General features: G+C 45.2%; 3 protein-coding genes across 4 annotated transcripts; 1 reads left to right on the top strand and 2 right to left on the bottom strand.

Moving 5' to 3' along the window:
* Positions 1-12,579: 12,579 nt before the first annotated feature.
* Positions 12,580-31,020, bottom strand: EIF4E3 (eukaryotic translation initiation factor 4E family member 3). 2 transcript variants are annotated; one of them, XM_051788720.1, is made up of 7 exons: positions 30,597-31,020; positions 21,388-21,460; positions 19,296-19,390; positions 18,154-18,214; positions 16,361-16,427; positions 14,446-14,601; positions 12,580-13,925 (listed from the first exon to the last, which is right to left on the bottom strand). In XM_051788720.1, the coding sequence occupies exons 1-7, from the start codon at positions 30,677-30,679 to the stop codon at positions 13,894-13,896; spliced, it is 567 nt and encodes a 188-aa protein (XP_051644680.1). In that variant the 5' UTR covers positions 30,680-31,020; the 3' UTR covers positions 12,580-13,893. The 2 variants fall into 2 exon arrangements, with proteins under 2 accessions (XP_051644680.1, XP_051644681.1); XM_051788721.1 differs by lacking the exon at positions 30,597-31,020 and adding an exon at positions 30,325-30,576.
* A 14,665-nt stretch (positions 31,021-45,685) lies between these two features.
* GPR27 (G protein-coupled receptor 27) lies at positions 45,686-47,718 on the top strand. The gene has a single exon (XM_051788708.1). It carries the CDS (start codon positions 45,717-45,719, stop codon positions 46,857-46,859), a length of 1,143 nt encoding a protein of 380 aa, XP_051644668.1. The 5' UTR covers positions 45,686-45,716; the 3' UTR covers positions 46,860-47,718.
* A 10,945-nt stretch (positions 47,719-58,663) lies between these two features.
* PROK2 (prokineticin 2) lies at positions 58,664-66,341 on the bottom strand. The gene is made up of 3 exons (XM_051788725.1): positions 66,255-66,341; positions 62,461-62,586; positions 58,664-59,537 (listed from the first exon to the last, which is right to left on the bottom strand). Exons 1-3 carry the CDS (start codon positions 66,339-66,341, stop codon positions 59,412-59,414), a joined length of 339 nt encoding a protein of 112 aa, XP_051644685.1. The 3' UTR covers positions 58,664-59,411.
* Between the last annotated feature and the right edge of the window lie 4,886 nt (positions 66,342-71,227).

The raw sequence follows: 71,227 nt of genomic DNA, 5'->3' as shown, positions 1-71,227 counted from the left end.
GCCTGGGAAAGGTGCAGAGGTCACAGCCAGACACGTCTCGCTGTAGGCTGAAGGCAGCTGTAATCCCAGGCAGCAGCAGCTCAGCTCAGTCCTTCCCACCCCACAAAACTCACCTTGTCCAGCAATCCAAGTGTGCATTCACTGTGGGATGGGTTAGTCTTTTGCTACCAGGAATTATCTCTATACTTTGCAATATGCAAAATAAGCTGCCGGTATAGGAACATCTGCACGATGCTGTAATCTTACTGCATGTTTAGACTCCACATCCTTAATGATCCATCACAGGGCTGATTGGAGGTTGTTTAACTCTTGTTTCACTGTGACGTGTTTGCCCTGCTTGTCCTGCCATATATTCCTGCAATATATCCACTCGCTGAGGAGAAATGCTTATTATTTTTTGGAAATTACTGCTGTGACATTGGGATTTTTTATTCTTTTGTCCTTAAGTGCTAACTTCCAGTTCAGCCAACCTTCCTCTTCCTCCTTGTCGTGCTCTCTCCAGCAGATGCAATGGGAATAGAGAAGCTGCTCACTAGAAGTGTGTGTGGAGCCCTCACATAAGTTATTTTAAGAGGGGTCGGAGGGGATCCCAGTCTGACAGTTCCATAAACCCACCAGTATGGGATTGTTGGGATTAACAGCAAAATCTGAGGGGGAGTAAGCAGCACATGGCTGCTGTTTGTAAGCTTTGCCTCTCTCTGAAGTTACTGATGCATTGACCCCATCTAGCACAGCACTTTTTCTGTTTCTCTTGCACATTTAACCGTGGTCTGAGCCAGCACCTCAACTGTAACCCCAGGGCCAGCCAGCTCTGTGTAATCAGCATTTTAAGCCTCCAGCAGAGGAGGTTTTGCTCTGGATGCTTGAGACTACAGCTATTCCGTCAGCTCAGTTTGGGTTTGACTCTCTGGGAGCTCGCACAGCCCACGCACCACAGCACGGCCACCCTGCTTCCCAGGAAAGGAAACTTGGGTGGGATGAGAAACCTCTTCAGGCGCCCCAGGGGCCCGCGGCGTGGCTGACTCATGAGCGATGCCCACGGGGCTGCCACCGGCGCTGAGATTTCGGTGGCTTCAGCGAGTTCCCCACTCAGCCCTGCCCACGGCCCATGACACGAGCGATGGGTGTTCCGGTTCACCAGCAGCACCAAAGTCAAGACAAAGCAAACCAAAAGCAGGTTGGGCTGAGCAGTTTAAGAGCTCAAAACCCAAGGCGAGGAACATCTCGGCTCAGCTGAGCAGCGGCGGTGGGTGAGAAGTGCCCAAAACTCACCGAAATAGGGTTTGACCACCTGAAAGCTGAGAAGGAAATAAATGAGAAATCTGGGTAAAGCCAAGGGCAGCTCATTAAGTCTCATTTGTAAACAAGAAGCCAGCTTTGGGGCTTAGAGGACATGCTCAAGGAACAGAGGCTACACACCAACGCAGATCCATCGGAGCGGCCTCCATGCTTTATGCACATTCACAAAATCCATTGGCTTCTTCTGGCATGTATTTTCCCATCAATATATTGCTCCTGAAACTAAAATGACTTGAACAAACAGTGCTGTGCACCAGGACAAGGACTTGAGGATGCATCACACTGACTGAAGCTGGCTGTACTGCTGGGATGGGCTGTAGGCAGAATCCCTGGCACCTCCTGGGCTTCCTGCACACCCTTCAAAGGACCAGACACCACGTGCATGGCCAGCCCCGTGGTGCTGGAGGCACTGGGCTTGCTTTGAGCCTGCAGTGGAAGAGCTTGTGCATGCTTAGCAGGCGAGGTCAGCGTCTCTGGACATCTGGCAGCTCCCAACAGGCTGCCAGACATTGGGAAATCTGAGACAAACACACAAAAGCCTCCAAATGGGCCCGTACACAATGGTCAGGTGGGAAATGCCTGGGGAAACAAGCATGTATGGTAACCTGGCACTCTACAGTCTGCTTTGCTTTAGCCATGATTGGAATGCAACCAGTTCTGGGTTTTGTGGAGTCAGGAGTGGGACCTTCATCCCTCTACTCACTCCACAGTCAGGTTCAGTAAGGTATTTAGACACTGGAATCTCATTGAACAACTAAATCCCATTCATTTCACTGGACCTCTGCTCACAGGGAGAAGTCCCTACCTAAAGAGCTTGCCAGTGAGGAGCAGAAATGTCAGGTAGAACAGATTGTTAAAAACCAATATCAGATACATAGCCTCCAGAAGAAAAGCCATTTTATCTGGCTGTTTCCAGTAAGTACAGGAAGAGGTTTCATGGTCACCATAAGTATTAGGATTGAATAATGTTTGGCTATATTAATCTGAAGTGCACAGCAGGGAATAAGGTAATTTTTCCATCCTTCTGATTATATGTAAAATTTTTATATGAACTTTTTGTGGATTTGATTGCAGCAACTTGGGATGTTTCCCAGTTTGCTCCTCTCCCAGGACACTTTTTCTGGATCAGCTGCTAGCGAGCCCTAGTAGAACACATGCTATAAAATATTTGTTGCTTTAACATTTCAAACAACCTAGAGAGAGGAGGTTATACTCTCCTGGCCCATGTGCAGTGCCTTTGCTGTCTCAGAGGCCGTCTGTTAATATCTGCTACAGCCAAGCACCAAGGAGTGGGATGGTCCCACAGCACCATGTGGGCTCACAGTGACTCACCTGCAAACAGAAATCCATGCTTTCCTGCCCCAGCATGCCTGGTGACACCTTTCAGTTTGGTTAATCCAGGACATGTTGGCTAAGAATGTCCTCACCCACCCTCTAAGTGGCAGTGCACATAAGTCACTTTGTTACTTAAAGTCTGTATTTCTTTGTTAAAGGAGATGCTGCAAAGTGCTTGCAAATACTGTTGGCTGCTGTGAACTGTGGTGCCCAAATCAATGAGGGACATGACAGTCAATTACCCTTCCACTTTCTGTTTGTCCCCAGCAATCAACCTGATCGATACCTTCAATCTCAATTGATGGGAGATATCAAATCTGAAATAGGATGTTCCATTGTTCTGGAAGTACTGTCACACTGTGTGCAGGCGGCCACCGTATTTATTTAACCACTCATTTCACTTCCACCTGCTCCAATCCAGCGGGGTAATGTGCTCTCCAAACGCATCACATTCATCCTTCTGGCACAAGTGCCTGGCCACCATCATCAATGGGGACAGCAGGACCACAGCTCATTGCCCTGGGGCATCTTCACTGCAGAATTAGCTACCTGAGAGTGGCTGTGGTAGAAAATATGGATAAAAAGTTTAGGCCACTGCAGCAGGGCAAAAGGAGGAAAATCAGGAGGGAAACTCAGGTGCTGAAGCAAGGAAGATGTTTCCCAAGGTGCTGCTCTGCAGCAGCACTGTGAGAGTGGATCAGCCCCAGCCTTGCTCTTGTCCCAGGTGGCATCTCCATCCATTGCCACCCCTCATGTCACCCAGTCACCGTTCGAGCAGTGACAGTCTCTCGATGTGCACTCACTGGCAGAGCACTTGGCTTTGTGGGAGGGAGGGTGGCGAGGAGCAGGAGGTTGTGCCTGTCTTTGTTACAGGAGACTTAGCAAAGCTTCCAAATATTTGAAGAAGAGCCGTGCCAGGAGCTCTTTCAGAGTTTCCTTCAAAGATGCCAGTTTGAACAGGCTTTTGTAATTGAGAAGGATGATTTGCATTTGTAATGGTTTAAACACAAACCCATACACACCGGCTGGGTGCAATGCAGCAAGGACAGGGCTGACTGGGATGGAAGCAGTCTGGAGCAGGGAAGAGCTTCCCTGTACTCCTGCCCTCCCACCCAAAAGCCTTGTGGGCTTTTTTTGGTGTCCCCCACACATCCCTGCAATCACAGGTTGCATGACATCTCCCTGCCATTGGCACCTTAAGGATGCCCAGGCCCCCCACCATGACAGACGTATCCTCTTGGTGGCCCTTCAACACCTGTCCTTTGAACAGCAGGATAAGCTCCTCAATGGAATGACTACAGTGGCCAAAAATGGCCATGCCAACTTCTGGAGCTCTGCTGCCAGGTACCTGTGGGCAGCTCAGCTGTGAAGCCAGAGGTCTCTTGCCTGCAGCAATTGCTACCCAAAGGTGAATCCCAACTCCATGACTTACCACCACAGTGCTTCCAGCTCCTGCAGGCTTCCCTGCAGGGAACTGGCTCCTTAAAGCACATGTCCTGGGGTCAGACAGCCAAGGCTCTTGGCTTCACCTTAAAAATACTCAAGGAGGTGGTGAAAATAGGAGGAGTACTTGCTGCATCCTTGGAATCATGAAGAAAAAGCTGGAAGACTTGTACTCAGGAGCTCAAGATGTAGACAGCAAAAAAACTGCTCTCTCAAAAATGATTTACTATTGGTTGGCTGTAACAGGTCTGAGCTGTGGGTCCCCTCACCCTCAGTGACATCCTCAACTCCCTGCAGCATCGGGCAGCCCCAGCAGACCCTTCAGGGTGCACTGCACAAGCAAACACCGCAAGCCCAGGCCAGGACCATGGCTGGAGGCTTGGATGGAAAGGAGGGGAGAAATAGCTAATCCATTCATCAGAGCACTGCACAGCTCCAGCATATCCCAGGAGGGACTGGGCTGGATGATGCTGCTCACAGCCATGCAAGTAGGAGGTACTCCTGATGCACACCTTTGGCTTCTCTCATCCTGCTCCTTATTATCCCTGAATACAAACATCCAAGGCAACCAACCTTAAAGGTGAATTCAGACATCCCAGAGTGTTCCCTCAGCCCTCGCAGCCCCAGGTTGGTTCTTGAAGCATCCTGCACACCATTTTTAGAGGACAATCGAGTGAAATAGATCCTGACGAGCCGGCCGTGAGTAACGATGTTCCGATGTCCAATGTGCAACAGAGGCAGGAAAGCAGCTGAAAGATAATGGAGATAAAGCATTATTCCTAGGATTGCCTTATGGCCAGGAGCCAAGGCATTCCCCTTTTTTAATACACAATCCTTGTCATAAGATTGAATATCCATTTGGGGGCAGAATTTCCCTACTTTCCTCTGCACACTCCCCTCTGAAAGCGTTGTAATGCTTTACTTATTGGCATCTTATTTTGATGAATAGGCTGCAATTGGTGCAAAAATCTCCTGAATGGCTTTAGGAGGCTCAGACATGTGATTGTTGGCCCATTTGCACTAAGTATCATCACTCAAAGTCTGTATTACTTACAGGATACTTAAGCCAGCATATTTTCCTAACAGGCACAGTCCTCTGAGGGTATAGCTAAGTGTGCTGGGGACTTCTTTGAAGTAGCATAAACAGTAGTTACTCCCCAAAGACCCATTCAGAAAAACACCCTTAAAAACTAAGTTTTGTGCCTTTGGAGAAAAAAAAGCCCAACTCTAACATACTGCATAGGGAGTAATGCTGGGAGGAGCCTGCTGGGCTCAGAGTGGCATGGAAAGGAGAGATGTCCTGTCTCTGCTCTTTGGCTACAGTGAAATGCAGGTATTGGTGGGGAGTAAAAGAAAGGGAAGGAAAAGGAACTTTGGAGAAATGTGGGTCAAGTACAAGAGGCTGCTTTTGTTTGTTGTATTTTATGTAACGGGCAGGGATAACCCAGGTCACAGTGCCTGGGAAAAGCAGACCTCAATCAATCAGCGGTGGCAGCAGCGAAGTCTCTGAGCTCAGGTGCGTTTCTGCAACCTCTTACAGCCATGAAATAGCTTCTCTGCTGACAAGCTGGCCCCAGTACCAGACTACTCCTTACCAAAGCACTTTTCCTCTCTGGAGCCCAGGGAACGCAGGTCCTTAGGGTGGTTTGTGTGAGCACCCCTTGGCAGATGTTTTGGGGTGGCACAGCCATGCTGTGTGAGGTTCAGGGACACCTGTGCTGGGCAGCACAGAGGGTAATTAACACCAGCAGCTAACCCAGTTATGAAGCCCTCCTCGTGCTGTGTGGTAGGAAAAGGGCATCACTACCCCCAGCACACTCACCTGTATGGGTTTTGCTGGTTTCTTCCAGTACTGTAGGAGACTCATCCCACTCTTACCTTCTGAGTGCAGAGATGCATTTGATATGCTGCTGTTTACTTTCCAAGAGTCTGTCTTAACATCAAAACCAGCTCATTTCTAGGTGAGGAGAAAAGAGGGAAAGGCAGCTCTTCCATTTAGCTCAAGAGAGGGGAGAAGCCACTTGCAGCATATAGAAGTTCCCTCCGTGGTTTAGTATTTCTAATTACAATTAATTAGAAGTTGTAGTGTGCTCTACCCCACCCTTTCTGCCTCTCTTTGTGCAAAATGGTTGGCAAGAGTTTTTTTCAGGAGTGTTTTATTTACAGTGTCAGAGATGTCACCAACACAACAGTGTTAGCTGGCACTTTGTGTGGGATGTGCTGCTTTGCCCCACTGTGGACATAAAGTGCTTTTTCTATGTTGTACCATCCCCAAGGAGCAACACCAGGGCGGCACTGCCAGCTCCACTCCAGCTGCAAATCTGCCCAGCCATATCAGCTTCTCCCTGTTCCTACAACTTGCTTTAAACTTTGTGTGCTCAAAGAAAGTTATACCCTGACTATTTTTAACTTGCAGTTATGTTCAGAAATGCCCCAGAAATCAAAGACTTTGTGAATTTTTCATCAACAGTTGAAGAAAATCTGTTTCCTTAGTGCTCTTCATAATTTAGCCACCCTCCCCTCTTATTTGCACTGTTTATACATGAATTCCTACAGCATTATGTGCTTTGTGTAAGCAGGAAAAGTCCAGTCCAGACACGGCTCCATGACAGATCCCCCTGACTAATAGCAGAATTATCCTTACATAAGTCCTTTCTCTTCCTTGGCATTTTTTCTCTCTCCAGGAGGGTGCTTCCCCGCACACCACGCAGGATGGAGCAGCTCAGCTCCATGCCTGATGTCGCAGTGCCATCTCATGGCAGCTCCAGTGCCAGCCTTTCACAGGAGATCCACTTGCTTTCAACTCTTAGCAGGTGTTTCCTTGTTGAGCTGTTGAGGTTTTAAATTTATAAAGTCTTAAAAAAAACCCAAAACATTAAATAAGAGTTTTTGGTAGTTGAAAACTATGTCCAAAACTTAAGAGGCTTCAAAAAAAGTTCTGAGATGAGCACAAGCAGCAGACATAACTTATTTTCTTAGAAGATGATCAGCTTTCCAGCCCAGCCTGCTGCCATATAAACAGTAACACTACACAAACATGTGTCTGCCATATTCCAGACCATCCCTAATGGCTCCTTCATTTCAACAAAGAGAAAAGAGAAGACAAAAACATACTCAAGTCTGGAAACCATTGCAGGCTTTGAACAGTAAAACTCCTGCAACTGTTGAACTTCCACTCCCACCTCCTCACGGCTCTCAGAAGCTTCCAGCAGTAAATGCCCATGGGGGTTCCAAACACCAAGAGCTCCATCCTGCTCCATCCAGCATCTGTGGGTGCACAGCAGGAGCACCTCCATAAAGGCAGCAGAGGAGAAGCAGAGTGAGCACACACTGAAATTTGAGTCTGCGCCCAGTCTTGTGGCGTTCCAACGAGCTGGGAGGAGTGTTGAGGAAGCCACGCTTTCTACAGACCTTTTCTTCAAGGCTGCAGCTCATCCTGTGCTCACAGGAGGATCAGCAGGAGGCCTAATCCCAAAGACTGAGGTCTGGAAGCCAGTGGTGGAGGGAAGCTTTCTCCCCCTCAGAGCAGCAGCTCACACAGCACTGGCGTGGAGGGGTATCCTGCTCCAGCAGGGAAAACCCAGGAAAATCAGATGTTGTTTCCAACCAGCTCAGGACCCTATTGGCAGAGGTCCAGTGCCAGGGTGGGAGATAAGCTGTCAGGACATGGAGGGTCTGCTGACCCCCATACCAGAGGCAGCTCAACAGGTCCCTCTTTGGGAAAACCCAGGGTCTATATCTGATAAAAACAATCTGGGAAAATATTAGAAAAAAAGGAGGTGCAGCACCTGCCCTGCTCTTGGAGCTCCCTGGCAGGTACTTCCCCTGGCTCAGGCTCAGCCCCCTCTGCTGCATCCATGCCTCTGGTTTGGCTTTGACTCTCTCAAGACTGTGGGTCTGGTAGGATTGGGATCTCCAAAGAAAGCTGAGAGGTTTACCCAGAGCGTGGCAGGGTGGCATTACCACCAGCAGAGTTTGTTTTATGTGAAGACAGTACCTGCCTCTTGCAGACTTCAGGCTTACTCAAGAATTGTGTGAAGGAGGGAGAGGTGCTCAGGGAACACAGACTGTGAGCGGCTAGAAAAGGTGAAAAAGGAGCAGGAAGGATGAAGGTGAAGGTAATGAGGATACTCACATCACTTTTGTCATTGGCTTGACTCCAGAGGGAGGGTTGTCTCTGGAAACATGGAGAGGGGCTGCCTGGCCTCCTATGGTTGGGCGTCCTGCGGGAAAAAATTCCAGGAAAGTCATCTGGTGACTCCTCACCACACAGCCAGAGCAAGAGGGTGGTGGATCTGAGACACAAAGCCAGAAAAGTGGTGCTGCCACTGCTGCAGAGTGTAGATGTAGAGAACGACTCACAAGGTGGCTGGGAAATACCGAATGCAAACAGAACAAAAAGTCCCCCCCAAATTATCCCAAAGAAAAAAAAAAAAGCCATCAAGCTTTCTGTGCAGACCATGCCTGTGCCACACACTGCAGGATCATTTCCCAGGATCATTTTGAAAGGTTGCTAAGAGCCAGCAGTGCTAATGCATTTGGGTCAGGATTTTCCTACTCTGAACCCACTGTTTCATGACCAAAAAACACTCAGGAAAAATCCCTTCTACCTTTGTTTGGATTTACTATGTGATCTACCCCATGCCTCTGACAGCTGCAGGGGGAGGCAGGGGTGCAGGGTGCCAGGATGGGTGTTTCTCTGGTGTGATGGGAGGTCATGAAATATGGTTATAAGCCCAGGAAGGGCACAGCATGGCACAGAATTACATGTACCATCCATCACTTGCTGACTGTGTTGTTTTCTCTTTGCACACTTGTATAGAAATGTAACTCCAAAACGTTCCTCTGAACAGTTCCCTTATGTGCAAATATAGCTTTAAATGACTTCTCTAGGAAAGAATCCTCGCTATTTTATACAAATTGTCTTGCATGTTTATTACACAGAATCATGATCCAAAAAGAAGGGGATTCATCCCATGCCTGTTCATAACACTGCTCTCCCTTACTCATTAGGAGCTGGAACATACTCCAGGCCCCCTCATATGATAAATGATACTGACTTTGCTCTTCGCTTCCAGCCTGCTTGGATGTGCTTATTTATGGAGCCTCAGTGCCCTGATGGATACAGTTGTCTCCCAGTTCCTCCACGAGACAGAGCACATCGTGGGCACTGGACTTGGAACAGGCAGTTTGGAGAGGGATCAGTAGAATCTGAAACTTTGCTGCTGTGCAGGGACACCCTGGGACCGCTCCAGAGGTGCTGCACTTCCCACTGACTCTCTCTTCCCAGCAGCTGGTAGCTTCCCCACCACATTTAAAGCCCTTTTACCCATCCCATGACTCAGAGCAGAGCACCAGGCTGGACTCTGAGCCACGCAGGTGCATGGATGCCCACTGGCCTGCCCTGGGAATGCTGTGCTGGGGAAGCATGAGCAGGATGTCTCCTTCTGTATTTAGCTTGGCTGGCTCAGCCAACCCATTCCACTGTCTGCACAGCCTCGGGGAGAGTGGAAGGAAACAACGTGCTGCCCAGCCAAGCCAAACACCAGGAGGTCAAATGCTGCAACACGGCTTCTCGGAGATGACACACACCCAGGGCAGGTCCACTTGACTCCTGGCACAGGAGCATCTTTCAGAACCCTGCAGTAACACTGCAGCTGCAAATGCCAGCCCCTGCCCCAGGCTCCAGCACACACCACCTCCCTCCCAGGGATGAGATTTGCAGCCTGCGAGGGAGGAAGGTGCTGGGATGGGTAATCCTGGTGCAGAGCACAGCCCCCCTTCCCTGGCAGTGCAGGGGAAATAATACAGCCTTCATTAACTTGTCAAATTAAGAAATTGAGAGCTGTCAAAGTGTAGCGAAGATTGGAGGTGGTTTTTATAGCAACCCTTCGAATCTCCCACTGTTTGTCTAATCTAATTTCCTCATCCTCTTGTCCTAAGAGAATCATTACAGGAGAGGGAGAAGTGGAAAGATGAAGACAGGAACAGTTTCCATCTGAAAGCACCTCCCTTCCGTGTGTGTGTGGATGAGAGTGTTTATATAAGCTGTGCAGGATCAGCAATTTTCCTCTGCCAGGTTTATGTTTTAAGACAACTCGTAAATTTCATCCCCTCTGGTCAATCTGCCACAGGAAGAATATAAAAATAAAAATATTCTTTTGTTTTGGTGAAAACCCTCCTGTCCTCCAGTGCTGGCTTTTAAGAAGGCAGCACCAGAGAGTGTTCTGAAAAAGCAACATGTGGCATATCTCAAGCCCCTGCAGCTGAGATAAAGCCCTGGAGGAACCAGCTGCTGTGACAGCAGAGGGTGAAGAAGCTGTCCAACGACAGCACAAAATGCAAATAAATTCATGGTTAACATCATCTCTGCTGGGGAATGAAAGGTTAAAACCACACCAGCAACTGATTGGGAACAGGCTTTTGAGGCAAAGCTGCCATTCCTTGCCTGCTAATTGTTATGTTTTCCAAAGATTTCATCAAGTAAGTTGTGTTCAACAAACTGCTATTTAATTACCAGAGTAGAATCCTGTTAATTAGCCAGCCCCAGAAGACAGCCCTTCATCCCTGTTAAGTGAAATTCCCAACTAATCCCTCCAGCAGCCACTGTGTTGCAGCCCGGGGAGCCCCAGAGAGCTATTAGAGATGCCCCCAAAGGTGGGGGGGGGCATCAGAGCTCAGCCCCTGCCCAGGACTGTCCTCAGCCCTTGGAAAGTGCAGACCAGGACAAGTGTAGCACTCAGAAGTAAAAGCTGTTTATTCCTCAGCTCTCCCTCCTAGCGCTGTTTTCCCAGGTGGCTTCAGCCATAGCCCAGCCTGCAGCTCCTCTTCCCCTGGAGCTGGCACTCCCATTGCATCCCTGGGCTGCAGCCCCGTGCTCCCTCCCTTCCTCTGCACAGTCTGTGCCTGTGCCCGTGCAAGAGGCCACCAGCTCCCCTTCAGCCAGTTCCCCACCATCCTCCACGTACCACCACATAGCATCAAGACTTTCCCCAGCTTTTACAAGGTGCTACAAACATTTCCAAACCCAAGCAGCACTCTCTCTCCTCTCACCTGGTACAGAGGACAATCCCCATGTGACAGTAACTCCACACCCAGCAGACCCGGGGGGGTAGGACAGGCATATCAAGGATATGAAGTTCCTATAAAACTCAAAAAAACCAGTGCTCCAGCTGTGTGAAAAGATTCAGCCTTTCTGGATAGAGCCCAAGGGCACCATCCCAGGGTGGGAGGGATCAGCCAGGGCTTGTTCCCACCCCAAGAGGGAAGCAGGTTTCTTTCATTCTGCTAATCTGGACAGGAAGTTGTAGGCACTTCTTTGATTTCCATTTAAACAATTTAGAAGATTTTGAAGAAGTGTGGGGGGGTCATGTAATCAAGTTCAATAAAGCAAATCTCCCAGAGTAAAACTATTAACTGTTCAACATCATTTGGAATAAATACATCCCTACAGATGCAGGGATGAAAGGACAGTTCAAAAATTCTACAAAGTCTTTAAATCAATGGTTGCAAAATACCAATATGCAATTTGTCAGGTTCCTGTGAACTTGCCCTACCCAGTCTGATCCAAGCCTGATTTTGGATTGTGGCATACGATACACTGAATTTTAGTCAAGAACACATCCATCAACCCTGATTCCAAGTAATAATAACTATCATGAGAATTAAGCCATATGGAAAAAAAATCCATGATTTTATAGGCCAATGAAAAATTGACAACAGTTTGTAATGTGGACTTTAGTAGTCAATGTGCAGCTACCCTACCCTATGGGCAGAATAAAGTGTCTCTCAGTCTCTACCCAACATTGAAGCAGAGAGGTCTTTAATATTAAAGGGGCACACAAGGCAACAATATAAAAATAATTTACTTCAATAGGATGAATAAAGTAATACCTTAAATTAGCAAGTTCCAGTGACATCACCAGCTCAGCCATTCCTGCCAGCAGATCCAACTCTACTGAAATCAACATCCGTGCTGAAAACAAACCTGGGGAAGAGGTGAGAGAGTCTGGCTTGTTTCCAAAAGTAAAACAAAGAGGAGGGAGAGGTGTGTGATTAATTCTCCATTGGTATTCCACTCACATTTCCTCCAAAGACAGGGAAGTATTTCAAGTGAGAAATCTTGCTCATCAAGCTGTTACAAACATTTTTCCTCAATGTGTTCTACCCCTCTCTTCTCTGAAGTCACTTTTCTTCTCCATCACACAGGCCTGGAGGCTGTCCATGTACATCCCACCTGCAAGTATCTGCTGGCACTCCATACTTTTTCATTAAAAAAAATAAATCTCAATCTATGAACAAAACAGATAGCTTTTAAGAGAGTTTTACTGAAAAATACACAGGTTTGAAAAAACAGGACCGGAAACATTTCATCTCAGAAAGCAATTACAGAAGCAAGACATTTGGACTTTAGAAAATGTGTTTAATTGTTAATACTCATTAACTACACAGTTCATAAATACAAGTTAAAGTTGTAAATACAAGATGAAGTTGTAAAAAAAAAATAATCTCAAATGCGTGATAATTATTTTTAAATTTATTTGATTTTTACTGTTGTCTCCTTAGTATGTGGAAATTAGTGCAACTTGAACAGCTGCCAAACAAAAACCTCTAAACGAGGAAGGAGTGCTAAGTGGCACAGTCATCTCTACCTTGCAGCTTCTTCTCGTAAGGGGAACTAAATCAATCTTTGGTAGTATATTAAAGCACCTCAAATAGTTAAAATAGACAAACACTTAAAGGTTAACACTGTTTATATTTCTATTCTTGCTGCAACACAATCTATTACTTTTCTGTATTTTTTGTTTGTTTTAAAAAGGTCACTTAGGAAGTTTTCATGGCTTGAAACTACAGATGAGGGAGCCTCTTCCTTAGCACTAAAGTCAGCAGCAATTCTGACACTGACCTAGTGGGTGCAGACATGGGCCTGAAGTACTCCTGGAAGTGGGAGGGATGGATCCAGTTTGTAAAACACATTAGAAATTATTCATTACACTTTTTCATGAATGTACAGAAATGTACCATAAGAAAGCATACAATATAAAAACATAAACACCCCATCGCTTCTTAAATAAGATGGGGTGGAGTTTGCAGGTTTTCCTACCAAAAAATTTCTCATTCTAGCCTGAACGAGGGTTCTTCTGAAATCAATACAATCAAAAGACATCAACATCATCCCACACAGGGTTAGTCCCAATATAATAAATATAATTTAATGAACCCTTTTCTATTTACATTTACAGTATGTGTGCTGTTGTCAGTGCACAACCAGATTACACTGAATATTAGAATATTAGAATAAATGCAGTGCAATTTCTTTCTCTCTTGGGACAAACTCAGTGAGTAAATCTTAACATGATAGGAATGTCTCAAAGTGAAAATTGAAAACACATTTCCCCAAGCCAGCATTCCTCTATGCAGAGCACATCTCAGAGAAGCAGCGCAGCATCTCTGTGCATGTTTGCTTTTCCACTAAATACAGTGCAGAAGGAAAGAAAGCCTGCTATCTGAATGAAATGGGAATATAGAATCAGGTTGAAAAAACAAGTGGCCAAAATATCTTTTAAAAGAAACAATGAAGAATTAAAAAGGTCAACTCAACATGAAGTGATGAATTGCACATTTAGAGGTCAAGGCAACTGTTTTTCTTCATTTTCAACAGCAATAGCCCAGTTTGAAATGTCAGAAACTCAAGAGGACCAACTGCATGTAGCACTTCTGCAGGGCTTCCACCATTCTCCTCCTTGTCCAGACCACCTCAAAACACCAAAGAACAACAAATGAGCTTGGCACACACTGCACTTAATGCTTTCCACGTCAGCCTTCGAAAGCATGGTGCTCTCTGTGGGCTAGGGAAGAGAAAAGGGGAAAAAAAGAATAAAAGAACATGTAAACTATGGCAAGGAAAAGATTAAAAAAAACAGAAGATGGCAGTGTATAAATCAGTCAAGGAAGACATAACATGCCAACAAGTGATCTTTGGGAATACACTATTCTGATAATACATTTATAGAGATATTAAAATACGAGATCCCTTAAAATCCTGATTGTAAATGGTTCCTCTAAATGAATCCTTCAATTGAACAGCGTGTAGCCTTGAGAGTTATCAAGAGATTTGTCTCACTTGTTTTATGACTCAGGCATATTAAACATGAAACCAAATATATTCTACGATTAAATTAAAAATATCTTTTGAATGATAGCTAACTTTTACATTGAAAGGACCTAATTTTAATGCAATGACAGATGCTATGTTCCTAAGTGATTAATGATGAATCAGGCAGGATATTCCCATGGAAATACCCTCCCAGCATCTTGTTTTTCTAATGAAGGTGGAAATTAACTGTACAAACAGTACAAAACACTTACGTTTATAGAAGACTGCCTTAAAAGATGTGTGTGGCAGAAGTTTGTGAATCTTCTCTAGAACTTTTGCTTCACTTGCTGAAGAGGCATTCACGTTCCAGACTTGCACAACATCTTCACGGTCCCGAACGCTGACACTAACCCCTATTACTTCATCTTCTGCACAGAAGGGGAAGAATCATTAAGGAATACTTTACAAGTGAGACATGTCTAATTTGCTACTTATGTATTATGAAACAGTGCCCAAAAGCTGAGGAAAAAAATGAAGACTTGAAAAAAAAAAAAAAAAAAAGCAATCTCCAGTGAGGAAAATACCAATGTTTAAACCAGACAAAACAGTTACCAGAAAGAACCACTGTGTTTATAGAAGCTATTGGAAATATTACCTCATAGTGTTTTTTATGAAGTGCCATAAAATTATTCATCTTTGCTATTAGCACTCTTGATTAGAAGGGAATCACAAGACTCCCTTCAGTAAGGTCAGCAATAAGATAATTTACCTACAATAATGCCTACAAGCAAAAATGTGAGGATGAGGGTGAAACAACTAAAACCCCAGGAACAGTACCTGGTGGAAATCAGATACTAGCTTTTCCAGACTTTGTTCTCTTTTTCCTTTACATTTTGTCAAGACGGCAACAGAAAAAAGGAAAAAAAATTAATAAAGCCCCAGTCAGGCTGCTGCTGCCAGTGCTGGTAACTCCATGTTTTGCTGAGAAAGCCCTTTTTGGTGTGAAATTCTCAGGATGCAGTTTTATGGACAGCTCAAAGGCCGAGCCATAGTTTTCCACTGGGAGCAATGGGTACCTCCAGCTGTGAGCTCCATGGCACATGCATCCTAAGGAAGGGGTCAGTAATGATAACACAAAGATAGTGCCAAAACCACATGGACAAGGGGAAAACTACCTCTGTAGGCAGCAGAGTATCATAAGAAACTATTCTTTAACAGAACCTTAATGAATTAAATGGTCAGACTTGTACTTGCTTTTCATGACTAAGAAGTTGCCTTTGACAATCTGTTTCAAAGCAGCTAGTGTTCACAGTACCTTCTCAGAGTTCCTTTCCTTGCAAGGAACCTTGCAAGCCTAGAGAAGATATTTATTCTGAAAGGGACTTCATTAAATTATTACCTCTGACCAAAATAATATGTGAGCTTCTGGATGATTAATGCCCGTTTTCCAGTAAACCAGCAAAGTACTTTTAGAATATTTATGTAAATTCAATTACATGAAACATTACCTTGACCTGAGCAATATTTTTAAGCAATGAACAAAATATTGCTTCTGGGTAGAGTGCTAACCTGGGATTCAGGAGAGCCAGGTTTGTGTTGTGGCCCTGCTGTGGGCTTTTAATGTCACCACAGGCAAACTACGCAGTGTCCCTCTGCTTCAGGTCTGCACTGGTGCTTCCCCTGACAATTCCTAACCAGTGGCACCATGAGGGCACATGGGGACATCTCTTCAAGGCCAGGTTGGATGGGGCTCTGAGAAATCTGCTCTAATGGAAGGTGTCCCTGCCCATGGCAGGGGGTTTAGAACTAGATGATCTTTAATGTCCCTGCCAACCCAAACCTTTTATGATTTCTATGACTGATCTAATTTAGATGCTTCCAACTGTGCCAATCCAAACAATCTGTATGGAGGTGCCATTTAGGGTTCCATAATCCTGATACTGGGGAATGAAAATTAATTAATTAAATACTGGCTAACTGACAGATGTTTAATAACTAGAAAACCTGCTGGCTTCCCACAGACACAAGCTGTTGAGCTTGAGTCTTGTACAAAGGTAGTCAGCATACCTTGTCCTCTTCTTAATGACAACAGGTATGAACAGGGTTTCCAGCCCTACACCCCATTTTTAGCAGTGCTACCGTGTTCTGTATTCCAACTCAATTTGTCATGCTTGCCTCAATCATTACCTGCTGCACAACAATCTGTAAACTGCTCTCCAATAGTTGCCAGCAGTAGCTCTTTCCAAACTGCAGCCTAAGGAAGAAGAAAAAAGTTACATTTGCATTATTATTTTTTAATTTAAAAGTTTTGCTAGCTCAGTTTGGAGTGTCTTCTCTTTCTGAAGTTGTCTAGAAAAAAAAGGAGTATTTATTGCAAGTACATGCTGTGTTATATAATTCATAGTTAGGTCTGAACAAGATGGTTCATCTCAGTCAAAGAGATGCTGTGCACTCGTGATGAAGAACGAACCCAAAAAATGAGAAACAGGTATAAAGGTATTATTTATGTTATTTACAAGGCAATGAAAGCTGACTGAAGTTCACCTTCAAGCAGACCTTTCAGAAGTGACTGGGGCCATGTGGTGTGTAGTTTGAGAGATCAAAAGTACCTTCATTTCAAAAATGGGCTGTCATTCAGCCTCTGAAAAACAAGGCCTCTGGGGCCCCTAAATTCACTGCCCAGTAATGCAGGTTTCCCAAACCACTTGTCACTTCTGGCAATCTTCACACCTTGGATTATAAGAGGAAAAAGACAATTTGAGTCTTTTGTGATCACTTGGGACTGCAGGGGAGGAAAGCTGCAACTCACATAGAGGAAAAAAGCCCACAGGCAAAAATCAATTAACTTTTGGTTGAAATTGAGTGCCATCTTTCAGCATTTAATGCCTTCTGCAAGGCTGTCACATTTTCCTGACACTTCACTTTTCGTGTTTAAAGGCCTGATCCAAAGCATACTTGCACACATAAACACCACGTGTGAAGAGGTCAAATCTCCTCGCCATGGAAGTTCACAGGAGAAGTTACTCACGTGCATTTGATTAGGGATGCAAAGAGAAACCCAGTTATTTCATCAGGGCTCAAACAATGACATGCCTGAACAGACTTAATCTTTAACACTTCTGAATTTAAAAAAAAAAAAAAAAGAGAGGGGAAAAAAAAGGGAAAAAAACCTGAGCAGCACTGCAATTTCCCAAAATGCACACAAGGTGCTCTGACAACTCACCGTTGCCAAAGGGGATGATCCTACTTGTCTTTTCTATTTTACGCCCATCAAAAGTTCTCCTGGCCATACAGTCTAATTAAAAATAAAAAAACCCCAGGAGACTTTTTGCAACAACAGAGTGCACTAAGCTGGTTCATTAAACAGTCTGATGAGGATCAGAGCCAGTGCAAGAGGGATCAGGAGAGAAGGAAGCAAGATCTTGCCTCTTCCAGTGGGAGCACAGCCATGAGTTACTGGTGGAAACAACGCCTTGGTCCACATTTGGCTGTAGAAAGTCACAGGCTACTCAGAGCCATCACAGGGGCAAACAAGCCACACCAAGCAGAAATAGTCCTACAGAGTTTGACAGAGTGTTTAGGAGCATTTCAGTGAAACTCTGTGCTGTGTCGACTGTGGTTCTGGCTATAATTTAGCATAGATTATCAGGAAAAGGTTTCCTGTTTTCCTTTGTATGCCTGTAAGCAAACAGTCTCGAGAACAAAGGTGATTATAAATTCCCATGTTTCCAAATGGAAACTCTGCAGCTTTCAATTGCTTGATAACACGTTGCCAAATGTTATCTAAAGCAAGAGAGATGGAATTATTGGAAAAGAAAGTTTTGCTCATTGTATTTAAAAGGTTATGTATGGTAAAACAGTGTTTGGTTGTTGTGTTGGATGATGTCAGAAGTAAAAAGTTTTACAACAGTTTTATCAGATACAATTTAAAGATACTCCCTTACTAAACAAGATCTGAGTAAGAAGTCAATATAACATACCGTACTTTCTTTAGGGACCTTCATTTTCCATATACCTCCTTTGGCATTGCTTTCTTCTTCCCTGTTATGGGAAATAGATCAGTGAAAATAAACAGTCAATTCCACATCTAGATAACCTTATGTTTGTGGTTTAATTTTCCCAGAAAGATCCCATCTGAAACGCAATTACTAACTCCAGGGAGCATGACTCTGACTTCTGACATCACAGATAATTCTTTCATTGTTCATATGAAGTGTATCTCTCAACACCTAATCCCTTTTCCTAAGTTTTGTGTCTTGGAAAATACTTACATTTTCCCTGACAACAGACCGTTTTTGAAGTGGCTGCACACTGTATGGGAACAAGCCACAAAACAATTTTATGTTTTACCATGGTAACCTTTTATTTTGGAAAACCTCTGGCATATTTTCACAGAAGCAACTTATTAGTCTCCCATTCATCCAATTTAACAAAAGAACATGAGCACACTTCATTTCAGTTTTGTGACAGCTAGAAATTAATTGCTCATATTTAAAAAAGACTGAAGTTGCCCAGGGTCAGGGCAGACATAATCATTAAACTGCCTTGTAATGACAAAGGTACGATGTACAAACCTGTGAGCTCCTCAAGTTTATTCTGTCACAATTCATTCAATAAGATTTTAAATTATCGCTTTTACTTTCCTGTTAAAACTCTGTAAAAGCAAAGTTAAAGGAATAACCTAAAATTCATCTTTGGTGGGAGACAGATGGTCCTGGGGAATTTCCATTAGGTTTCATAGGGGGCTTAGATATTCCAATCCTGACAGATGCTGGGGAAAGGAGCTGGGAAGCTTTAGGAGAACACTTTCAAAAAACCTGCAGTCCTCAATTCTTACTTCAGAACTGGTTTTTCTGTCTAAAAAAAAAAATTTACATATATAAGTGTGTATATATATAAATGCTGATATTGGTCAATATACTTTAATGTGTAATTACTGAAAAGTTAGTGGGTTACTGATGATGAGATCAATCTCTGGCAATCCCTTTCCTAAAATACAAAATTACTTTGATAGACTTAAAATAAAACATAAACAAGACATTCCTGTCCCACACCTGTCTCCTTTCTCCAGTTCAGGTTCTTCCACTGCCCATTCCCAGAAATGTCTGATGACAACACGTACCAGAGTGGGCGTCTTTCTCCCCGCATTAAATGGTAACTACATCTCAGAGGCAAATTTGCCACAGGAGGAATGTTGTTGTAGACACTCCAGAAATCCTTAAAAAGAAAAAAACACTAGTTGCACTAACACAAGAGAGTACGTTTCCTGCAGATTTACTGCCTTGCTAGTTTTCTCTAAAACAATTACATATCCTTCTCCTAGAGAACTGGCATCTTCTGTGTTATAACAAAATGCTTGGAGAAGAACTTGTTAGAAGTTAATTTCTAGGGGTTTTTTTAGATGCCAATTCTGCATAAGTGACGGTGGAAAGAAGGGAAGCAGTCCAAGTGTGGATTATTTTAGAATCAAGGTCCTTTTCAATAGGGAGGGAAGAAAAATAATAAAAAACAGAGTTACACTAAGTATGTGAGAACAAGGCAGCACATAGCATTTTATTAGCATATAAAAAAATTATTTGTATAAAATATCCTAGCCTAGCCTAAACTTGTGATTATCCTGAGTTACAAAACCACCACAAACAATAATTCTGGTGAACTAAATGCCTAACCAGCAACCCAGCTACTTTGTCTAAATGAAAGGTTTCAACCACATGCAAAGAATGTGAGATGCGCATGTTAATACAGGAAGGGGGGAGAAATCAGAGGATCCAAGTTACCAGGAACCATTTGATTACTTCCCAGTGTCTCTGCTGGTACAAGCAGAAGCTGTCATGCATGTTTGGGGTGGATAAAAGGCACCCAAAAGCAGTAGTGAGCAACAGGGAGGGATGACGAAAAAGATCCCAATCTCCGTTCTTCTTTATCCGACAGCCGGGAATAAGATTTTTTAAAGACTTAAGTTGCATCAACATGTGGTGATGCAACATTAATTAGTAGTGCAACTCATTAAGTATTATCTACACATAATATTCAAGTATTATCTAATACATTAAGTATTATCTAATACTTAATCATTAGCACAATTTTAGTAACAAAGATTGCAACATTATGTGATGAAATTTTGCAGCCCTTGGTGACTCTGCCTACCAGCAATTACCATTTCCCAGTCACAAGAAGAGAGATGGAAGACTAATAAAAATATAAAAACTTGTTATGAAACACCTGTTTCAACTTTTGTCTTATTCTTACCTGGTTGTTTGCCCAAACCCTAAAGCTACTGACAGAAAAAGAAGCAGAGCTACACTGGCAGATGGCTGTGGAAGCATTTGAAAGCTCTTTATGTCCTGAACCAAGGACTTTGTTTGGAAGGTTTTGGGTTGAAAACATCCTTCAGGTGGTGGAGGCTGGAATTCCTCATTGAGTAGGTACTGGCCATGAAGGAGAGTGATGGAGTCAATGAAGATTTTTGATTCACTTTCCCAAGGAAGATCATATTATATGAAAGCCTTGTTTAAAACTCCAGATCACTACAGCTGTGCTTCTCAAAGAGAAGGGTTTGGCACTACCTTAGAATTTCAGAGACTCAGTGAACTAGAATCAGCTTAGCATTAAGGTGAGACAAATACCAATTGGCTACACTTCATGGTAACTGTGGTCTTAAAACAGAAATGCAATTTTACTTGCAAGAGATGTCCACTGCTAGGCACTGGTAGATGACACAGACATGCAGAATTTCTCATTATTGTGAGTATTCCATGATGTAAGAGTACTTTAATTCAAGTTAGTTTGCTAAATTTTTTTTGATTCATGCTCAAGTAGGAAAGATCAAAAAAAAAAAAACCCACAAGCTGCAATTTTTAGTCTTTGTATAATGAATTTCTGTGTTAAATAAAACATGGGGAAAAAAAGCAGAAAAATTATTAAAATAAATCAAGTATAACAATCCAACAGAGGTACAAGTGGAAACTCAGGAAAATTTAATAATCCAATATGTTCAATCCAATATGCCTCCTCCTTTCCTGGTCTGGAAAGCCAAGTGAAATTCAAACAATGACTCAGTAATACACACACACAACTCCAACAAAACTCACGTTTCACACCTCAGGTAAGTAAAGTCACAGCTGTGACTCATTCTGTGAGGAAAAATGAAACTTAAGGTGTGAAGTTACATTAATAACATGTGGTAGCTCCTGTAGCAGAGCCAGACACTTTACCTGCACTGTTTGTACTGTATAAATCTTCTTCAAGTTTGATGCACATTCAGCTGCTGTCGTACCAGGAAGTGATCTTGAAAACAAAGTACAGGTTAATTAAAACATCTGTTTTATCAAGGAGGGAAAGAAGGGAGATGGAGAGGGAACGTGAATCGCGTGAGTGCGAGGTTGAAATATTCACGTGTCAAAGTGGAAGCCCAACTCCAATTATCATGAATCATTTAAAGATAAGAGTTAAAAAGTGCTTTTATACTTGTGAATAGGTTAATATCGACGACGTAATTTGTAAAATATGTTGATTAAACGGGAGAATTAGGAGTTTTAAACTAAGCAGCACAGCGCTGCTCTCAGGGCCACCCCATCCCCTCAGAGCCCTGCTGTTCACAGGTGACGGGCTACCAGAAAGGGGACTGCATGGTCATCCTGTACAATTATTTTTAATTGCACTTAATACACTTTAGCCCCCTTTTTTAAGCGTTTTAAGACACTCCCAGTGCTTCACACTTGGAAAAAGAACATAATCCGCGCTGTTCCCAGCGCCGGCCGCTAGGTGGGGCAGGCGCACAGGCGGCGGGAAGGCGGGATGCGGGATCCCGGAGGGATGAAGGGATGCGGGATCCCGGAGGGATGAAGGGATGCGGGATCCCGGAGGGATGAAGGGATGCGGGATCCCGGAGGGATGAAGGGATGCGGGATCCCGGAGGGATGAAGGGATGCGGGATCCCGGAGGGATGAAGGGATGCGGGATCCCGGAGGGATGAAGGGATGCGGGATCCCGGAGGGATGGTGGGAGAGTGGGATGTGGGATTATGGACAGATGAAAGGATGCGGGATCACGGAGGGATGAAGGGATGCAGGATCATGGAATGGATGGCAGGAAGGTGGGATGTGGGATCATGGAGGAATGGTGGGCAGGCAAGATCATGGAGAGATGAAGGGATGCGGGATAGCAGCAGGACCTTCCCTCAGCCCCACACCGCCTTCACTGGGGCCAGTCACAACTGTCATGGGTCCCTCCGATGGATGGGTCATGCACACGGGCTGAGGAGAAGCACACATCCCAAAGGGCAGCTCCCCTGCCAGGTGCCATGTAAACCAATGCACACAGCTCTTCCACCACTGGCACTATGTCTTCAAGCCACATCTACCACCAGCACATCCCATAAAGCCACAAGACTCTCAGGTTGGCCTCACTGCCAGACACACTGTTACACCAGGAATGGTTCAGCTTCTCCAGCTCACCCTCATACTGACCATTCCCAGCTCCCACCTGGAGCTGCTCCCTTCAGGCACGCACAGCACCAGCTGCACCTCGTCCTCTGAAAGGCCTTTTCCAACCTAAATGATTCTATTTATAACCTTCGTCATGAATCTTCAGTGCTTGAGACACGGGACGGTGCATCCACACCCTCAGACATCACTTGGCTCCTGTCACCACACTAATAGTGCATCGTAACACCCACCTTACAATTCCCAGCACACAATCCCACAGACACAATTTTTAGAGGAATGAGGTCAAAATTGCTAAGGCACATTCAGTTTGTTAGAACTGGAAATATTTTTTTCTCTTCAGAAGCTGAAGCAGGATTTCTAAAGAAAAATGAAGATCAAAGACGAAGCAACCTCCCATTGTGTCCCAGAAGAGGATACAAACATGTGTAAAATTACTAAATCTGGAAACAGAGGCAACAGAACAAGTTTAAGGAAACAGAAGAAAATGTAGCTGTTGCTCAGGTACCAGCTGAAGAAAGGATAAAAGCAAACTAAATCTCAGTAACCCTCCCTGATACATCTGATCAGAATGAAATATGTCCAGGGAAACACTGAAGTTACTCTCAGTTGTTACAGATATCATTTAGGCTCTGGGGCAAACCCTAGACATTCACATAAAGGAAGATATTTAATATGCAAAACTACTGAAACATCATCACATCTTCAGATATCTAATAATAGCTCTAAGGTTTTTTGAAGGCTCCTATCAACGTAAGTTACTTTAAAAATACAAAACCAAAAGAAAAATCCCTCCCAGCTTTTCCAGTATAGAACAGGCAAGCTAACACCTACTTTATTATTTGCCTGTTAATTACCAGACATAAGAGCACATTACAGTGGTGGAACTGGCAAGAAAACAGTGTTACATGTCCAAATCTCAAAAATCACTTTAACTAGAGGTTATAAAAACAAGCAAACAAAACCCAAGAAATTGCTGTGGCACAGATTCTAGTCCTGTGCTCATGAACTATGAAAACTTCCATGAAAAAACTGATAACTTGAAACCAGCAACAAATAAAACTGTCATCAATGCGATCAAAAGGAATTATCATAGTAAGGATTTGGGGGTTTTTTTGTGTTTTGGCAGTTTTTACTTACACTTTACACTCAGCATTGAAGAGCAAAAAGAGAAATTCACATTATTTAATAGAGAGTGCCAGTCAGCCTGGTTTTGAATGCACACAAAAAGGTAGTAAATAAATTGACTTTGAAACTTATCACATGATATTTGTCAGTAGGGAGTAGTGGATTTGTAAACTACCCCTTGTTTTTCCCTTGTTGCTGACAAAAGTAGCACCCCTCTACTAACACTTGGTTTCATGTAGAATAGAACACAAACAGGCAAAGCCTGAGATAACTTTGCCTCTCGCTGTCCCAAACCCCTGCTCAAGAAATTACTTCTCTTAGGCACCCTCAGTAACTTAGCAGTCACCAGTGCATGTGGGGTAACATATGCTGTACAACATACAGTATCATCACTCTATATCCTCATTCTGATACTGCCACTGAGTTGCCTCAATAGTAAGGTTTACTCAAATAAAAGATTAAAATGTGTTCTCCAACCATAGCCTTCAAAGGTTACCTAGATAATCGTGGTAGCCATTTAGCAAATTCAGTGCCTTTTAAAAGAGCAGCTAAGACAGGTAGACAGAATATTCCACTCTGAGGTTATAAAATGGTTCATTTTGATAGCTGCAAATAACATTTTCCAGAGAAACTGTGATCAGCTGGCAGAAAGCACCAACCAAGCAGTAAATTATCTTTTAACAGTTATGGTGAGTGACCATTTATTTCTAGTGACCTGCCCAGTAAATGCTCCATGCCCACGAGATTACATAGTGTTATTTCAGCCTTTCATCTGGCTCTAGAAAGTGTCAATCATTTATGGGTATGAGCATGAACCCCCAAACATTTTTATTTAAAAACAAACAAACAAACACAAACAAAAAAAAAACCAAACAAAAAATCCCAACAGTCAAACAAAACCAAAACCCTATTGAAAAGGCTGCAATTGAGAATATGATGATGCATCAATTTAAAAGTTCAGGGTCATTTGTTGCAGAAATTTCACCTATATAAATTTGTTTTGATGGATGTGTATAAGGCAGAGACAGTATTCTAATCACAGACAGACAGAAGGAAAAATTCCTGCAAAATTCCGGACTGCTGACAAATCTGAACTGCAGTATTTCTGTGATAGTCACCCATAAACTCAGCAGATCCACACAGATGATCGATGGGGGGGTTTTGTGCCTTGAAACCCATGAAGTTTTGATTTTAATTTTTTTTCAACTGAGTATAGAGTATAAGTTTAATTTAAGTTAGCAGAAATGGCAGATGACTTCCAATTGAAGGAACCTGTAGAAATTCCTACTTCTGTAAGTCTTCCAGGAAACACTCACACTATACACTAGGAGTAGTAAGATGTTTGTGCACTTTACTAAAAACCTCAATACACATGGTACTACAAAACAAGACCCTGCAAATACTGACCCTTGAAATGAAGCCCCTACAGGAATCCTCCCATTTGGATAATTTTACTGCCATCAAAATAAAATTAATCTGATATGCCATACTGACCTGTCAATTACTGCCATGGAACAATTCATTTCCAAGGAGCTCAGCAGGCCCTGCCAGTCCCCCTGAGCACAGTAACAGGAAGGGACATGGATCACAGCACCAGCCTGGCACCGACAGCTCTTCTGGGCATTAAAGTACTTGGTCTGTTGCCACTCCACCTACAAATGCACATCTGGGCTCCCCGTGGAGAGTCTGCACATAAAATATTCAATGGTTCTCCTGGCCTGCCTGCTCTGCTTCTTCAGGACGTTATGGGAGAAATTTTAGTGCAATATCAGGGCTAATTGAGCTGCCTAATCAGGCCAGACCCACTGTACAGCATCTCACGGTGAACCACATGGGAACGTGGAAACAGGAATAATCTACATAAACTGAATCCTAATGCTAGCTTGCTTCACTACTCCTTCATTATTCCAGCATGAATAAAGAACAAAGGATACAAAGATAAATCCCATTGTTTTATCCATGAATAAACCTCCAGGTGGTTGTGCTTATGTTAATTTCTGATGCTGAACTGTAGCTTTTCTGTTTTTCTGCAAAGAATTAAGTATAGAAGTTGTTTCATATGTGCTCACACTGGCCTTTGTTTCCCGGTGGGAATCTCATCACGGCTTTAGCGGGAGTTTAAAAGCTGCCAAGCAGTTTTGAAAATACCCCTGCAAGTGCTTAACTACAACAGCTTTTGGTATAAATAAGCAAAATATTTACTTACAAAGCATAAACTCAAAAACATGCTGTGGCACCTAAATAAATCTGGTAATCCATTCTGACTACAAAGACTGATTTCAAGCCATCAAAGCCTGTCAAAATGCACTTAGTGGGTTGAACATTCTTATAATATTAACCATCATTTTTCATTGTAAGCCACCTACTCATAAGCTGTAATAGATGAAATAGAGGATCCTAGATAAATAAGATTTTTCTATAGGGAAGAAGGGAAATTATTAAGTTTAGTTTCAAACATCTGATGTGTTCAGTTAAGAAGATTAACACATTATTAAAATAGTTCAGTTATCAAAATTTATCTACTAAACTTTATATAGAACTCATCTATAACATACAGAGAGAAAAATCAGCGCAGATAATACATTTATGCAAGAATATTTTGTCTTTCCTGGAGTAGACTAACAACCCTGCATATTTGACAGTGTTTATAAGCACATACTTCCCCTCACAAAGATACCGAAGAGTTAAACTTTTCTTGCAACAGAAATAAAATCATCTAAAGAGCATTGTTTGAACTCAGGCGAGAAGGCAAGGCAGGCAGGCCACGATCCTGCAAAGGGACCTGCCCTGCTGTACACTGAGAGTTCCATGGGAGTGAGGTTTACCTAGAAATGAGGTTTCTGTCCTGGGCTTTTGTGTGATGTGTGCTCAACTCCTGATAGCACTGATTTGTGTAGAAGGGTTCTGGCATTTTCCTTGCTGTTGACTGAAAGCGGTCTGGCAGCAGCGCTGGCAGCTCAGACACAGTGAGATCTTCAAACGATGGCTTTTTGCAAGGATGTGCAACATCTTCATTATCACATGTGCGCACACACACACTGGACTGAAAACCCTGACCACTGACAGAGCCTCTGGCTTCTTGTGATGCCAAAAAAAAAAAAAAAAAAAAATCAAACAGCTACTAGGACTCCGTTATTTCGGTAGCAAAAGGCTCAGTGCAGCAATAAACATCAGATGTGTGCTGGTTTTGGCTGGGTGGAGTTGGTTTTCCCCAGTTGGTCTAATGGGGGGCTACATTTTAGATTCGTGCTGAACACAGGGTTGATAATATAGAGATGTTTTTGTTATTGCTGAGCAGTGCTCACACAGAGCCAAGGTCTTTTCTGCTTTTCGTACTGCCACACTGGCATGCAGATAAGTACAGCAACGCTGGCTGGGGGTGCACGGGAACTGGGAGGAGAGACAGCCAGCACAGCTGACCCCAACTGACCCAGGGGATATGCCAGACCATATGCCATCATGCTTAGTCTATAAAGTGGAGGGAAGAAGAGGTGACATTTGGAATGATGGCATTTGTCTTCCCAAGTCACTGTTATGCACGATGGGGCCCTGCTCACCTGGAGTTGGCTGTACACCTGTCTGCCCGTGGGAAGCAGTGAATTAATTAATTCCTTGTTTTGATTTGATTGTGTGCACAGTTTTGGCTTTCCCTATTAAACTGTCTTTATCTCAACCCACGAGTTTTCCAGCTTTTACCCTTCCAATTCTCTCCCCAGTTCCGCTGGTGGGGGAGTGAGTGGCTGTGTGCAGCTTGGTTTTTGGCTGGGGTTAAACCACAACAGCATGTGATACCCAGGTTAAGTAACAGCTGGGATTTGCAAACTAGGATATTTTCATGATGTCCACAAGTACATCAAAAAGCATAATCGGTTTCACAGCTTTATATTCATACAAATATCACACCCAGATCCACAATCCCAAATCCCATTAAGTGATGTTTTTAAGTGCCTAACATGGCCTGTTATTCAGCCTTTGATAGTCATGTTACTTGACTTCTTTTGTGCAATCCCTATATTGAATGTGCTCCACAATGCAGTGACCAGATTCTTAATCCTCATTTTTAATTAGTTATATTCAGTGATGCACACTGACACTTTGTCATAAAAAGCAATTTAAGGGCTACACAATGTAGCAAAAACTAAACCGGCAACCTTTCATTTCAGAGCTAGAGGCCACTACAAGCAGCACCAGAATCTCACCAAGGTTAACAGAAGTGTAAAGAGCCACCAGCATGAATCAGCTTCCCATGGTGGCACCGACAACCTCTGGAAGACTTGCCAAAATTCCCCATGTTCCCTAAGACCACTGCATGCAAAAGTCCTGCAAATGAGAAGTGTGGATATGAACTTGGAAACCTGCTGAATAGACAAACAAAACTGCAGATCTAAACTGCTGGTTTCCAAACTTTTACTACGTGACCTTAGAACATTTTAACCATTAAAAAGGAAATCTCATTGCTCTTAAATGAAAAACACCTGCCAGCTTTTCTGCTGCCTTCTGTGAAACTGCTGACCTGCGAGCATTTGAAGATCATAGACGGGATTTTATTTGTCCAACTGGTGAATAATATTCTCCCAAAGCTTTTATCATGCTCACTTTCCTAAGGCATTTATGGAGTAGGACACCAGACAGCGATATCAGGTGGTGGCTATTTCAGACACACATACCAAGAAAGGCTCAGAATCTATGGGAAATGCAGTTGCCCTGTGACATGTGTGAGGTGATGGCAATGAACCAGGACCTGCCCATAGGATACCAGCCTCCAGATGTTCAGCCTGTGCCAGGGCATTCACAGAAACAAGTGCTGATGTAGATCAAACAAAGGCATTTAATTCCAGGGCAGGAGATGTATGCAGTGATGCTGTGATAAAAACAAGGCTGTGAACCCCAAGGGTAGCACATCCCTGGTTGCTACACGGAGCACCACTTAGCTGATGGATATTTATTTTAACAGCGTGACTTAATGAAAAGATACATTTTAGAGATCTTAAAATTGTATGTCATGGATCTCTCTCACAGTAATTTAATAGAAAAAGATAACCACATATCTGTCTCGACATCTATTTATCCTTACGCATCACTTCTTCCTGCTTTTCAGTCCAAGTACAGGGTAAAATGTAGCAGCAGCCAAAAATCAATACCATCTCCTGAGGAAACAGCACTGCTCCACACTAGGTACTACTGAAGTAAGTTAAAAAAGCACCCACAGTTATCTGCTCCAGAAAGTCCATCCAACACAAGCCTAAGCAGAGATTCCTCCATCAAATCTCCATGGATGTACCAATAAATATCCCAGCCACTTCTCTGCAGAGACATGAACCTCCACACACAGCAGTAAATTAAGTTCTTGGTTCCATCTCCTGTGTGCTTTTTAATGCCTTGAATGTTTTTTTGACAATAAAACATGCCTTGTTTGCCATCATTCTTATTCCCTACCATTCTTATTCCATTGCTGTTGTCAGTAAACAAAACACACAGTTTTGTGTATAAATGATCTCATTTTTTCCCCCCCCTGATACATACAGTCTTGGATTTATAAGTTAAGAAGCAACAATACTAATTAAATGCACTTATATGTGATCTGAAAGAAGACAAAACCAAAAAATCAATAGAATAACTGAATTTTAAGAGTCTAAAGTACGGTGGAACCAAGACTTAGGAAAAAAAAAAAATCATGATACAACTCAGGAACTTGGAATGAGTTTTAACTTCCGATGTTGATTATAAAAGATAGACATGCTTATCTCTACATGGCTTGTGTAAATAAACAGGTCTGGTTGGGGGCTTGCTTAAACACCAGTCCAAATGGTGCTTTTTACAGATAAAGGCACAAAAAGTATTACTCGGACCCTGAACCCGACCACAACTATGTCATGAGTACAAAAGGATTAATCAGAAATTATTGGTGGGTTTATTTATTAGATTTGATTTGTGGGACCTGATAATATTTGTGTGCTTTCAACAGTTTCTTGTTATTTCCCTGTCATGAGTTGAAAAGTTACCAAAAAAATAACTAAAGGGAAGAATTTCACCAATAGTGTGAGGCAATCGAGTGGCAGAAAAGCTGATAAAGGAGAGAACTTTCCTTCTGGAATGGGGGGCAGGGGGGAGCGGAGAAATACACCAGAAAACTGGTAAAAGGAGACAGAGAGGATTAAAAAACAAGACGCTAGAAAATACACACTTGAAAAAAATAATCTCAAATTCTGGTTATAAACTTTCTGTTTCAGTTTTGACTTTGGTACTTTTCCCCTATGCCTCTCTGTGTGCACCACGGGGGTGAGCTCCCCTGGCAGAGGCTTTCCACGGCATTAGAAGCTCCAACTTCAAGCACACAAAATGTAATACGGACACTGCAGTTAATTAATAAATTTTAGCTAATTCTTCATAACAAGAAGGATCACCTACAGGAGCCAAACCTGATACTAAAAGAGTTATAAGACCGGGCACATCCCGGCCGCTGGGACCGGGTCCATTTGGGCAGCAGCAGGGATGCACAAACCACAGCAAGCAAAGCACAACCTTTACCCTTCCATTCCCGGGGCTGTCGAGCGTCATTTCTAAATTTAGAGCCCAAACCTCCACCGACGTTTCCTGGGTCAATGTGCGGCCGTTCAACTACAAAACCGAAAGCGTTTCCAAACCGGTTTCACTACGCGGCTCCCTCCTCGATGGGGGCAGGCACCGGGACAGTCCCTCGCACCAGCGCTTCTCCCGTGTCCGCAGCCCAAGATTAATTTCCCGGTGTCCAATCTGTTGGACGAGCGAACCGGTAACGCGCAGGGATGCTCTCCACGGACGGATCTGGGGGGTTTTCTCCAGCTCCTCTCCGCCCCCCTGGCCCCACTCACTTGTCCAGCCAGAAGGTCCATGGCGAGTGGAGCGGCAGCCCCGGTAGCCCCGGCGCCTCCTGCTCGGGGGGGCTGAGCGCCATCAACCCGGGCGGGCGGGGGGGCGAGGGGCGGGACGGGCGCGGGGAGGGGACAAGGGACGGCGAGGAGGGACGGGGAGGGGGCGAGCGGGACTCGGGCTTGGAACAGGGGCAGGGGAGGGACAGAGAAGCGGGGCAAGGGTGCGACGGGAAGGACAGACGGACGGCATGGGGAAGGGGGAGAGGGAGCCACGCTGATGGTGACAGCGATGGACGTGCCCAAAGGGCCCACTGGAGAGCACGGGTGGCTCCCCAAAGGGGCCGTGACCCAGGACATGCACTCGCCCGGTCACTGCCTCTCCTCTGGGAGGGGAATCGCCGATCTGCTTCCTTAGACCTTTACGAGGACCCACGGCCAGGAGGCTCTGGGGCAGACAGGGTACCCAAAGCCCCCGCTGGGGCAGACAGGGTACCCAAAGCCCCCGCTGGGGCAGACAGGGTACCCAAAGCCCCCGCTGGGGCAGACAGGGTACCCAAAGCCCCCGCTGGGGCAGACAGGGTACCCAAAGCCCCCGCTGGGGCAGACAGGGTACCCAAAGCCCCCGCTGGGGCAGACAGGGTACCCAAAGCCCCCGCTGGGGCAGACAGGGTACCCAAAGCCCCCGTCCTGCACCGCGCACGCTGCTGGCAGCCCCTTCTCTGCACAGGCACAGGGCACATCGCAGACCTGATGCGTCTCTGGGGCTGCCTTTTTGAGCAAATTAACCTTCGTGCTCAGTTTGGCTTGGCAACACTGACCAAAACACTAAATCTCTCTGAAAACCCAAGGTTTAGGACGCAAAACCTTTGCACGTTCATATAATAGAGGGATGGCCGCCGTGCAAACTGACCATGGATGGAGACAACACAACAACGAACCTTTCCAGACTTTGGGGGGGGGATAATTTCTCTGTCTTCTCATCTTCTCTACAGCCCATTTAATTTACATATTTGGTTTTATAGGGAGATGTTCCTCACAAATCCAACATGGACATGTGCAAAAAAACCCCTCACGTTATTTTTATAATAGTATTTTTAAAATTAAGATTCTCCCTATTGGGACCGTGCACAGTAGTAAAGTTAAACACCCACATAAGTGATAGCAGGATCAAAGACTATGAATCACAGATTGCCTTGCAAGCACATTTAGTAGGATGAATAACTTCATATATACTTCATCCTATAGGAAAAATCAATAAAGACACACTCCTTTAAAGAAATAAAAATCTAACTGTAGGAAAGGGCAAAGATCACCCATAAAAAGCAGTCTGCACAGTGACAATAAAGAAACACAAAAAGTTAATGATTATGTTGTCCAGATGGAAAATGCAAACCGCTAATCCAAATTAAATAAGATCTGGAAAACCAGTTGCGCCATCTCATGCAATTTAATTTATTCCTCTTTAAATAGAAGGCAAGATAATGACCATTTGGGAGAGCTTGGAATCTAAAAATTCATTGCTATGCCCACTCCAAGCATTTTCTCTCTATTTTAATGGTGAGCCCACCAAAAATGTTAATCCTGAAAAAAAACCCTACAATAAATGGCTGGACCTAGGCACAGATTTTCTCAGAAGAGCTGGAGGAGAGGAGGAAAGTGCTAATTTCTTATGACCTCAAAGGGCCACATCTTGCCTCTGTGACTGGTGATGACAGTCTCCATGCCCAACACATTTTTGGTGTCCTCTGCTGAGGTTGCCAACAAAGTATTACATTTTGGATATGCAGCAGCATCACTGTGGAAGTGAGGCCTAACTCACTAGGCTGTATTACAAAAACTAACTTTGAATCCAGCACCTGCCTCTGATGGGAACCACATGCTTCAGTGAAAACCTCCAGATTCCATTAGGAGGGAGCTGCTCATCAGTTAAAACATTACAGCTCAGGCTGAAAACAAATCATCATGTTATAAACAACCTGAGCTGCAAGGAACAATATAAAAGTACAACCCCCACACCTCTGAGACACGGAGTGAGAGCCAGGCAGCACAGTCTGTATCATTATTCCAAATGAGACATGTAAAGCCTCCGTTTATTCCTTATTTACATCGATAAATACCAGGCTTCACAGTGGCACAAGGAACACTGTGGGAATCTCAACTAACAGTAAATTAATTTGGCTGTGGAGGAAGGGCAATCACAGGATGCATTGAATTAGCACATCCTTTGCTTACAGAGATTGCTAAGTCGTGACACAGAGGCAAGAACGAGTCTCCCGAGATGAATCTCGCAAGGAAAAATGATCACGAGCGCAGCATCCTGATTCTGCTCAGCTACCTCGCACTGCCAGCACACCTTGAGTGAAATCAGTTCACAGATTAAAAATCCCAGCAAGTTATTACCACTTTCAGAAAGGTATTTGTAAGGCTTTAATTAAAAATTTATCTTATTGATATTTGCCATCTATTTGAAATGTTCCTTTGTAAGGAAACCCTGGTGATGCCTCCTGTGCTTTTGTATCTTCTCAAGCAGCTTTACCAGAAACAAACAGTGTTACAGTTCAGCCCTGTGCTACAAGATGGTGCAGAGATGAGTTGCTTAAAGCTCACCACCAGGGAAGGGGCTTGTGGCTCCATTCCTTACACCTTCTCCCAGCCACATCCTCCTCTCGCTTGCAGAGTTCTCCAGGTAAACAGGTAGCTTTCTGCTAAGGCCTTATAAAGCAGGATTGTGGGGAGGAGAGCAGGACTCAGCCAGTAGATTAACTCAGCTAATTTCTGATGGGTAACAGCTGAAATTTTCCCAGGTAGCAACTGGGGAAGAAAAAAAACAGCTTGGAGTGGGGAATACTGTTCTGGCCCATTCTGTGTGCTCTCAGCACTGTTTGTCTGTACCCAGCTTCAGGCACCTGAACCTTTTTGCCACACAAAGGCCCAAACCACTCCATGCTGTGCTAATTAGAGCTGAAGAAGGTACATTACAGCCAGAAGAAACAATGAATACTTTCTACCTCTTTCCACGGTTTTACTTGAGATTTAAATCCCTATTCTTATAATCCTTGCTGATCCCAAAATCTTGACAGCAATGGGTACATTACATGTGCTTGAAACATTATTTGCCTATTCCAGGAGATTTTCCAATAGTCCCTACCCCAGCTAGTGCAGGAAATCCCCCTGCTATGATACAGTGGTGTTTTGAGGGGACACATTGCCTCTTAAAACCATCAGGACCCTCCTTTCCCCTGCTGAGAGTTGTGCACCATCACTGTGGCAACTGGAGTGCCTGCGTACATGAGAAATATTAGGAAAGCAATAGGCTTATTTTAGCTATATTCTAAATATTAGGAAAGCATTAGGCTTATTTTAGCTATATTCTAATGTAATGCAGCACCTGGAAGGGAGGAAGGGAACAAGCACCATATGAGCAGTCCTGCTGCATTTCCACCCTGGAAGTGTTCCACAGCTATGTCCGAGGCAACAGGCACCACACCTTAGAAAACATCTGAGATAACCTGGGTTTGTTCAGTGCTCCTGATACAAAATGAGTGGTGTGAAAGGTTGGGCTGGACCTCTCTGCAGCCAAAGCTCCTTTTTTTCACTCTGAGACTGAGTTAGCTGGAACATAAACCTTCCTGGACTTGAGGGATGGCTGGAGCACAAGCCTTGGCTGCTGTGCCCAGCTGCTGCTGCTGCTGCTGCTGCCTCACATCCCGAGCCAACAGCCATGAAATGTAATTTCTCTACCAAATGCTGGTGTCACGATCACTTGCTCTTGAAACACTGCCTGGGACTTCAGAAGCATATTAAGTAACACAGGAGCTGCTCCTGAGAGGTTCCCAGGAAGGCAAACTGAACAACCGAGAGCTGAAGCAGAGGTGAAGATGAAGGGATTTTAGTTGATATTTGCTTCCAGAGGCTTAAATAAATGTTTTTTAAACCCTAAAACACGATAATAAAGTGTTGAATCCCAATGCTTTTGGCAAAACCTCCCTCATCTAGGAATGATTTCATATCAGCCAAGCTGTTAAGCAGAGGTTGTCATGGAAACAAGTTATATTCAAATGATATGGCCAGAGATATACTGTATTTAGTGAGTTCTTCATTTGCTGCACATTGGGAACATGTCAGAACTAAATGATATTGCATAACTTTGTTTTGTTAAAAACAAACTGGCTCGCTGCCCCCTGTTTTTCTCGCAGGCTTGTGTCCAGTCCTGCCTGGGACAGGTGGTTTTCCACACAGTACCAAGCACTGCTCCACAGGAGAGGCTCCTCACACAGCTGGTCCCTGCAAGCTCCCTTTCATAGAAGCCTTCTTCAAAGGCATGAACCTGCCCGAGTCAAACAAGCAGAGGAATCTTTCCTTAGCTTCTACAATTGACATAACCATCCCTAACGAGTCCGAAAAGAAATGCTGTTAGCTAGATCCTTTCCTCCTCCACTAAAAAAGTTCCTACATATGCATTGTGAAAGTCTGAAAAAAAAATCTATACAATTACATAAAAGTAAAGCCAGTTCATGTGTTTGTGGGCATCCCATAGGTGTCCATGACCTCCTTGTAAACACAGGAATCCTATTAACTTACTGTTGGTGACTGATGCCAGAACAAATCTCAGAGAGGACACGTGCATACTAAATTTGTACCTCTGCTTTTTTAGCTGTGGAGCTGTTAAAAAGTGCAAGAATTTTGTTATGTATCCCATGAGTAAATGCATATTTTCCTTAATATAAACAAAATAGATGGAATCATTCTTGCTCAAGCTATAAACCAAAATCAAATCATCTTTGGCCAGGATGCTGTGTAGAAACTCTATCCTGAAGAGCGAAAACAAAAATGAAATACAAAATTGGCTCCAAAATCACTCTCATGGGAAACACTGTGCAGCTTTTATGAAGCAGAGTCCAAAGGAGGGTGGTTTAAGCAGTCTCCCAAAGGATCAAGATTCCTGATTGCCCAATAGAAGCTGAGCAGTAAGTATAAGTCAAACAAAAAGTAAAACCTTACCCTTAAAAGTTGTTACATAACTGAACATACTGTAAAATGCTTCCCGGGAAGGTGATGGCATCTCACAGCCTCCAGGTCCAGAGGCATGGAAAAATGGAATGGGAGCTTGCTAACCTCTGGGGCAGGTTATTCTAAATTTCTCCAAGCTTTCTATTACAGTTTATAAAGAAAAAAACGAGGCCAAATTGCTCCTCTGGTATCTGAAAAAGCAAATCACAGGATGGAATTCTGCCAGATGTGAACATGAAGAATTCAGTACCAGTCCTCTACCTCCCTCAGGTTAATGTACAAGTTGGAAATACACCAGTCTTCCCAGGATCCTTGATGCATTCCAGAATCACAGCTCTCTCTGGTTACCACCACTTGTGAAGGAAGGCTGAGCCTCATCCAAAGCCCTTTACAGTTAAATAAAGACATGGATTTACTTCCTCATGCTTTAGATTAGATCTTTTCCCTTTACTTAGCCATCTTTAGGGAGCTGAACTGGCTTAACCCAACACTCAATACGTGCATCAGGTATTAGGAGACTTGAATTTCCTACTTAGCTTTGGATACTTGGCTTCTGCTTTCATCCCTCCCTGTTCCCCACCCTTTGAAGGCACTGGGACTACCCAAGGTGCTGAAGGGATGCCCAGCAAAGGTGAGGTCAGGGGCATAAATGCAAGAAATCTAACAAACATCAAAGTTAAGTTATATGTTGGAAACAAACTCCAGAGAGCTTGCTTTTCCCGTTTTTCCAGTAAAATATCTGCAGAGTGTTCCACTTAGATATTGCTTCCCCAAACATGAGGATCCCAAAATAGCACCATCTTCAATGCTCTTCTGTGTTATAATGTTATTGGCATCACATCTGGCATTGGCTTTGATGTGGAACATGAGCTTAAATACTGATCTTTTTCTTTTACAGGCATCCCAGTACACAGCTGAAGGAAACAATGTGCAAGAGTCACATCCTACACGCTGAGCAAACCATGTTAGTCCATACCACAGAGTGAGCCTGGGATGGAAACCCTCAACTATTACTGATATTGTAAAAAATAAATTCTAAAATATAAACCCCACAGAAAATAGTATTTTATAGGTTTTATGCTCATCTCTTAAAAATTACGAGCTCTACGGTTCAGCTCGTAGGGGTCATTACACTTTCTGCATCTCACCATCAAATCTGGGACCTGTCCAAGCCAGGAAAGCCAAGGGCCCCTCTGGAAATAAACCACTAGAGGGAGACTTCAGCAATGGAATACCCACAGGGAGAAAATCCTGCACATCCATTAAAAACAACCCCAAGATTTGGGTCAAAGTTGCTCTTTGTGTTTCTTCTTCACAAACAAAAGTGGCTGATATTAAAGGGTCAAGTTTGGCTTAGTTACTGTAAGCTGAGGGAGCGTTGTGTAAATGGGATCAGGCAGTCACGTATTCCTCTGCTGTTTGTAAGAGGTTAGGCTGACTCTATTAAAAAAAAAACCATACCAAAAAATACCCCAGCCACTGAAAATACTAATAGCTGTATCCTAGCAACATCACGGATTCCTTGTGGACTTTGTTCTGGAGTCTACAGTCCTATTTCATCAAAATTATTGACTTTCTCAAAGTCTCTAAACGACCATCAAAAAACCAGTTAGTGCTTAAAAAATACAAACATTTAATTAGTCACATTAATAAGAAAAAAAGAAGTGCAGCATTGCATGCTAGCGCTCCCTTTTCATGGAGCTCAATTTAGCTTCCTTTGAAATCATCATCAAAATTCCCACTTTATTCATTCATTCAGTAGCAGAGCCGGGTCCCTCCTTCAAGAAAAAAGCTGGAAATGGCCCTTCAGAATTTGGCAGATGAGGTTTGTTTCCCAGGCTGAGCTCACTTATTGTATGGATCAAAGTCACAGAGCTCTCCATAATCCCCCTAGTCATCATGTCCTTACTGTGAAGGTAAATCAAGTGGCATTCAAATGATATCCAGTGGCTTTCTACAAGGCTTTTGTACTGTGCATGTAACCAGTGTCCTCTTTTTCCCTAAGCTTTGTTTTTATTTCACCACGACAAATTTTTTCAAGATCACAAAAAATGTGAAATCCTGTTGGATCTTCCTAAAAGCTCAGGCCCTGCTGCTCTCATGTATGAAGACTTCAGGTTTAACACAGCTCTGGGAGGTTTTTCCTCATCAATCCTGCATCGCTGAAGTGAACTTTATTAGATAAAATGCAAGGGCAAAAGGCCAAATAAATAAAAAATGAAATGACCCAACCCTTCCAAAGAAAAACCCTTGGCACAAAAAGAACAATTGAGAATAAACCCAACCCTATCCGAAACAATTAAGCTCTTACCCTTAACAACTTGCTTGATGATACAAGGAATCCTGGGGCATTTTGGTATTTAACTCAGGGTTTGGGCAGACTCAGGTTTTGGTCACAAGTTTTGCTCAGCTCCAAACTACACCACAGCTTTTCATACAGTTTTTATCTATTATTCCAAGCTTCAATACATTAGCAAGACCTTTTACCAGAGAGAAAGCACTATTAAAAGAGTAGATTCCTTTTTATCAGTCTGCCTCAAAAGCTCAGCTGATAGGGTAGCACAGAGTAGAATGCTTCTCACGCTTTACTTAGCCCACAAAGTTGGTTGAGACCCACCAACACTTTAAAACTGCAAAACCTTTTAATGTGCTATTTCTGTAGTTCAAAGTTAAACGGCGAGAGAATGCCTTTGTTGAAGAAGTAATTTAAATACAGAAGGGTTAGTTAGAGACTTTCAGCCCGTGACCATGAATCTGGTGATGGCTGGATTTGAATTCCAGGCATGGCACTGAACTGTCTGTACTCCTTCAGCCTTGAGCTGACCTCTGAACTGCTGCTCCTGGTCATGGGAACACGCTGCCAGATTATCATCCTGCTCCAACACCCCAGGAAGGGCTTTATCTCAACAGACAACACCCGTTTAACTGAGAATTTAGCATTCAAGTGTTCATGGGCTCTCTGACACTGTTAAATCTCACAGTTTTACTCACACTGAAGGTTTTTACATTGCTCATCCTTTCAGTTCCACCAGTTGTGAGGGGGGAAGGGGCCATAGGCAAGGAAGGGATATCCATTTGCACAGAGTGCCAAAATAAGGGAGTAGTTCTGGCTTCATATAAGCTGTGCACAGGTGTAAACCAACAGGGTAATAAATATATAAGACAACAGAGCAGCAAAGAAATGGGCTTTCAGATTTTATTTACTGAAGTTAAAAGATGGTATCAGAAGCTACTTCCAGGACCTCACATAACTTTCCCTGGTAACTAGATTAATTCCAAAACTTTCCCAAGGAGAGCAACTAAACAAAAATTTGAGAGTTGCATACTAAATTATATTGCTAATTATGCCTTGAAAGAGAGCTGTTGGGCTGATTTATACCTGTATGTAAATATGTAAAGGGGGGGGTAAAATACGCCATAAAGAGGGAGATCCTTTGACTAGCCAAACTGCTTTGATTTGAAGGCTCTCTTTAGCATTTAGTAGGAGTAGAAACCTGAGCCTGTTGGTCAGTTGCAGCAGGATTGCTTTTGATGGCAGACACTTCAGACAGCAAGTGGAGAACAGCAAGGGCTGAATTCATACCAAGGAAATAAAAAACTGCTTTCACGGTGGCTTTGAAAAAGAACTTTCAATTGTGCATTACCTCTTTTCTTTTTTTTTTTTACCCAGTGAATTTTCTAGACAGGCATTCACAGTAGATCTATCCAAAAGTAGAGAAAGGATAGCAATGGAAATAAGTTGTTTCATGATCAGCACAGCCACCTTTTGTTCTGAAGCTGCCCACGCTGTCCACGGTGAATTTCCTGTTGGGTGCCAAAGGCCATTTTGCTGTGATGAGGGTGATAGATTCATCCTGGGCTGATGAGACAGTGCAGCCCCTGTGCAGGGAAGGCCATTTGTGAGGGCTGAAGTCACTCAAGCAGGGAGACGTGACAACACAGTGTGTAAAACCCGTTGTTGCCTGCTTGTCCTGCTGCCAGGTTTAACCTCAACCTGAGGAGACAGCTGCAGCACATGCATGTACACACATGTAATTAGGTACACACTTATTTCAAGACTTTGTAGCCCCTCCTGCTAACCAAGAACTTGGGGCCTGAGAAGCACTGCAGCAGCAGAGCCACAGGCTGGCAGTGCTCCTAAAGGCTCCTAAAAGCTGCTTATCTTTGGCCTAAGGAGTTTATAGCACCCATGTATCCCCAAAAGCTCATTAGCTCCTCGGTAAGCAGCTGAGACACTAGATCCACAGGCAGAACAGCGGTGGCTTGAGTTTGCTACAGCACAGATAAAACTTCTGGGCTTGACTAGTCTGCAGCAGGCTGGTTCAATAGCCTGAAGCAATCCCACTTATGTATAAACTGGAGAAAGCCTGATCTCGTGAAATGCTCCTTAGTATCTGGCTTTGCTAGAAGGAGTGTGTGTAGCTAAAACTCAGCTCTGCCACGGGGCTGCACCCGCCTCCCTGGTACCCACCGAGAGCCAAAATCGGCATCTGGCAGCATCCCCTGCCATGGCAGCTGAGGAAGCCACGTGCCCTGACACGGCCTCACATTGCATCTGCTTCTCCCTTGCCCCGCACTCCTCCATCACTCATTGCCTCCAGGGCAGAGGGGTGGGAATGCAACCCAAGCAGCTGGCCTGCATCCCAGGAGAGACAACTATGGAGATAGGAAAGAAGGACAGGAAAATCTGTGCCTGGGGAGGTTCCCCCCGAGATTTTAGAGGAATGGCTTTCCGTAACTTTCTCAGCATGGCTGTGGGACTGGATAGCAGCTACAAGCTCCTGTAGAAAGCCATCATGTCAGGGATATTTCCTGTCTCACTGTGGCTATTCCCCGTGTCACAGGGGAGGTCTTTCACAAAGGAGCTGCTTCTGAAGAACAGCATGTCACCAACAATTCAGCAGGTTAAGTTTAGCAGAGCTGGTGACAGATGTGAGCAGGAAGGAGCTATTCTTCCCCTCTGCTTTTCTTCCCTCTCCATTGAGCAAAATCTTTAAAGACCAGCTCCCTTTGCAGAAGGCTACAGAACTTTTAGCGAGTGGCATGCATGGAGGCATTCACAGCCATGATACCTGTGTCTGGTTATTTCCAGTCAAAATAATCTCCTACTCAATTATGGAGAAGAATAGAGAAGCTCAGCCTGACTCACTATCACATGGGGGAAAAATGAGAGGAGTTGTTCAAGTTCAAAACGTTCAGCTCGCTGTGGAGGAGGATTAGTACCGCTGTGGAAGGAGGCTTTCTCTCCCTCTGCAACAGCACAGCACTAAGGGATGGAAAAGACCCGAGTCCACTTCCCTGCTGTGCCAAATATACTCCTCCGTTCTTCTCTCCTCCCTCCCCAAGAGAGCATATGAAGTATTAAACAGCCAGGAATAAGCCCTTGAAAAATGTGATCGCTAGCTGTCAGATACCTCTCTGCCACAGAGATGCAGTTCTGTGACTGTTCATCTGCAGATCCTCTGCTGCCATCCAGGAAATTGGGAGCCAACAGTGACATTAATACTCCCATCCATTGTGGCGTCACCTGCACATTTTGCACGACTGTGCTAATAATTCTGTGAACAAAACCACATCCAAAATGCTTCATTAGTGCACTGCTGAGCACAGATCCAGGCTCTGCTGGCCCATGCCCTTCCCAGCCTGATGGCAGTGCCCAGTGCCCCATCCCTGACCTGACATCTGGACCCTCTGCAAGCGAGAGGCAGGGTGGGGGTTTTCCAGCATTGTTTTAAATCTGTCTTCATTTCACTGGCATGAACCATGGCTGTGCCCTGGTTACAGAGGGCAAGCATGGCTCCTGTGCAGAGGAATTATTTTGGGTAGTACTGTAAATTTTGCAGACTGAAAACTTCTCATGCTGTTTTAGCCAGTGCCCAAACATTACCTTAATGTGTCATCTTCTGTTCTGTCATTGCCACAAAGAATTATCATGATCCTTGTAAACACCCACAAACTGGCCTCATTATCTCCTGGCACTCCCTCCTCCCCTTCCAGGGATGACTGATAGCCACTGATCTGCCACTGGCATTCCCTAGGCTGCAGCCTCGTGGTTCACTCATCCTCCCCCTTCCTTCTCCAGGGTTCATATCAGCTCTCTCGCCCATCACACCCTTGGATTTTAAGTTCCCTTGGCAAAGGGACAGCTTTTTGTTTTGCTTATGTAGCACCCTGGTCCCTGACTCACTCTGTTAGGTGCAAAGATAACACAAATAATGAATGTCATCTGGAGAACTGTCTGGGAATTACAGGAAGCTGGGAAGGAGGATCTAAATCTTTTTGTGCCAGATCCGACTCAAGCCTCCATTATCCTTTTTTGCTCCAGACTGACCTTTCCATCTCCTTGATTGCTAAGCCTGAAAACTTTTCTTTGCCTGAATTATCTGTGACAGCAAAATTGCTTTGGCTGACTGCTCTCACCTGTCCTGCTTCCCTGTGGCATCTCAGGCCTGATGGGGCTCTGGAATTGTCCCTCAGGCATGTCCAGACATTTCCTGCTTCTTCCCTTACATCGCACCAGGTTTCTACTACAGTAGTAAAAGGGTACAGGACACTTCTCCTTCCAGAAACGTTATGCAGAGCTCCTAGACAGAGGAACACAAATAAGACCCCCCATAATAAGTAGCTAAGGCTTGGGGAAGCACCAGTGACTGATAGAAAGAAGGCAATATGCCACAGTATTTACTGTAAGAGTTCCTATTTCAGCTGTCTTTCCTGTTCAAGGCAGCGAGAGGAGAACATGAAGAGGCAGCCAATTCAAGTAAAGCACACTGAAAGGTCAGAGGAATCCATCTAGCTTGTGCAGCACCATTTTGTAAGCAGAGAATAGCTCTTAGTTAAACTCGTTTTGTGAAAGTGATTGAAGGGAGAAAGGAAAATAGCTTAACACACTCATTACAATCTCTGAGAATTACCTGTTCCTCATGACTACTATGATGGGTCTGGTTTTTGTCAGGCTGTGCCCAAATCAGTGTGCATCCACTGTTTCCAGCCCCTGCAGAAGCACTGGAAGCAGGAGCCCCGTGTTTCAGTGCCATGTCCAGGGGTACATCCTGCAGCATCCTGCAGAGCCAAGCAGCACCAAGGACAAAGGCTTTGCCATGGGCATGTCAGGGCAATCCCTGCTGCTCCTTTTGACTCTTAGTGGCAGGCACCTCCTCAGGCACTGCAGTCCCTACAGGTTGGAAGAGCTCTTTGAGCAGCTCTGTAACAGCAGAAAGGTTGCAAAATACCCTACTTCTCATTTTTTAGTCAAATACTGTAAATCTGGTACTGTCCTAATGTCCAAACTGAGACTGAGCCTGGACAAGAAACTTGTTTGAACCTGATGGGTCTGATGCAAAGAAGACATGAAGCAGCCTGAGGTCACTTACCTGTGTGGGGGCACCCAGGTGGGACAGGGAGACTAGAACCAGGGCTGGGTGTAACCCATGTCAGTCTAACCCTTTGGGAGGTGAGGAGCCTGCTGATAACGAAGACTGTTAACACCCCACCTGCCCTTTATTTTCTCCACACCTTCTGGCTGTCCCTTTAGTGTCTCACTTCTCAGCCAGTCCCAAATTCCAGTCTCACACCTCCTATAGTGCCATATAGTAGCCCCATCAGGGGAGCGGGCATGAGAAGACAGATGAAACACCATTCCCTGCCGGCTCTCCTCTCACTACAGGTGGAAGAAAGATGAGCTAGCAATTTGCTGCTGGCCTGGCAAGATAGCAGTGAATTACAGCAGCTCCTGAGCCAGCTCAGCTGCGCTGGTGAGCATTCAGGGAGAGGAGAAACCCTTCCCGCAGGCACGGAGGAGGGAAGCAGGTGTGCTATTCCCTTTTGTTCGCTTGTTGGCAGAGATCACAGAGCTAACACGGGCCATAAGGTCTCCTCTGCTCCTCCAAAAAGCCACACGCCTCCAAAGACAACTGATCCTCCTCGTACTCGTGGTTGGCAAAGCGCTTTGGCTGCTGGCACCCTGCCATGGGAGAGCCTGTTAATGCAGTCCCGAGCTGCACCTACGCGGTGTCCCGGCTGCTCCAAAAAGACACCGCTCCCGACAGAGGTGCCGGGGCTGCCGAGGGGACACCGTGCACCCGGCACTCCAGTCACTGCACGGATGTGAGAAACGCCTGGAAAATTGCACAAAGCACTGAACAACCCGTGGGCAATTCTCTGTCACAGTAAAACTTTGGTGCAAATGAGAAACCTAACAACTGAAAACAGCTCAGATGCACTGGCTGGAAGCAAAAAGCAGCCTCAATTATCCACCACCTTTTTTTTTAACCCCTCTCAGGATTTCTTTGCTCTCCTAACACCGCAATAAATAACAGACACAAAACAGATCCATGGGCAAATAAAGTCCTGTGTGTGATAGACATTGCCCTAGACACATGTTTGGCCCAAAGTCTGGTTTTGGTTCACCACTGTTTAAATGCCAGTTCAGCAGAGCTGCTCTCGTGGCACAATCAGGGTCAGTGCCTGGCCCCTGCCACACACAGAGAGGCTTTCTGAAACCAGCCAGAAAGTTCCACTCAAAAGATGCTCCACCAACATTTGCTTTTGGGGCTAACACAGATGATTTAATTGCTACAGTTTCTGGAATAAAGCTGAATTTACTGATGGCTTTTAATAGAATGCTCGAAAAGGATTTCAGACGTGTCCTTCACAAGAGGCCATGAAGGAAACTCAGTAATAGTACGATAATTGCATTAGCATCTCCAGCGAGCCCAGGGCCGCGCGGCGGTGCGTGCCTTACAAGGCACACAGAGAGGCCTTGCCCTACATACACAAGGATGGCAAAGTGGGAGAGAGGACAAGGATCTGCATCTCACTGGCCTACATTAAACTGCGTGTTATAAACCCGCACCAACAGCACAGGGGCATCAGCAGATGCTCTGTGCTAGTCGGGTCAAAGGTGTTTTATCCAGCTCAAAAAACCTGCCCCGCCCTCCACAGGTCCTGTGTAACTGAGCCTGGGAGCTGGTAAGCCCCTGTGCAACACAGAAACAGGGAGAGCATCCTGTTCAACCTTCTTAGGAACCCTACTCAGACCCCAAATGTCAGGCTCCTGACTTGCAGAAGCACTTTTTCCTCAATGTTCACACTGAAACATTTGCTACATGAGCTTGCTGGAACGTCTTTACCCTGCAAACCACTCTGCCCTGCAAGGGACTGCACACACAGATGCTGTGCTGCAACAGGTGCTGCTGGACTTGCCTCTCCTGCGAGCAGAAAGTTAAATGGCCATTTAGCATGGGTAAATCTAGCAAAAAAACACTGGGGACTGTGACATGGGTATATCGTTGATTTGTGTCTATATCAGACCAACACATGTGCCCTGGGTACCAATACGCGTGTATACGGGCACATATACACCTGTGACACGCCCATGTGGAGACAAATCGGCTCCATCAGCTGTGAATGGCATCACCACCGCCCGCGGGAATGGCCGCAGTGGCCGGACACCCCAGCGCACCCCTCGGGCCCCATCTCGGCACCCGCCCCGGCGGGAGAAGGGCAGGGTGCGGGGGTCCGGCGGCGGGGGGCTCCTCCCAGCCCAGCCCCGCTCCGCTCCCGTCCCCGCTGCGGCAGCGGGACCTCCGCGCCGCTCCGCGCCGCTGCGCGCCGGGCTCAGCTCCGCAGGGGCTGGGCTGCGCGGGGGGCGGGCGCGGGGGCGGAGGGACGGAGGAGCAGCAGCAGAAGGAGGGAAGGGAAGAAGGAGGGAGAGAAGGAGGGGGGTTTACCCCATTGTCCTCGGCAGGAGCTGGGCAGAGCCGCCGCCGCTGTGCGCAGGCTCGGCCGGCCCCTCGCCCGGCGCGGAGGAGCAGCTGCCGGCGGTAAGGGGAGGCTCCCCCGGCTCATCCCCGATGCCCCCGGGGCGGCGGCGGCGGCGGGCGCGGAGCTAGCGCGGGTGCGGGAGCCGCATGGCCCGCGGGGAGCTCGGCGGCAGCGCCCCGCCTCGCCGGGGCGGCGGCGGAAGCGCGGCGGCGGCGGCTGCGGGCAGGGGGGCGCCGGGCGGCGCGGCCCTCGGCCCCGGCGCGCTGCCGCGGCGCTGAGCCCCCGGCCCTGCCCGCGCCGAGGAGGACGAGGAGGAGGAGGAGGAGGAGGAGGAGGGAGGACCCGATGGCGAACAGCAGCGAGCTGGGGAGCAGCAGCAGCCCGCACCTGCCCAGCGCCGGCGGCCTGCTGAGCGCCTCCGGGCTGAAGCTCGCCACGCTGGGGCTGATCCTCTGCGTCAGCCTGGCCGGCAACGTGCTCTTCGCCTGGCTCATCCTCAAGGACCGGCACCTGCACCGCGCGCCCTACTACCTGCTGCTGGACCTCTGCCTGGCCGACGGGCTCCGCTCGCTCGCCTGCTTCCCCTTCGTCATGCTGTCGGTGCGCAGCGGGGCCGCCTGGCCCCACGGGCCCCTCAGCTGCAAGGTGCTGGCCTTCCTGGCCGTGCTCTTCTGCTTCCACGCCGCCTTCCTGCTCTTCTGCGTGGGGGTCACGCGCTACATGGCCATCGCCCACCACCGCTTCTACGCCAAGCGCATGACGGGCTGGACCTGCCTGGCTGTGGTGTGCATGGTGTGGACCCTCTCCATGGCCATGGCCTTTCCCCCCGTCTTTGACGTGGGCACCTACAAGTTCATCCGGGAGGAGGAACAGTGCATCTTCGAGCACCGCTACGTCAAGGCCAACGACACGCTGGGCTTCATGCTCATGCTGGCGGCCGTCATCGCCGCCACCCACTTGGTCTACATCAAGCTGCTCTTCTTCATCCATGGCCACCGCAAGATGAAGCCAGCCCAGCTGGTCCCGGCCATCAGCCAGAACTGGACCTTCCACGGGCCAGGAGCCACCGGCCAAGCAGCTGCAAACTGGACGGCTGGCTTTGGCAGGGGGCCCACGCCGCCCACCCTCGTGGGCATCAGGCAGGCCACCCACAGCCAGATCAAGAGGCTGCTGGTGCTGGAGGAGTTTAAGATGGAGAAAAGGCTCTGCAAGATGTTCTACATGATCACCTTGCTCTTTCTGCTGCTCTGGTCCCCCTACATTGTGGCCTGCTACCTGCGGGTCTTCATTAAGGCCAGCTCCATCCCCCAGGTCTACCTGACCACCTCCGTCTGGATGACGTTTGCCCAGGCAGGGGTCAACCCGATCCTCTGCTTCATCTTCAACAAGGAGCTCAGGGTCTGTCTCCGAGCCCACTTCCCGTGCTGCCAAAGCATCCAGAGCACCCAGGGCACCATCCTTTGCGATCTCAAGAGCTTTGGGATGTAGGGGGGCTTTTCTCTTTCTAAAAACGAAAGATGGATATAGTTTTCCATGTTTCTGCATATGATCTCAAGAGAGTGGGGGACATACTAAACCACCACCCAGCACCCAAACCTTAGGCTGTAAGAAGCTATTTTATTTATTTTTCTATATTTTGCGTATGCTCTCTTCAGAACATAACCAGTTGCTGTCTATGGGAACAGGTACTTGAGCAGAACACCCCCAAACCTTAGGCAGTAAGAAGCTGTTTTTCTTTGTGATTGTGTGGTTTTTAAAAACAAAACAGGGCTCCAAGTTTCTGGTCTTGCTTCTAATGTTTCTAAACATGATTCCAACAGATACGGATTAAGGCCATGACATTTTTTTTGTTTCCCTATTCCTGTCTGTTTTGATAAAGGCTTAACAATTTTACTCATGTAATGTTTGATAAGGGCCAAGACAATTTTATACTAAAATTATTTTTGATGACCTCAAGAGGTGTTGTTTTATTATTATTTGATTTTAAGTGAAGAACAAGAAGAGGACGTTCCTAATGTGGTCAGAAGTCAGTTTTGGTGGGAGCTGTTGGGTTCATTCATTCTCAAATGGTTTGAATATTTGAAGCAGTTAGTTATAACTTTTGCTTGACATGCAAACAGTGTAGAACTAATTTCAATTTTTCTTGTTGCACTATTCATTTGGTAATATTTCAGAACTATTTGTGAAATGTGATTTTAAAATACCAACTTTAAAAATAATCAACTATAGCAGTTTTTAAAACCTAGATTGAAATTCATATTTTACTGCCTTTATAGGAAGTTATCTACAAACCTGGGTAATACTTGTACATTTTGACTGTTTTCTTTAATAAAATATTGAAAACCTTTACTGTATGTAATTGTTTCAGAATGGCAGCATTCTGCTTTGCTGACAAATAACTTGTGTATGTGGAAGGTTGTATGTCTTGTGTCTGAGTAGATTTCACAGCTGAGGTTATTATGGACAAGCACAATCCTTATTTGCTGTTAGATCTCAATTTAGGTGTTTATACCAATAAAAGTGACTAAAGCTATTTTTAAGAAGACTTAAGTTCATGATGGGCAACAGGTTTAAATAGCACAATTCTTTGTGTCTACCGAAACCAAAATTCTGTTAATGACAGGAAAGACTGTGTATTTGTGGATCACTAATTTTAGTTGGCAAAGCAGTTTTTTAACATGGTGGCTTGGTTAATACCACACTCATTTGTAAACTGTATTCTTAATGGGAAGTGTACATTAATTAAGCAGGGCATTTTAATCTGCTCTGTTGTTCTACAAAAACTTCTCTGGAAGTATTTTAACCAGTAGCCTGATGGCAGGATCCTGAAAACCTTTGAGCTGTCTCAGAGGAAGCTGTCCTGGATTTGCTTCCCTTTCTGATGGATCGTGTAACATTTAAAAAACGTGCTGGAGCAAGTCACACAGGAAATTACAGGGACAACCTCAGTTTACATGAATAAATCTGCATATGCTATGATTATTTCTGTAGAGAGTAGTCCAAAATTGGTAGACATCGACTGAGAAATAGTTGTCCTGACTGAAGAGACACGTGTGGAAGATCAGAAGAGGGCAAAAGTTGCAGCTTCGGATTTGGGCAGGGAATGAAATGAGGTGGGGCTTCTGGTTTGGTTTTAAGTCTCGCTTCCCACTCCCAACTCAGATTTGAACACGAGAGAGGCAATGTTTCTTTCAGTGCATGAAGAGAAGGTTGGAATTTGAGTTTTTGGTATAGCTGCAGTAGAAGCTGGAACTGTACCAGTGCTGCCAGAACTGGGCTAAGAAATATGACCATGGATGGGGTGTCTTGAAAACGAAGGGAAACTTAATGATCATTTCCAAAGCTGTTTGAAAATGCACCTGGGTACAGAAGGAAAGCTGTCACGTACTTCAGATCATAGCAGCAGCTGGTTATATAGTGCTAATTATATTTTCAGCCTGCAATATCATCTCATAGTTTAGTGAATCTTAGAGAGTAACGAGGTTACATTCTTTGTGTTACAAAGAATGTGAGGCAAAGCATGGATGCTGTTGCTGGGAATTGTGTTCCAAGTATATACTTTACATGCCTGGTTTACTGTTAGGTCTTTTCTGCATGGTTCCAACTTTTGCAGAGTCATATTTCCTTAAGAAGCTTCCTGTGTAGGGGCCTAGAACTGTGATCTCTAACCCAAATCTTGCCATCTTTTTCCTAATCATGCTGCTACTGAAGCCAATATTTTCTTCCTCTATTAAAAGTATGATATTTTTGCATCCTCTCTCTCTTCCAGGCTATAAGTAGTATGGTTATGATTCTATTTAAACCACAGAGATGGGAAAATAGTTATTTTAAAACCTCCTTAAAAGCTGCAAGGACCAGATTTTTCACTTCTAGGAAAATTAAGCACAAGTTGTAGAGTCAGTCATATATGTGGGGGATGAAAACTCACCTTTGGGTGACCTGATGTTTTTATTTAGAGTTGGCTTACACAACTGCTGCTCTGTTGAATGCCAGTCTCTGTGCAGAGGCATCCCCCAGCTCAGTGATGCCCTCACTAGATGGGTGAGCTGGTTCTTACCTAGTGAAGATAATGGATGCTTTGCTATCACCCATCAGTGGCAGCCAGACCCAATCTTGCTACAGCAAAAGAATACAAAAAAGGTTAAAAAGAATATCTGTATACCCTGCCTTTATCTTGCACGCAGCTTCCAGGGCTGTCTTAGGACTTCTGATATACTCTGAGGGCAAAATCAGTGCTGTTTGAAGTTAATGTTTGAAGTTAGTTTTATACTTTAGGTACTTGTAGTGTCAGTCAGATTATGATCCTGGCCATGGTAGTACAAAAGAGAAGGAACTCCAGTGGCTTTAATGCAGGGTTTAGATGGGTGTTGTACAATAGGGTTTAATTCCAGAAGATGTGAAACTAAATATCAAAGACATACACAGAAAATTAAACAGTACTGGGTGCCAACACACCGACAAACACCACTTTGCTGGCTGAGCGTGCACTAAGAAAGTAGGAAAAACCAGAAAGGGCTGGAGAGACACCAGAGAATAAGTATTCCTTCTGAAATCTGAGAAAATATAAGAAAGTTGCCAAAAAAAAAAAAGTAGCATTTCCAAAGCACAGCACTAACATCTCCTCACAGCAGCCTTTAGCCTGCATATGGGGAAAGTGGGTCACAGAGATTAAATGCTTTGACCAAGATCAGAGAAGGGGTGTTGGAGAGGAGGAAAACCTGTTCTGGATTAAAAAAAAATAGAGAAATAATGTTGGGGACTATGGGCTTAGCACAGGGAACCTTCGCTGCTGCTCTTGGGACCTGTGAGGTGTGGCTGTAAACCTCCCTATCCCAAAAGCCAGAGTGCTGCTAGTCTCACTCAGAAGTGCAATGGCCCAGACTCAGTGAGAGCTGGGTGTTAATAATTACCTCTCATGTCTGTGGGAGAAGCTCTTGCAGCTCGTGCAAGTCCTGGGCTCACTTGGAAAAAGTTGGTTGGTCTGAACCCCTCTCCCCATCCCCACTGACTAAAACACAAAGTACTTGGAAGGTTTGGTGGGCTGTACAGCAGTGAGACTTTCCCAGCTCTTCCATCGACCTGTGCTTGACCAGAACATAGATTGAGTCTTCTCTATGCCCCTCCAGGCTGATGCATCATAGTTTTCCATATTCTAGGCACCACGAGTGCTGAGTATCAGAGGAAATACCAACATCATCTCCCCCAGAGATTCTTCACAGTCTGGCTCAGAGGTCACAGCATGCTGCTTCTGCATATCTGTGGTGAGGAATTGCAGTTGTGCTGAGAGCTGCTCTGGAAAAACCATGATTGCTGCTGGCATCTTCATTCACCAGGTATTTAACACATTCCTTACAAACATTTCCAGTCAAAGTCTTGAAGTCAGTGGAAGTTTTCAGTATAAACTTTAGTGTCAGGCCAGCTTGAAAAATGACACTGGTCTGAAGTCCCAGCTAGTGGCTATAATGATCTGATTTACAGCTCTCGGTGCCTGGAGTACTCTGGGGTGCTTCTAGCTCTGCTGTTAGATTTGGAATGAGTTTGCTAGGAAAGGAGCTGAAATATGTGGCTTCAGCCAAATTATCTTGTTAGGTAAAGGTCTCATTCAGTGGTCATGCTAGAGATGAAGGATGAGCAGGGGATGCATAGCCCACAGGCTGTCATCCTTTGCTTTTCCAGTACCAGGTCTGCACCAGGGGAGGCAAAGCTGCCTCCCAGGATGGTGTGAAGCACATAGCCTTGAGTAAAAGGGCAGGAATTTGGCGTAGTCTGATAGCAACAGTTGTTTCCTGGGGCTCTGTCTGGATGTGATACAGCTACATCTCCAGAAGGCTTCTCTGCCATATGCTGCGGGACTGCCCTGGGACACATTGTGTAGAGCTCAGAGGAGAACAAAGCTGGCATTTTCCCTCTCTTCCCAGAAAAGTGTGCATGCAGTTTGGCTGGACCTCTGCCACTTATCCCACATGGTTAAGCACAGTCACCTTGCTCCTTGGAGGCACCTGCACTTGCTCAGAATTGCCAAGAAACCACCCTGAGGGAAGGGGCTCCAGAGAGAACAACAGACACATATTGTCGGAATGTGATGTTAAGTATCACCTCATTAACTTAGGCTGCAGATTGGATCATTCTGTGCAGTATCAGAATACCCCAGAAACCTTATTAGATAGTTATGCTGCAAATCAAAAAATTATTAGAAACATGGCAGGGGGGCTCTTTCCTAATAGAGGTTCCCTCATTTCTTAGCACAGCTTCCTTTGTAGTTGCTCAAAACACTGCACAGGCTACAGTTAATTCTATTATGATAGGAACCAGGAAGCATTTCCCATGCTATCTTATTCTTATGCTTCAGAATATTATGGAGTATATGACATGCTGAAGAAATGGAGCCATCAGAGAAAGACCATCAGTGAAGATAGTCTCCTAAAAGCTGGTGCAGAGTCATGCTGGGCTAGGGCTGGTACAAGGGACATCTTACCCCAAACCTCCTTTTATGCTGGTGACCTCTGATGCCATGTAATTCAAGAAGGACCTTGTGTGGGGTAAATCCTTACTTATCTGTTGGTTGTAGAACTGGCAATAAGGAGCTGACTTTCCAACTTGACATCTGTTGCATTCTGACTTTCCCTAGAGCTGCTGATGCTGAGCATCTCTGAGCCTGTTTTCACTTGGTAGAATTCATTAACTGCCCCACACCTCAGTACTTTGTCCAAAGAATGATTAATTATTCTCACTCACCTTTGTACCACACAGAACTACTGGTGGCAAGAGCAGAGTATTATCACGGGTGAACAATCACTGACTACACAAGCTTTCATCACTTAACTTTAAAGTCAAGCTCAGCCTTTCATGCAAGCTGTTGCATTTCTGTATTTCTATTCATGCTTAATGACCTCAGTACTTGCACTCTGTCTTTGATCTCGAGTCATGCATGGTTGTACTGTGGATGTATTTATTGGAAGGCCACTGTCTTCAGCGCTGCATTTTTCACGTTTACCGTGACCAGGTTGATAGCACAAAGCACTTTGTGTAGGAGGCTTTCAAGTTCAAAGCTAGTCTTGCAAGGGCACAGGGAAGCTGTGAAGTCCCAGCTAATTTTAGGCAGTCATCATGGCACTAATAGTGTAGGCAGAAATCAAGAGATCGCCTGGTGAAGAGAAAGCCCGTCCTAAAGTTTCTGAATGTTATTTACTGGCATGTCATTAAAAAAAATAATCCCGTGTTTGTGTGAGGATGATTAACCATTGGAACAAATCATCCAGAGAAAAAAAAATGGATCCTCCATCTGTGAGACATGCAGTGTGAGCCTGCGTGCCTGCCCACGGCACACCTGCCCGGAGCCTGCTCCCTGCCCAGCCGGGGTCCCTGTGCCAGGATCTGGGGCTCAGCCCCAGCACAAAGGGCATGAAAAAAACCCAGAAATGCCAGTAAACAGCAGTGAACGACCAGTAAACAGAACCCTCTCTGTCTCAGGGTGATTCACTCCTTCCTTTTGCTGACTGTTTTAAAACACCAATTTTACCATACCATATAAATACCAGTGCTCGTTTCAGAAATTTTAGCAGAGGTAGAGCTAAAATGGCTTTGTCATTAAAGAGGGAAACACAGGAAGATTCAGAGGAAAGGCTGAAGTCTGGGTGCTTTCTGACAGTGAGAGAGAGGAATGATTTAGTGGAATATTACCTCACTGCATCGAACCACTCAATCTGTCCCCATCTGTCACCGAGCGCTTGCAGGAGGGTGATGGAAAGGAAACGGTTGAGCAGCTTGATAGTCAAGTAAATCAACTGGGCTTTTTCCTTTTCCTTTCCCTCCCTCATTAGACCTCACACACTCACACTACACAGCAGGTCCCTCAGTGTGCTGTGCCAAGGGCAAGGGGACAGTCCCCTGGGTGCCATGGGACTGCAGTGGCTCTGGGGCAGACAGACCAGCTCTGAGTGCCCCCAGGGTCAAAATGCCCTTAGGAGCCAGTTCCAGCGGAGCTGCAGGAGACATCTGGGTGTGGAGGAAGGTGGATGAAGAGGCAGTATGTTCAGCCAAACTGCAGTGTGACTAAAGGGGGAGAATATGGGCACCAGAGCCAAGGAATCAGCAGCGTCACAGGCAGAGGTAAAGCTGGAGCCATGGTGTGAAAGGAAGGAGGGACATGTTTGGGCTGAGCATCACATTCCCAGCAGGATGATGAGGGATGCTGCAGATGCTGGGCTGTGCAGAACCTGCCACAGGGCTGCTGGTGGGGACAGAGGTGTTGGTGATGATTTTCCTCCCCAGGAGATCCTGAACTCTCAGCCAGCCAGACTTTTTCTTACTCTGTGTTTGTGCAATAGCTCTCTGAGCCTAAGTGCTGATGTAAACCAAATCCAAATAGTCAAAGGCTCTGTTGCAATGTTGAAAGGTTTGTTAGTGACTTTGGGAAGTTTAATGAAAGCAGGGCAGGGAGGGAGCTGAAATTATGACACCACCACAGTCAGGAAGTTTTGCTGTTGGATTTGAAGGGGTGGTGGACCTTCCTGTCAAAGTTTCACCCATGAGAGAAGAAACTGGGGAGGGAAAAAAATTAAAACCCTACTAATTTGTCAGGATGTGGTGAAATTTTTGGAAAGAGTGAGAATGCTTGCAGCTGCCTCGCCAGTGCCTTTCCCTCAGCTGGCCCTTCTGGCAGGTCCCATGGAAGAGGTTAGAGGTGTGCTCTGCTGCCTGTGCTCCCATGTAGCCCAGAGGAGTAAATAAAGGGTGATCCCAATTTTGCACCCCCTAGAATCAATGTCTGCTTTGCTGGTTTGTGAACTCTTTGTGGCAAGAGCCACAGCTGCCCATTCCTGTCGAAAAGAGCCCACAAATCTCTGCATGAAATGACACGAGTGCACTCACGTGCAAGAGAAAAAGTAAATATAGCAGACCCAGCTCTGCTTGCTGGGCTGGAACCAGGCCATATTTTCAGTCTGCTTCTGCAGCGTGTTACAGCCTTGGGATTTACAAAACCACATTACATTTGAAACCAGATTTAATCCCTTCCACGTGTTGCGATGTTGTGTGGGGGTTTGGGAGACCTGGTGGGATTCCCAGCCCAGGAAGAGAAAGGCTGCCCAGGCAGTGCAATGCAGAGCTCCACTGGGGTCCATGGCCCATCCTTTCTGTACCATTGGCTGGGATGCAACACAAGGACAGCAATGAATCCCAGGACAGCTCAGGCTGCAGCGATGTGAGTACACGCTGCCTGAAGCACAGACACTTGCTTTGTATGATCTATGAGATTTGTAACCTTCCAGGGACAGGGACATACCTGTAACATGCTGATATCTGGTGCCATGGTACAAAGGAGCATCAGCCTGGGATGCTGTGGGCACTCCTGGCACACAGTTAACAGGTACCCAGTTTCCCAGGTAGACTGGGGGTTGCAGAGGAGACTTTCTGTCATTGGGACATTGTGCCTCATTTACCCCCATACCAAGGTGCCTCACACTCAGACCTTTAGGAAACCCCTACCATGGGGGTGTTTGCAGGTGTGCTATGTGGTCCTATTGCTCATTCCTCCTCTCCTGCACACTTTGCTCTCACTCTGCACTGAACTCCTTGCTGTGAAACAAGCTGCCATCCATCCTCCCCTCAGTGCACCAGACTTCCTTGGCTTTAGCCCTTCACATTCAGCCTTTCCCATCCCTGATGACCAGTCAGAGTGGCCCAAAGACTGCCACCATCCTCTAAGGCAGACATGTCTAAGGCAACCTGCCTGGCCAAATCATTGAGATGTGTCCTGCTGCACTGGGCTGGGTCTGTCCCCAATCAAGACTCTCCTTGAGAAACAAGAGGTGATTTGCTTTATGTACATTAAACTCATCTCCATTCCTGTGCTCAGAATTATTGATTAGTCTGACAGCTGTACCCCTGCTGGTTTGCCATTTCATATCTGTGCACAAGAGAAAGGCACATTGATTTTGCTATTATCAAAATCCTCCTGTATTTGCACAGTCTTTTCTCTTCCTGCAATTTTCTAATTCCTTCTGGAAAACATGCTACACATTGTCAAGATCAAATTCCTGAGACATCTTGTTTAAATCAAGGGATTCTTAGCACCTTCTGTTTCTTTTGAATATCCATCTGTACAGAAATAACAAACCAGAGAGCTACTGGGGCAGAGGGAAGCACCAGCAAAGACCTCAGTCTATGGTCAGACTTGCTGCTATCATACCTTTTTGTGGTGTATTGTGATGAGGCGCTGTGAACAAGTTGCCCAAAGAAGTTGCAAAATACCTCTTAACAAAACATGTTATAGGGCATCCTAACACATTAGACTTTTGAGGTAACAAGATTAGTGTTTCTAACCCACTCACAAAGATATCAAATCAAACATAATCCCATTTACTTACCTCTAAACAGGTACATGTTCTTCCATTCTCTTCTCTCAAGCAGCACTATAACCTTCAGCCTGCTTCACTTAACCTCCTTTCACCTACTGGTCCTGTAAAACCAGTGTTTGTGTCAGGGTGACCTGTCTTCTCATTAAGGATCCACTCAGATCTGAGTCCCCCTTGCCACACAACCAGAAGAATTTATTTTGTGTCACCTCCTCACTCAAAGATTTTGTAACTTTATTATATTTTTTTAAGTGACATAATTTCCCAGGGGGGAATTGTGGGCAGGAGAATGCAGATGAAGCTGAGCTTCAGCTGGGCTTTCTCCTGCTCAGCAGCAGAGCCTTCCCTGCAGCCCCCCAGGCTCACAGGTGTGTGCTGGCTCAGCCAGCTGTGCACCCACAAACCCCAAACACCTTGCTTAACCTTTCCTAATAAGCATGTAATCAAATTAAGGCAGCAGCTCATTATATGTGGCTGTGTGTTTTCCTGCAGTGGCTCTCTGCTAACCCAAAATCTGGTTATTAACATGGAAACTCCTCCAATGTGGTGGGATACCAACATTATTCTATAGCATATCTGTAATATCAATATTCATATACTATTAAAAATTAATGCACATGTTTCTATTAATAATTAATAATACTGCAATATTAATAAAATTAAACCAAACGTAGGCACAGATCTCCTAAGTGGAGTGAATAAAGGAAAGTGTTTAAACCAGGCTCTCTCTTCACAAACTGGGAAAGGAGGCTTTTCCCCTCTACCAAGGTGGTTCCAGGACTGCACAATTTCTGTTCTCTTTTCTCATCTGATTTTTCCTGCCAAGAGAAATCCCCTTCCCTTCTTCCTAGGCAGGTAAGAAAGTTATTCCTGGCCTAGGATTATTGCCAAGGTGATCCTGGAGCAAACCAAGCAGCACAGGGGACTGCAGAAAAGTTTTCATGGCAGGGTTGGCTTGAGGCTGGCCACCTTTTCCATTGGTCATCTTGAGTCATTTGCTCTCCTCCTTAAGTCAAAACCTGGCTCCAGGGAAAAGCAGAGGGGCGTGCATGGCCATATACATTTTGAAATGCTTCTTGTGGCCACTGGTTTGCCTATTATCACTGTAAAGCAAAGGTAAAAGGTTCCCTCTCAGCCCCATCCACTGCAGAAAGAAATTAAAGGGACTTTGCATGTGCTTGAGTGAGGAAATCTCCCCTAGGATGGGAGAAAAGACAATTGATTAGGACAGACTTTAGGAAATAATTGGGATACAAAAGCTTAATCTTCCTTCCAAAATGATCTCTCAAATCAACTAACCTTCATTGTGAGTGTCAATTAATGAAAATTAAATTACTAAAAGGGGAATCGTAATAATTATTGCGAAGTGAACGTAGTGGGGATGTAGGACAGTGAGGTTTTGCCTTTGGCTCTCCTACGTCAGCAGAGAAGGTGTGGAGAAGCCCCTTGAGGACAAGTATGGAATAAGGTCTCTCTCAAAGCTTCACCTTTCAAATGCCCTGTCCAGGAGCATCTGCAGGACGTGAGAACTTCCACCTGCTCTAGATGGTGTGAACTTTGAACTCATGTAATTGGGGCTGTTCTCATTACCCAGATAAATGCTTAATCCCACAAGTTAATTGGCACAAATTACAACTACAAAGTTGCTCTGCTCTGGTCTGATGAACTCTCCTAGGAGTTCAGTTTGGCAGGTCTGAGACAGTCCTCAGATATAATTGTCCACTCATTTACAATGATATAAACCAGGGTTACTGCCTTCAGTGCAGTCACTGGTGATTTATGCCAGCAGGTGATGAGGAGCAGGGCTGGTGTTTTCTACTGTGGTTCATCTTTCATGCTTTGGTTAAAAAAAAAAATGGAGCAAGAGATGGGACACATCTATTTTTCTTCTTGATTTTCTCTTGAGTGTAAATTGAAGTCCATGGTATTAAGGTTATTTTATAGTGATAGACCTGGACAGAAAAGCAACCCCCAGACTCCCAGTGTGTCCTGCCTCTGCAAACTGGGACTGTGTGGGTGCACAGGGTGTTTGGGGAGTGGCAGTGGTAGGATCAGGTTTGGGGGTTGTTCTTAAGCCCAGGTTATGGAAATTTCTACAGCACTCATATGTCACTGCACTGGCATGGGAATGAGCTGGTCTTTCACCAGCACAGTCCAATACAGAGGCATTGGGGTGGGTGCCCTGGGGTTGGGCTCTCTTGAGCAATCTTGTCCCTCAAGACATTTATTTTTCTAACATGTGCAGGATTCACAAGGATCTGGCAAAACAACTAGTCCAGTTGTTCCTTGCTGTCTCCTCAGGGAGGTTGTGGGGCCCAGTGGAAGGTACCTGGTAAACTCACTGTGTTGTTTCTCCTCCTCTCCAAGTAATACAGGTCTTTGCCTTGATAAAAGTGTGCCAACTTCTCCAATCCCCCCCCTCCATCATCAGCAAAGCACTGATTGTGGAAAGATGAATGACTTCACTTTTCCAGTTCCAGCATATGTTTGCATGTCTGAGAGCAAGAAACGTGTGAATCTCACACAAACTATTGGAATTCCAGCTCTGGGGACTGACAAGTAAATATGAAGTCACACAGCATTTCATAGAAAACCCACAAATCTTATGTTTGCTGAGCTAAAGTTGATCCTTTGAGGCATGTGCCAAGAAAAACCTCTCATATTAGTTACACTGAGATTCCTCCACCGTCTAGGACTGCAGCTTGATTGAGGAGTTCATGCCTTGTAAAATCCAAGTTTCCCTAAAAGCAGCCAGAGGCACATAATCTTTTGCTAAGCTATCCATAAGGAGCTCTGCTAGCTTGGTGGATCGAGTATGGGATAACAGATTACACTGAATAAAAATGAAAAGCCACAATGACAAAATAATGTTATAATATTAAAATAAATCAAATAATATACTGCCATTATTCTGATACAGAATTTTTACACAGCAAATTTGATACATATACAAGAAGTCAGGCAGCCCATTACAATAAACTTCAGGGTTCCTTTTTTTTTAATATAAACTACATCTTAATACATAGTTTGAGATGATTGGGTAGTCTTACACCAATTCAAGTAGCAACAACTTCTCATCTTAGAATACTAAAATAACAAAATCTTTTGATGCTTTGAATATTGAAATGCTTTGGTTCCACCTGCCACTTTTAAAAAGTGTAAAAACTACATCTATTGGTTAAATCTTTTTTCCTAGAGACGCGCCTAACTTACAAATACAGTAATATAAATAAAGATACGAAATGCAATGTAAATACAATTTTTTGGCAATCCTCGTATGGTTCACACTGTGCACTTATTCAACTCTCAATTCAATTCAGGTATTCCAAGGTGTAAAAATGTGGCTAAAATTTTTCAAAACTGACAATAAACTTGGATGTTTTCATTCTGGGTTTAAGCTGGAACCATGAAGACCATGAAATGGTTCAGAAATGGTTAAGCCCCTGCTCTCAGACAGAAGTTTTGGTTTAGTAGATGTCATTTTGCCACCCCAAAATAAAAGCATCTGCCACTGCAATTCCCTCCTGAAAACCCTGGCCACAACAGCACAGCATCTCATCTCCTGTTGATGTTGGTGAGGCAGGAAAGTGTGGTGAAGGGTTTCCCCATGGCAAGTACCTTGTTCATCACAATAACGAGAAAATGAGAATAGTGAGTGGCTCGTTCTAGCCTGGAACAGCTCCTGCTAAAAGAAGACATCTTCTTTTCTGAAGTGCAGCATACATTTGAATTTGCTGGAGGAAGTCCGTCCGCAGGTGAGGCCCGGGAGGCACGGGCAGGTGTGGTGCATCCGCCGCCCCGAGAAGGGAACCTGGGCACAAAGAGCACAGACGTCAGGGACAGGGAGCACTGTGGCAGCGGTGCCTGGGGGGATGGATTCAGAGGAACAGTGGGAATACAGGGAATGCTGTCCCCCTCCCTCCTTCCACCGACGGAGATTCCCCACGAGCTGCGGCACGGGGGTGGAGAGCAGATGGCAAAGCCAACCCTGTCGTACATCCTGGTCAAGCCACAGCTAAGGGCAAAATGTTAACAGTCATGGTGCTGTGTAAATCTACATCTGTGACACATGTTCTCCATTTACTCCCGTTTCATAAAGGAGTCTGTTGTGAAATGACAGTGGCCTTCAGCATCAAATGTTGTGGTGTCACTGTGCAGGGGTTTCTGTTTGTTCCGATTCCTGCCTTGTCACATGGCACAGAGCAGGACCCAGGAACCTTGGGATCCCATGGTAGTCAGGCAGGAAGGGACCTCTGGAGGTCACCTCATCTGACCTCCCTTGGAGCAGGATCCTTTTCACCACAGGGCAGAGTTTTCTCATTTCATCCCACCCTCCCCCAACCACACTGCTGCAGGGAGCACATACGGACTGCATTAGACAAATTTAACTGTGCCATGACATGCACATGCACTGACACTCTTCAACAACTTGATCACAAGCTCTGCCTTTTACAGAAGCTGAGCAGGACAGCGCAGTGGGACGTGGCTGGGAACTGCAGTGCTGCCAGCTGGCAACACACACTGAGCATCGCCTGGGTGCAGTGAAGGAAGCACAGAGGTACAAAGGCACTGCCAGACAGGCAGGCAACCCTAATTCCCTCATTTCCAGTTTTCTAGGTGTTTTTAGCCCAGAATTTTAATATTCCAAGGTTGGTTTTTTGTTAGTGTGCAAATTTTCTCTTTAAGAAAGCCAAAGGGAGAAAGTCTCACACAGTCCCTGGTGCATCACACCAAGAACCAGCCTGACTGCAGTGACACCCTGCTGGGTGGGGGGGTGGGAGGGGAACTCACATCACCTGCAGTGTCCTGGGCCAGCACCAGACTCCTGGCCAGCATTGTCTGAAGAGCATCCTCAGCACAAGGGATGCCTTGGGTTCCCCAAACCACCCACCACAGCCCCTCTGCTTCAGCATGAGCAGGGAGGCCACCAACCACAGGTGCTGAGAACTCCCCATGGCAATCAAACCTATCAGGTGCCCATGCACAGCACTGCAGCAAAACCCACATCCTGAGCTCTCAGCCTTCCAACAGCTCAGGGGATTTATCCAAAACATTACAGTTGCTGCAAGGAAACGTTCCTTTCAGCGGGACTCCCACGCTGTGCAACCTCACCTGCCTAGTTCTGCCTCAGACCCTGCCTGGTCCTGCCTCAGAATGCCAGCTGGGACTGCTAATGGCATAAATCCATCGCCATCTAGTTGCTGAGAAGGAAACTAGAAGGTGGAACCCCAACTGCCAGCCATCTCCTCCAAGGCATCTCCAGGCTCCTCTGGAGGTCCCTGAGGTGCCATGGCCGTGCTGGTGCCTGCTTTTGACCTGTCCTGCATGCAAATGAAAGGTTTTGGTGATCAGGGCACCAGCTGCTTGCTCCCTATCCAAATATTTAGGGGGGAGGAACCATTGAACAAACACTCCATCCTTAAAAATACCTCATTTTGCATACTATGGTAAATCAATTTGCTTTGTGTTTGTCAGGAATAGCAGTGGGGTGAGGAATCTAAATCTAAAATTAACCTCATAAAGCTTACAAACATCAGTGCCTGACTAAGTCTGGAGTGGACAGGCATCTTTGATTGTAATTATGCAGGCAATCATCTTAAAATATATCACACAGAGTATAAATTATTGCCCAGTAGCAATAAGCTCATAAAAACCCCTAGAAGACAATTTCTCTTATCCTGACTCTTGGTAGTGTAAAGACCCCTTACAAGAAAAACCTGCTACATTACATGGTAAAAATGAACATATCACAGCAGAAAATTTAAAAATTTAACTGTAACAGAACAGAGCCTTGAACTTCTTAAAACTGAGAAAACAAGCCATAGATACTGAGATGAGAAATCAGGCATTGGATGAAACAGTGACAAAGGCAGATAACTAGCTGCATATTTATAATCTGGATTTATTGCCTTGATATCTTCATGTTGTGATGACTCTTGGGCCAAGCTCTTCCCTGAGGATGGCTCTGAAAAACACCAGGTTCTCAAACTGGTAATATCCCATTCAGTCTTTCATATTACTTCTAAATAAACTACTTTTTTTCATACTGCACATAATACACATAATTACACAGCCTTAAATAAACCTACTTGTTAAAATTATTACATTAATAATTCTGTGTATCATCTAATAATGTACTAATACGTAACTAATGTTATTTATATGTGTGTATATATGTATACATACATATATATTTGAAATTAATAGGTAGAATAGAAGAGAAGAGAGTCCATGGTGAACTTTCTCAAGTCCAAGTATGTGTGAACACCTTCCCAATGGCTTCTCAATGCACCAGGTGCCCCAATACTGGCTGGTGACATTTTTATGCTCGTGATAGGATCTTGTCCACTTCCACTGGGGGCAGTGACATCTGCTACGTTCCTGCTCACACGAGTAAGGATTGGCAGGGTTGGGCTTGGGAACCGCTAACGCTGTTTCAGATCACGTAACGGAACAAAACAGCAACAACAAACTAATAAGGAAACAATCTGGAAAGCATGTAGTGCTTTCATCCTCTGATTCTCTCCTGCATAATTCTGACAGTAATGTATTTCCTTACGTAGGTACCTTCAGCGCTGTTTCCACACAGATGCAGATGGCTGGGAATGGTAAGGAATGGGACGTCTCCCTGCCCGTTCACCACGCACGGTTTTTATGCAATGTGACGCAGGATATTCCTGCTCCTTTCTGCCCTGCCAGCTCCGGTCCCACAGCCCCCCTGGTGATGTACTCACTCGGTGACTCAAGGGGTGGCACTCCTCTCCCAAATTCCCCATCGGCGTGCACATCCGCAGGCTGCGGATCCACAGGCTGACCGCGCAGCACATCCCGCTGCCACACTGCTGGTCTCGGTCGCAGGCCTGGAGTTCAATACAGCATTAGGCAAATTAAATTAATAATAAATATATTCCAGAAATAGGACAGATCAGGTGCTCAGGAGCTGCCTCTGACACCCCACAAGTTACCGCGGCTCATTAAGGCTGAATAATAAGATCTAAGGCTGATTTACAATACTTGTACCTCCTACAGATCTGAATGTACAGGCTCCTGGAGTTGAGCCCAGGTTGTTTAAAGCCAGGACCACACATGGAGCTGCTCAGGGCCAAATCCAGGACTGCCAGTGATTTGTAGTCCCAAATTCTGAGCACTGATGGACCATGGCACATGCTGCTCCCTTTTCCAGATCGGCACCCAAGTGAGCTCAGGAAGGAGCAAGGACCAACCACACTAAATGGTCACCAAAACAGTCACCAAAACAGTCTATGGAGAAGCTAAGACAGGAAATCAACCATTAGTTTAATGACTTTTAAGTAACTACTCCTTCTAGTTTCTTATAATATCATAGGATTGAGAGCCCTTGCAAGGCTGCATGATAGTTTGTAAGAGAAGTCCAAGTGGAAGTAGCTAAAATAGAAGTTTAAATATGGATTCTGTGGTTGTTGTCTAGAATTACATGTAACTAAAAGAGGCCTTAAGAAAAAGTTTGCCTAAGTGTCCACATCCAAAAAATGCTGCTGTGGTTGCATTCTCCTCCAGGGGAGGGAAAAAATATTTTAGCCACTTACCCAATACAGCTTAGATAAGCACAAACCAAAATTCAAACTAGTGGGTATGTTTCAAAAACCACAAACCATGAAGAGCAATTGACACGTTAGGGTTTGAAAACAAGTTACTGCACATCTTTCAGCTACTTTTCAATCAAAAGCTTATCAGGCTTTTTATTATATGAATTTAATGCAAAAACCAGTCTCCTTTCTCTGATGGGAAATGCCCTTATTTAAAGGTTCTGATTACACCCCAAACATAAGCTTAATTAACTCACTGCTCTTGCTGTCTGACACCAGCAGTGATTGAGCAAAGGCACTGGTCAGCACTACGTAAACAGGCAGCTCATAAAAATGTACGTAAAAGATGATAACGGCTCTGGGGAAGACGCATATCAGAATAAACGTTCTCTAGAGGGACAAGCTTACAGATCTGACCTTGGGATTTACATGATAAATGCCTTTAGACTGTACTCTACTGGGTAAATATTGCACTGGTTTCACCAGCAAAAGCCAGATCAAAATATATATTTAGAGATCAGCCAGAAGCTTAGGAAGAAGCTGTTGCCTGAGGATAAAGTTATTAAATAGTGTGTGTAACCCAAACAGCTCCTAAACACACAGCTCTGTGCTGCAGGTGAGCCCAAACACCAGAGTATTTACTTGCAAGACTAATATGGCCATACAATTACCACTAGAGCCTGCCAGATAGATAATGTTCATTTTCTGACCTCTCTCTTACAAAATAAATAAATAAAAAAACACTCTAATGATCTAATTTCGCCCTAGTGAAAAAAGAAGAAAACACAGGTCCAGTGATTTTGGCTGCCCCCGGCACACTGGTGTCCACTGCTCAGCTGGAGTCACAGGCTTTGCTATTTCTCACCAATCAGTTCCTGGCTTCCTCTTTTTCTCAGTTGTGTAGCTCAAACCCCATCCATCTCCATGGGACCAGTCCTGGAGTGAAGCACCACTCAGTTGAAAACCACACCTGCATATGTCCTAGCAAGCAAGGGTCTCAATGTCCATGCTGAACAATTTCCTTCTAAAACTCACACCCATATATATTTACATCTGGCAGAGCTTTTCAGGCTCCCTTTCCAAAAATGTATGACAAGTTTTGAAAATATTCAACCCAAACACTCCTGCCCACACCTTATCTGCAATGTGTAATTCATACTGCTTACTCCTAATCTTCCCGGGACAACACACGAACACCCCATTTAAACAGAGTTTTGTGGAAAATCAGCTCAGGAATATTTCCCAGGTGAAATGCCAGATGCAAAGGCAACTGGAGTCAGCACATGAACCACCACTGAAGTGAGGAAAGTTTGAATCAAGTCCTTAAATTACAAAGGAAAAGCACCTTGCAAGCTCAGAGGATGGGGACGCAAACACCTACGTCAGTTCTCGTCTGAGATTTGTCCATTCATCAGAAGCCAAAAATGCATCAAAGTGATTTAAGAGGAAATGTTCTGCAATAGTTAATAAAGTAACATTTTTCTAGTTCTACTCTATTTTTGCTTTTTGAATATGCTTTGTCCTTGATCTATTATTCAGTGCCTCACAGTTACTTTATTTGATGGATCAATTATCTTTAAAGGTGTAGCCACAACTCTAATAAAAGATAAACTGCTCCTCCACTGCTGGGTATATTTCTATTTAAAAGGAACTTGAAATTATCAAATATTAAAAAATTCCTTCACATTGTCTGCTCTAAAAGATAATCAGTCCTGGTAACTGATCTGACTTCCAGAGAAATACCCATGAGCTGTTTCAGGGACTTCAGTGGTCTGGACAGGGAGTCTGGACAGCCACGGAGAAATCAGCCACTGCGAGTACAACTTCTGATGGTTACAAAAGATATGCAAACTCTCAAAGGAATTCAAGTACTGGGTTATTAATCCAAAGCAAACACTTACAAAGAAAAAAATCATTTTACTTAAGAGTGATGCAATGCTTTGGGTTAAATAACCTCTTTGGGAAAAAAATATTTTCACGACCAAAGTAAATCTCGAGCCTAAAAACAACAACAACAACAGAGATTCATTTGCAAGGGGTGGCTATCGAGGGGAAAAAGCAGCATAGTCATACTCAAAGAAACGAAAGGAAAAAAGCAGCATTTTGCCGAGATTGCAATCCTGCCCTGTATGTGGAGGGACTGGAGGAGCTGCAGGAACTCGAGTTGCATGCACAGTGAGCAGTGCAGTGCCCCCATCCAGACGCTCCCTGGACAAGTTTGGGGGTAGCTGGGGCTGGATGGAGGGTGACAAGAGACAGCTCCAGCTCTGGAAAAGCAGCTAGAATCTCTGCATGCTCCCAGACCAGCCTGGAGACAACCTCTCACTGAGTCCAGACATCCCTCACTCCAAAGTGACAGACCTCACACTGTGTCATCCCTCATCCCAGAGACCCACAAGTCCTGATATCACCCGCCCCAGAGAGACTGGTGTATCCTGGAATTCCTCACTCCAGAGAGACCCCCACGCTCTGATAACACTTAGTCCAGAGAGCTCCGCAGCTCCGGGCATCCCTCATCCCAGAGGGACACCATGTCCCGATATCACTTATCCCAGACGGCCCCCCAAGCCCTGGCATCTCTCATTGCCTGGCACATCTCTTCCTCCCACGTCCTGGCTATCACTTATCCCAGAGAGACCCGCAGCTACTGGCATCCCTCGCCCTTCGCGAGACCCCTCCGCCCTGACATCCCTGATGCCGGACAGACCCCCGAGTCCCGGCAGTGCTCACCCAGAAAGACCATCTCCGGGCATCCTCCTGGCAGAGCTTCCCCCTCTCTCCTGGCATCCCTCAGCCCGGGAAATCCCCTGCAGTCCCGCTATCACTCACCGCGCACAGACCCCGGGTCCCGTCCCCGCTGCCGTGGCGGAGCCCTCCCTCCCCCGCAGCCCCGGCCCGCCCCAGCCCTCCCGGTGCCGGTGCCGGTCCCGTCGGTGCCGTCGGTGCCGAGCGGCGACGCTCACCCCGGTGATGACGGCGCCGTGCCCCGCGGCCACGAGCAGCACCAGCACCAGCAGCGGCAGCGGCAGCAGCGGCGGGAGGTTCCGCATGGTGCGGTGCCGGCCCGGCGCTCCCCGCGGGCGCGGTGCGGCGCAGCGGAGCCGGGCGCGGCGGCCGCCCCGGCGTTATAAAGCCCGGCCGTGAGTCACCCCCGCCCGGCAGCGCCGCGGCCCGCCAGCACACACCGCGCCCAGGTGCGGGGAGAGGGGGAGCACCGGCGGAGGGCAGCCCACGGCGGGGGGGACACATCCCACAGTATGTCTGCAGGACATCCCACAGCCTGTTGGGGACGTCCCAGGGCTGGCAGCGGGGACATCTCACAGCAAGTCGGGGGGAACATCCCAGGGTTGGCCGGGAGACATCCCACAGCACGTTGCAGACATCCCAAAGAGGGTCTGGGGGAACATTCCAAGGCTGGAGGAGGACATCCTACAGCATTTTGGGGATGCGTTCCGGGGGCATTCCACAGCAAGTGTGATGGGACAACCCAAGGCTGGCTACGAGACATCCCGCAGCAGGTCTGGGGGAACATTCTAGGGCTGCAGGGAAATGTCCCACAGCATTTTGGGGACATCTCAGGGCTGGCCTGGGGACATCCCACAGCAGGTCTGGAGGTTCATTCCAGGGCTGACTGGGGGACATTCTGTGGCAGATATGGGGGATGTCCCACATCAGGTCTGGAGCTGACATCCCACAGCAGGTCTAGGGGTTCATCCCAGGGCTTGCTGGAGACATCCCACAGCAGGTTGTGTGCTGCACACAGCAAGTCTGGAGGGGATTCTGCCGCAGGGTGGGGGATTCCAAAGCCTGCAGGGGGATGCCAAAGCCTGCTACCCACAGCCACTGGAGCCAGCCTGGACTGGTGCTCACATCCCCTCTGCTTGTGCGTCTCAAGCTCCCTAGCCTGCAGCAGCCCCAGATGCAGACCCGATGCTGCCCTTGCTCCTCTCTGTGAACAGAAACCAGCTGCAGCCCCAAAATGACCTTTACTGAGCCCTGGCAGAGCTGGGTATGGCTGTGGAGGGACACACAGGCTGCACCTTGCTTTGTCTGGGGCAGAGCTTCATCAAAACAAATGTACCCCACAGTCCTGGTAAGAATTGAATCAATCCCAGATCCTGCTGGAAGCCCAGAGCCCCTCTGAGCTCCTGTTCTCCTGTGTTTCTCCCTCTCATGCCATAGGCAGCCCCTGCCTGTGCCTGAGCCCTCCTGACTCCCACAACACTCAGGGGCATGGGAGGAAAACAGCTCTCTCCTTCAGCAGGGCTGCTCCTCCCAAAGATCGAGGGGTAAGATGATGGGCAGCGGGGAGCAGGGACCCCCATTTCAGAGAAGTGCACCACTAGCTCCTTCCAGCAGGAATGCCAGGCCATGGCCTGATGGTTTTGGTGAGCTCCTCATTCTAGATGTATACTGCTTAAATTTAGCATAAGCCAACATTTAACCACTGATGTTGGTACCTTTGGTCACCTGAGGAGGGAGGACATCAGAGCCCAGTGTAATAAGTAAAACACGCAGAGTTTCCTTCCCTGCTTCTCTCACTGTTTTTCTTCTCTATTTTCTTTACTTTTCCAACTCTTTATACCTCTTTTGACCTTTTTTCTCCCTCCTAACTCCCTTTTTGTCCCTTTTCCTGCCTCCCTGCTCCCATTGCCATCTCTCTGGGCCCTCTATGCTGTTCCCCTCCTCCGGTGCATCCTGCTCCCACACGTAGGTCCCTGTTTTCTCAGAGCTTTCAATTTATATATTTTTTTTTCCACACAGGAAGGCCAAACCTCTGCAGAGCCCACATTTCCCTGAGCCCTCAGACAGTCTCATTCCTTGGCTGAGCTGAAGGGGGCACATAACACACCGAGTGTCTGGGTGTGCTCCCGCTTGGTTCAGTCCCGGTCAGGAGCTGTCGAATCGATTCCTTAGTGGCATCCCCTCGGGGGGTAAGTCTGTCTGGAGGTGTTTTCATTACAAAACGTGGCCTTATTTTGGGTGCTTATGGTTATTTCATAAAGTGCACTCAAGACAAATATGGGCTGAGTAAATAAAGCCTTACTCCAAGGATGCTTTAAAAGCAAATTGGGACAAGCCAATTTCGACGTGAAAGTATTAAAAATAACTGGGATGGATCCTTAGCTGTTGTAAACCCATGTTGCTGCCTGAAGCATCAGCAGTTTAAACCAGGTGAAGAGATTACCTTCTTTTAAATTTTTATTTGTGTCCCAGAAACCAAAAATTAATGTAAACCAGGACGATTATTTTCACAATCCCCAGGTGCCCAGAACTTTCAAAAACAAATTATCACTTTCAGTTCTAAACCTCCTGATCCCTAAAAAACACTGTAGAATTAAGGAGAAATAATAAGGGGGAAGGGAAGAGTTAAGTTTTATGTAGACTCAGTCATTACTTGTAAAAGTCATTTTACATAAAAAGTAAAATGTAAAAGTGAAAGTAAAGTTTCATTTATGAAAGGTTGCCAGTCCTCAGCCAGGAAGAGCAGCATTATACATTACAATGGCTGTGCTGTAAACTTACTAGAACCCACCCTAACACCAATACTCTTACTACCAACTTGTGCTAAAACTGGTTTACTATTAGAAGAGACCTTACACATCTATATAGCCTTTAGATGATTACAAAATTGTAATGAAATATTAATTAAATCCTATTAAATTATCTCTGTCCTTAAAAAAAGTCAGAGTTGAGGAGGTGACTCTCTGGATTTCAGTGTCATTAACCTCCTAGGCAATTATTAAACTACTAGAATAGTAAAAATCCACAACATATCTTAACTGTAAATCTTCATAATGCCCATCTCATGGATGCACCAGAATTTCAGAAGTTCTTGTATTTCTTTGATCCACTGCTTCAGAAGGGTTAGGTTTCTTCCCAAGAGGGAGCCCAGAAAGTCCCATTGTCAGATCACCTTCACAAATCCGCTAAACATGTTCCACCATAAAAAGATCTAATATCACAATTAGGAAACATCTCCAAAGTAATCTCCAAATTAAACTCTGAATTAATCACAATATTTTAGATTTGACACAGTATGTTAATGATCATCCAAAAGTCCTCAGTTTCTTTAAGAACCTTGAGTGAAACACCTATTTTTTAGCTTTCAGTGCAGTTGGTAGATCTCTCTGGTTCTTCTCAAAGCCTCAATTTTACTGAAAGCTCTCTATGAGTAGGCATTCAAAAAATTCTGTGGCCTATTCAAGTGATAATGCACTACAGAATTTACAGAATTTTGAAGACTAAGAACGTGAATACATCAGCTATCTAAAAAGATAATTTTCTCATAAAAGAAATGAGAAAAAGCATGTAATGCAAGACAGGAGAATTATCTTTTTGTCCTAAAAACCCTCTTAATAATGACAGTATCTAATTTGTTTGATCTTTCAAACTATATATCTGACAATGGTCTGGATTCAGCAAAGTGGTGCAAGTTAGTTGACTCTCGTACAGGAAGAATGTCTTTACATCAGATGCTTATATAGATTTATTGTCTGGGTGTAGAAGTTCACCCAAAGTATGGAAGACATCAAATCAGTTATCTCTAGTGCCTGAAATGACCTGAACACACATGTCATGCAAGAATATCTGAATTTCTAAGCTGTAACCTGGGTTACAGCTCTCACCCAACATTTCTGCTTTAGGTCAATATATAACATTCAGCGAAGCAGAGGCTTCACAGGTGACCAGCCCAAGACCTTTCTTGATCATTTGTCCTGTCTTTTGTGGATTGTACAGGGGGCAGAAGAGGCCATTTCTGCTGGCATTAATTTGGGTCTCCAGCATTCACTCAACTATCATTTGCCTTCTTTTGAGTTGCATAGATTTTTGTAAATTAATTCCATGTTTTCTGGCTCTCTCTCTGATGTGGCTGGAGCCAGTCAGTGCCTTCGCAGGTTACCAGCAGCAAGCTGGCTGAGAAACAGAGGCTTCCTACCTGCAGATCTCACTGAGACTCTAAATGCCAGCTGGGATCCAAGGTGTAAATGGCTTAGCAAGTCTGGGCGCCCACTGGTGTGATCCTGGATCACACAGACAGTGGTTTGTGTAACTGCGTAATGCACAGAAAATGAAAGGCAATTCAGGCTGGAAGATGCAATTCTCACACTCGCAGTTGCCTTTGGAGACGTCCATGAGGCTGCTGCTTGTGGGAACTTGTAGGCAAATCTGAGAGGTCAGCACGTATCTGCCCTGGGATGGGATGCAGGTGAGGAGAGCAGCAGCATCCACGCCCCTCAGGCTCAGGTCTGGCCTCTTCTGACGTCAAATAAAATAATTTTTGAAAAGTCTAAAGAGATGTGCAGATTTTAAGATTAGAAGAGGCACTACTGTCTGCATTCCTACTAAATCATGCCATAAATTTCATTAGTGAATCCTGAATATAGAGAGGTAAGGTAAGGTGTGCTTTAAACTAGTCCAGATGTCAAGAGAAATCAAATATTGACTTACAACAATGAAGAATTCACTGCTTCCCTCAGCAAACTGCTCCAACTCTTAAAACCTTATTCCCTGTTTGAATTTCACTGGTCTGGACTACCAGATAATATTATGCCCTCTAACTTACAGAATTTTCACCTTCTGCATGTAATTATAAGCTGGGAATGTTAATAAACACCTGTTTATTAACATTGAGCCCTCTTACTTTCTCACTGCACAGCAACATTTTTGTCACTATCAAGTGATTCTGGTAGCTCATCTCCAAGCCCTTTCCAAGAGTTCAAAAAACTTTGTAAAGTTTCTGGCACAATTTCAGGAATATTCTCACCTCATAGGATTGGCCACACCTCTCTATTAGTTACATGTTCTTACAGACCAAATCAATGATCAGCATGTAAACAGAAAGAGCCTCGGGAAGACACTAATAAAAATGAAACAGATTAACAAAGATCTTCAGCAATAAAAAAGCGTCTATAATTGTTTTTATTTCTGAGGG

The sequence above is a fragment of the Manacus candei genome, unplaced genomic scaffold (assembly GCF_025592945.1).
Source record: "Manacus candei isolate 608988 ecotype Guabito, Panama unplaced genomic scaffold, ASM2559294v1 h1tg000025l, whole genome shotgun sequence".
Lineage (NCBI taxonomy): Eukaryota > Metazoa > Chordata > Aves > Passeriformes > Pipridae > Manacus > Manacus candei.
Note: the sequence above shows the minus strand (reverse complement) of the source record. Positions and strands in the feature narration are given on the sequence as shown.

Bases quoted from the DNA above. Each gene is read 5' to 3' on its own strand.
- GPR27 (XM_051788708.1), top strand. From the start codon at position 45,717: ATGGCGAACAGCAGCGAGCTGGGGAGCAGCAGCAGCCCGCACCTGCCC.
- PROK2 (XM_051788725.1), bottom strand. From the start codon at position 66,341: ATGCGGAACCTCCCGCCGCTGCTGCCGCTGCCGCTGCTGGTGCTGGTG. The intron at 62,587-66,254 runs GTGAGCGTCGCC...ATTGAACTCCAG, and splicing joins ACGGCGCCGTCATCACCGGG to GCCTGCGACCGAGACCAGCA. The intron at 59,538-62,460 runs GTGAGTACATCA...CTTTGTGCCCAG, and splicing joins GCCACCCCTTGAGTCACCGA to GTTCCCTTCTCGGGGCGGCG.
- EIF4E3 (XM_051788720.1), bottom strand. From the start codon at position 30,679: ATGGCGCTCAGCCCCCCCGAGCAGGAGGCGCCGGGGCTACCGGGGCTG. The intron at 21,461-30,596 runs GTGAGTGGGGCC...TTTGTTTTCAAG, and splicing joins TGGACCTTCTGGCTGGACAA to ATCACTTCCTGGTACGACAG. The intron at 16,428-18,153 runs GTATGTTATATT...CTTCTTCCTTAG, and splicing joins AGGTCCCTAAAGAAAGTACG to GCTGCAGTTTGGAAAGAGCT.